Source organism: Chenopodium album, chromosome 4 (genome assembly GCF_948465745.1).
Source record: "Chenopodium album chromosome 4, dcCheAlbu1.1, whole genome shotgun sequence".
NCBI classification, from domain to species: Eukaryota; Viridiplantae; Streptophyta; class Magnoliopsida; order Caryophyllales; family Amaranthaceae; genus Chenopodium; species Chenopodium album.
In genome coordinates this window covers 67,723,233-67,795,321 of record NC_137837.1, presented here as the reverse complement: position 1 = coordinate 67,795,321, position 72,089 = coordinate 67,723,233, and the positions used below count along the sequence as shown (strand labels likewise).

General features: G+C 38.4%; 4 protein-coding genes and 1 long non-coding RNA gene across 6 annotated transcripts; 3 read left to right on the top strand and 2 right to left on the bottom strand.

Moving 5' to 3' along the window:
• Window positions 1-7,532: 7,532 nt before the first annotated feature.
• Window positions 7,533-10,355, bottom strand: LOC145629225 (small ribosomal subunit protein eS8-like). Its single transcript, XM_081681770.1, has 5 exons — window positions 10,204-10,355; window positions 9,994-10,066; window positions 8,888-9,221; window positions 8,187-8,353; window positions 7,533-7,823 (listed from the first exon to the last, which is right to left on the bottom strand). The coding sequence occupies exons 1-5, from the start codon at window positions 10,205-10,207 to the stop codon at window positions 7,748-7,750; spliced, it is 654 nt and encodes a 217-aa protein (XP_081537896.1). The 5' UTR covers window positions 10,208-10,355; the 3' UTR covers window positions 7,533-7,747.
• Window positions 10,356-16,435: 6,080 nt separating this feature from the next.
• On the bottom strand, window positions 16,436-35,008 carry LOC145628061 (uncharacterized). Its single transcript, XM_081680386.1, has 3 exons — window positions 34,784-35,008; window positions 16,941-17,795; window positions 16,436-16,774 (listed from the first exon to the last, which is right to left on the bottom strand). Exons 1-3 carry the CDS (start codon window positions 35,006-35,008, stop codon window positions 16,436-16,438), a joined length of 1,419 nt encoding a protein of 472 aa, XP_081536512.1.
• A 481-nt stretch (window positions 35,009-35,489) lies between these two features.
• On the top strand, window positions 35,490-36,290 carry LOC145628060 (uncharacterized). Its single transcript, XM_081680385.1, has one exon. The coding sequence runs from the start codon at window positions 35,490-35,492 to the stop codon at window positions 36,288-36,290; it is 801 nt and encodes a 266-aa protein (XP_081536511.1).
• Window positions 36,291-36,602: 312 nt separating this feature from the next.
• On the top strand, window positions 36,603-37,034 carry LOC145628059 (uncharacterized). Its single transcript, XM_081680384.1, has one exon. The coding sequence runs from the start codon at window positions 36,603-36,605 to the stop codon at window positions 37,032-37,034; it is 432 nt and encodes a 143-aa protein (XP_081536510.1).
• Window positions 37,035-56,230: 19,196 nt separating this feature from the next.
• On the top strand, window positions 56,231-57,966 carry LOC145627130 (uncharacterized). 2 transcript variants are annotated; one of them, XR_014111324.1, is made up of 3 exons: window positions 56,231-56,637; window positions 57,209-57,265; window positions 57,751-57,966. It is a non-coding gene; the product is annotated as an uncharacterized LOC145627130 (long non-coding RNA). The 2 variants fall into 2 exon arrangements; XR_014111323.1 differs by having other exon boundaries at window positions 57,111-57,265.
• Window positions 57,967-72,089: the final 14,123 nt, after the last annotated feature.

Sequence of the window (72,089 nt, the reverse complement as noted above, 5' to 3'; positions counted from 1 at the left end):
TACAATGAAACGAATCCAACAAGATCGCACATGACTATATTATCTCTTATAGATACACACGAGTATTTGTGGTCAAAATTTAACCCAAATATTAGCTATGCGGCAAAATAAAAGGAACGGAGGGAGTATCAAATTATATTGTCGCTAGCTATATAAGAAATTGTCATGTACATAACTCAAAAATATATTTAAAAAACAAACTAATGTTCTATTTTTGCACCATAATAGAATATTCTATTTGCATAAACACAATGCTAATAAAAGAAATGGATAATTTTAAAGGGTAACATATACATTCAATTCATTACATACATTGAAGGGGGGTACATTTATGCATGCATGAAGCATGATAGAACAATACAATTCTATCAAATAGTAACGATCATTTTATATCCAAAATTTAAAAATTAAAAGGAGGAATAATGATCACTAAACTTTAATCATGAATTTCCAGCATCAATGAGCTACTAAGTTGTTTCTTAAAAAACAGAACAGCTTGTAGCTCCCCCTCCCCTTTTCTCCTTGTATATTTGAAGGGAAATATATATAAAAAAAAAATAATAAAAAAAAAAAAAAAATAAAAAAAAAAAATGAAAAGATATATATTGGCCCTTTTTTTTTTTTTTCTTTTTTCGGGGTCTCCAAAAATAGTCTTTGAACTCCTTTGAGATCCGCAAATTTAAAGAGAAGAGGACAATATGACTATTATTTTCAAATGGAGGGACTATTTCTTCATCTCAACATAAACGTCTCATTTGTAAGAAAGTAGATTTTCAAATCGAAACACTTTTTAGGTTATTTGAAAAACCATTTGAGACGTTTATATTGAAATAAAGACATTAGTAATACCTTACTAATTAGTGATGTTGAGCAGCTGGACCTCCAGGTGCAACTCTGTCTCTTTGATCCTCTACCATGGATCTTCTACGAAAATATTCGAGCTTAGATTCATCGTAACCAAGTTCCTTAAACACACGGTAGATGTCAATCGTGTCTAGTTTTGTAGGCAAATAATCACGATACACACGAGCATTAGCACTCGTTATCATCAATCCGAGAACAAACGCTAGCAAAAGAACAATGATACATACAACTCTTTGCTTAGCCATCGTCGATATTAACTTGAATAAGCTAAACACAAATGATTATAACTAATTAATCAAATTATGTTAATTAATCAATAGATGGAAGACAAGAATCAAGTATATACACTTATGTTTTAGCATGGTATGTAAAACATTATATATATACACACCATAAACTAAATCCGATCGTGTAGCACGAAGATACGACGATTATTATACATTATGTTTAGTGCAAATAATTAGTGATAATTATTATAATATAAGATGCAAATTGCTGCGTAGATTTAAGTACTTTTGACATTATAATAAAACTAAACAGACTGGATATTAACATGTATGATGATATAATATAAGGTTTGACATGTATAATTCTATAAATAACAAGGATTAGGATTAGATTGACGGTCAAATGAGTTGTCATTTTCGTCATACTTTCCATAGTTGAGCATAAACGTAATCAATGATGAAGGGGACCATTAATCCATTAATTAATGATTGAATTAGCCCTTAATTAAGTTGTGACTCGATACTTGGTAAAAATGCTGCAGCAACACGGAGAGAATTAAGTGGTCCAAAATCAAAGGTCCATTAATTGACAACTTAAGTGCAAGTGCAACCTTTTTCTTTTTAATTACCAACTAATTAAGAATATTTACTTGTTTTGCTTTGCCGACTAATTTTTATGAAGTATATATAAGTAGGATCACATATCTAACTAATCTAACCAACCTTTGTGTCCCTTTAACAATAGGGTAAAAGCATATCAACTTTTTGAAAATATATGTTAAACTTGTTGGGCCCCGGTCATCCAACTTGTTGAGTCGCACGCTCACTTTACTCCAAATTAGAATGATACTGTCTGTTTTGAGCCTAATTCGCACAGAATTGTTTTTCAATATCCTCTCAAAATATGTCATAGTAATGGGAAAGATGGACATTTAGAGCATGTTTTGTAAGGGCGATTTTTTGGTTGGAAACATATTCTATTAAGTCATTAGCGTTACCGAATGTTTGGTAACAAAGTTTTGGGTAGAGCTGTCAAAAGCTGACCTGCCCCGAAATACCGACCCTAACCCGATCTATTAACCGACCCGTCTGAACCCAAAAAAAATGGTGACCCGAACCCGAACTGAAACCAACCCTAGACCGAGTTGACCCGAGTATTTGAGACCTGAACCAGAACATTAACCGACCTAGAGACGACCCGACCCGAATGTAACCCGTAACTATTGACCTGAACCGAAATTGACCCAAACCTGTTTTAACCCGTCTAAACCCGAATTCAACCCAACCTGTTCCTAACCCGACCCGAATTCAACCCGACCTGTTCCTAACCCGACCCGAATCAACCCAACTTGTTATTGACCCGACCCAAATTCAACCTGACTTGTTATTGAATCAATATGTATAGGTCGTTATCTCATGTTGGTATTGGAACGGAAATTGAATCCTAACTCTATTCCTTAAATATTTCACTTTGAATTTTAAGAGGTTAGTTTCACAACATGTTTTTAGGGACGAATTTCAGGGACGAAACATGTTTCCCACAAATTATTGACTTGAACCGAGCCCGACTCAAACCCGAGAATGATCTGGACTTGGAAATGACCCGACTTGATTATAACCCACAAATTATTGACTTGAACCGAACCCGACTTGAACCCGAGAATGACCCAACTTGATTATAACCCGTAAATAATTGACTTGAACTTAACCCAACTCGAACCTGAGAACGGCCCTAACTCGTTTAAACCCGTAAAGACCCGAATTCAACCCGACCTATTTTTCACCCGACCCGAATGTAACCCGACCTTTTACTAACCCGACCTAAACCCGACTCAAACCCGATAAGATGTATGACCCGACGTGACTCGACTCAAGCATGACCCAACCCGAACCCGACCTGCATATGTTATGACATTAACCCGTATTGACCGGACCCGAGATGACCCGACTAACACTAACCCGACTCATACCCGACCCGTTTACCCGAATCGACAGCTCTAGTTTTGAGTAACAATTACCATTACTTATTACTTAGGGGTATGTATTGGTTTCACGATTCACCTATTTGTTATCTCTATAAAACTTAGGTAACAATTATCCTTATCTCCTTAGACTAAAAGAAATGGAGTTAAAATCAAGTGATTTATTTTCATATATGATTTAATTAAACAGATGAAAAGGTAAAAGATTAAAGATTTCATAATGCAACTCTTTCTAATTATTTCCGTGTATGACTTGGGTTGACACCCCCAACAAAACGTACATTATTGTACATACCCTAAATAAGGTTGTGTATGAGAAATTAAAAGTTGATGTATCAAACACATAATAAAATTGAATAGTGTGACATTATACATGTTGAGAACTCTCAATCTAGCACCATCATAATGATGAAATATACTTATATGTACATGTGAATAGAGTTTGGACATGAGTCATACCTACAATCACTACTCGTAAAGAGCTAGCTATTAATAAATCTAGCACAACAAGATATGGTGCGCCCGTTCACGAACCATAGTGGCGAAGGAAAGCTTGTAGCAAACTCTTTTGCCAAAAAAAAAAAAAAAAAAAAAAAAAGTAAGAGAGCTCAATTAAGGGAGATTGATTTTTTTTTTTTTTTTTTTTTTTTGAGAGAAATTAAGGGAGATTGATGGCATAACACATAACCACATTCTTGAAAATTCCAACGAGGCCCTAGGTACCCTAGCTCTCTAGGCTCTTGCAATCTAGGTTATGCTTTACAAAAACCCTACTCACTTATTTTATAACACTTTGAATATAAAGTTGAATCTTAAAAAATTAAAAATTAAAAAAAAAAAAAAAAAAAAAAAAAAAAAAAAAAATGGTAAAGAGGATAGGATAAATATGCAAGTAGGTCAAGGTGTCATATGGCTTCTAATTAGCTAGATCCTAACCTACTAAGTACTCTATCAATTGTTAATTTAACTATTAAGTTGTAGACCAATATATTATTACGTAGTTGCTAAGACGGCGATGGAAGCGCACAACAGTTCATATATGAATGTCAGCAGCTCCAACTGAGATGTCACTACAAATTTTAATTTCCAAAGCCATAACCAACCTTTTTTTTTTCTTTTACATATTTTATGAGATTTTGCTAATTTGTTTCGTTAAGCTGACATGCGTACATGAATCATGAGCTAGTGGTGTATGATTTCATACGGCCGCATATGTTTGTTTAATTAAGTGGGGCTAAATGGCTAACTGTTAGTGTAGGTATGCACGTATTGATATTCTTTCATTCTAAATTGATATTATAGAGTTATGTAGCTTTTGGTCATGAGGAGTTTTTTATTTTTTATTTACTTATAATTTGATGGCTCTTAAGAAGATTGAAAAAAAAAAAAAGAGGGGGGGAGAGGTAGTGAACCAGTGATAGACTGATAGCAACCAGCTATTCGGCTATTCCTGCTAAGAGTACATGAAAAATGAGAATCTCTATATTCGAGTTTAGGTTGCCAAACTTTTGAAATAATAGCTTAGCTATTGGTGCTAAGAGCTAGTGATGAGTCATAATAGCAATGTGTTTGTGGGTTGTGAAAGGTGTGACACATGTCTAGTCGTTCAGAACTTAAAATTAGTTTTATAAGAGAAAAAAAGATTTAGAGACGTTGAATAAGAGATACTCCCTCCGTTTCATAATGTTAGTTTCATGTGTAATCAATCACATAAAATAAGAAAAGAAGAATATTTGAAATCTGACATTAAATTACAAAATAATTCATAATTAGTTTACCTTATAAACTTTTTTTTTAGAAAGCATAAGTCATAATTACAAAATAATGGGACTAACATTATGAAACGGTAAATTAATACTCCGTAATTCCTTATAAGGTTTTTTTTTTTTTTTTTAGAATTCCTTAATTAGAGTCATGTCATCAATTCACAACCAATAATTCCAAAAAAAATTAATTTAAAAATGGAACATAATCAATATGGGTATATATTTTTGAAACGCCCAAAATATTATATGGGACTAACATTATGAAATGGTTGGAGTAATGTATTCACAAATATTTAGTCAAACGCTCTCCTAATTATTGGAGGGAGATGATGATGCGGAATAGAAGAAAGACTAAGCTAAGAGCCTCGAAAAAGAAAGATTTTCCTTACTAATGCCCCAAGATATGTGATTTCTACTGATTTCCCTAAAATAAAATTAGGGCTTGTTCATATTTACTTATTTTCACTTCAGTTCAGTTCAGTTCAGTTTAGTTCAGTTCGGTTCAGTTCAGCTCCAATCAGTTCAGTTCAGTTCAGTTCAGCTCTTAATTTCCCTCTCTCATAAAATATTCATTTCAGCTTAGTTCAGTTCAGTTCAGTTCAGTTCAGCTCCAATCAGTTCAGTTCAGTTCAGTTCAGCTCAGTTCAGTAAATATGAACAGGCCCTTAGTTTATTTGTCATTTTGTTGTAATGGACTACAATGAATACATGTAGAGCCGTCAAAAATCGATCCGAACTAGTGAATCCAAATCGTTTCAAACTGTTTCGAAAAGGAATCCAACCGATAAAAACCTGTTATTTTAAAACCGTAAACCGACCCGACCCGATTTTTCAAAACCTGAAACTGAACCGATCCGAATGTTTGAGAACCGTTAATGATGCGTACCCTTTATCAAGCCAAACTGATACAAACCGAAACCGAGAACAAACCGAACCGAGTACTTCCGAACCCGGTAGCAACCCGACCCATTGTAAACTGAAACCGTTTAAACCGGACAAAAATCCGATAAACCCAAATCACTTACAACCTGTAACTAGTTAGGACCGAACCGTTTATAACCCGTAATAAATTATGACCGAACAGTTTACAACCCGTAACCGGTTATAACCAAACCGTTTATAACTCGTAAGTTCGTAACCTGTTATGACCGTAGAGTTTTTTTTTTTTTTTTTTTTTTTTTTTTTTGATAGTAAAACAAAAGGGTTTAATTTGAAATACGAAGTATTTATATTGAATAGATTTGGAAGTTTGATGTCAATGAAACTCTTATGCTAAAATATTATCGTCCTTTTACGAGTAATGGCTTATGGAATACTAAATTGTATTAAAAAAATTTGAATCAAAAGGTAAATCTAGATTTGTTATTATCATTTGATCCTGAAAATCATTTACAAAAAAAAAAAAACATAAAGCAAAACAACTAATTAATCCTCCGTATGATCTACAGGAATAACTAATTAAAGAATATTGAGGGTATACCAGAAAATATACGTTAACGAAACCCTTTTAAAACTGGCAAAATAAGTTGTCAAACCAACGGAGTTCAACTCGAACTGATTATGACCTGAACCGATTACAACCCGACCCGATTAGGACCCGATATGTTTTACCCAAAACCCGATTTAAACTGAACCCCGTTTTTAAACCGACTGAATTTAACCCAAACCGATTATGACCCGAACCAATTATAACCCGACCGGATTAGAATCCGACCTGAAAGAAACTGTGATAAAAATTAACCAAACCGATACGACCCGAAATTATTTAAAACCAAACCGAACTGACCCGATAATAATTTCAACCCGTTACAAACCGAAAACCGATAAATCGAACCCAAAACCCAATTAACACCCCTAAAGATATGAAAGACATACGAGTACCAAACAAAAGCTGATAATTTAAGAAATGTATAACAACAAAACCAAATTAACCAACGTATATGTGGAGGGAAATTCTGGAAGGAAGTTTTCAATGAAAAAGTTAACATTTCTTGGATCTTTAATGTCCTTAAATTTTAATTTTCAATTTAATTAGCCAGTTTTGGGAGCTTGGAATCCTTTTTTTTTTCTTTTAATAATTTGTAACCAAATAAATAATGTTTCTAATAATTTTCTTTTACAAAGCCTTTTGTAAAACATTTATTACAATTTACTTGGCCTTGCGTTAGTACTCTAGCTTACCAGCCAACGCAATATCAGTAATCAGTAATTCAGTATATCACCTCAACATGGAACGAAATTTAGTTATCAGACCCCGTATATCAACAAGATTTTACTCATCGATATGTACAACTGAACAAACTAGCTGAGGGAGAGCACAAACTTCTTGTACAGCCACTTCAGTCTATCAAAGTGACGCCCAGACAAACTAAACTAGCTGAGGACTGAGGAGAGCGCACAAACTTTATGTACCACCACTTCAATCTTCAAAGCTGTTTTAACTTATAAAGCATCACTAACCATATTAACCATCAAAATATCACTTCCAAGTTCCAACTTCAATACAAATTGGCCAATACAAATCCATCCAAAATGCCTAAACAATTAAAGATATTAATCTACTTGATGCAATTGTCCTGCTCTCCTGAATAAACAAATCCTTGCCAATATCGTGTAATAGCTCCCTCTTTTGCTCATGATATACAATGATTTTTTACGAAATACTAGCCATCTCTAAACAATGAGGTAGGATGTCACGAAAACAAATCCATAGATGATAGGTTCATAGCAGTATATCAATTATAGCTCAAACATTGGAACAGAACATTGGAGTCAAAAATGTGAGCCAGAGTTTAGCTAGAGGCGATTTAAATATGAAAGTATCATGCTACAAATTCCAAAACATTTGGAGGACAAATCATCAAAACGTAAAAATAAACTCTCAACTCTGATATTCTACAGCTAACACTTAAGCAGCTGACTTGCCCTTCTTCTTCTGGATTTTCTTCATGTAGAATTCCAGCTCCTTTCCTTCCAAAATATATCTGCCATAGACAAAAGATAAGCTCTATTCATGAGTTTCCAAAAGGTAAATTGCCTATATTAAATATACAGCTAGAATAAAGATTAGCTATATATGCAAATTCAGATCAAATATGACACAAGGACATGGTTAAAGCATTTTCTAAGGGAGTCATTTCATCAGACAGTAATCTAGCTAGACCTTTCAGAATAGAAATAATATGCCTCAGATCAGACTCTCAAAGCATTTTTTAAGGGATTTAACAAATCAAGGCTTGACCCTAGCAAAATAGAGATATCCCTATTATCTCTTAGGTCTATCCATACAGATTGGCAGGTGGTTTCAATGCTTCTACATATAATGAAACAATGGGTTAGTAGATTACCCATCAGCACGACCACATTGACCAGGGCGGGAAGAAATGCAGGCCAACAAACGACCACCACCGAATTGTTCTTCGATGTGAGAGTCTAATGTGCGAGTCTGCTGACGCTTCTCAAGCTTTCTTGCAACGTGGTTGCTCTTTTTTGTTTCTTCTGTGGTCTCACCCTCCTATAAACAGGAAAAGAAAAACATTAAACACACCAAATTTATCACCAAACTAACCAAGTAATCATTACTATATACACTTGCACAAACAAAAAGCTTCAACTATCAAACAAGGAAAAAATACATTCATGCTAGAAATGAAATTCAAAAGAATAATAAAAATAAAAAGCATCTAAATCAAGCGATAAATAACATCATTTCAAAAAACTTGTATATAAATCACATGAAAGTGGAAACAAGGATTATATACATTCGGTGCAAAGAGGCGTTATTTCATAAAGGCAAACCCTTGTAAAATCACCAAAACTTTACTACAGCAATAAATCACAGTTTCTTGTACATAAAATGTCAGAATAAGTTCTCACAGAAAGATAAAAGGCTGATTAGATTTCAACTGGGGATCAGAACATAAAACAAATGTAGCCTTCACTAGGCAAAAAAATCACAAAATGAGTTAGAATAACCTTGGGACTCGAACAATCAGTAGAGCAAATGAGGCCTGGTAATGATCTACTAGGAAAGGGAAAATAGAAATACCTCTGTTTCTTTCTTGGCAGCAGCAGCAGCCTTCTTCTTACGTCCAATTTCAACTCCGTAGTGCTGGAGATACCACTGCTTAAATGGTGCAGCATCAACCTGGACAATGGCACTCTTCACCAAAGTCTGTGTCCTAACCAACTCGTTGTTGGAAGCATTGTAAACAACATCCAGAAGACGGGTCTTGCGAGTGACAGCCTCACTACCCCATGAAAAGTTACCAGTATCCAACCTCAGTGCACGCCACTTGACATTACCACCACGAACCCTAACCCTCCTAACAGTCTTGTTGCTTGACAGCTTAGTGTTAGCTGGCTGTCTCCCGAGCTCGTACCTTTTACACGATAAGGCAAATCATATAAATCATAAGCAGAAGATATATATGGGATGCAACAATTTAGAAACATATCAGCCACAATCAACAAAAAAAATAGAAATAAAACACACACCAAAGTATCAATTGCCAACACTATGATGCACAAACATAAAACAATTAAAAGAAGAGTGACAATGCAAGTAATAAATCGTATGAAGTATATCATATAACTTAAGAGTGAGACAGGACAGGGCAATTACATCAGCACACCATAATTATTAAAAACAATTACATAGGCTAAAACAATTGGAGGAGCATTCCCGAAAGTAATCACCAAGCCGAAGACCTTCTAATCAGCACATTTAGCCATTTGGGTAGGTAGACTTATGATTGCATTGTGTGCTAACGGATGACTGATCAGACGGTTTCCTAAGTACTGTAACATTGTTCGAACGATAAACTTTCCGTATACAAGTATGACAATACTTTGATTACTGAAATTAAAAGCTTTGAATCACTCTAAACTAATTTCCACAAAACTTAACAAACTATAATTTCAATCACAGCAAGTTTTAGCTCCCTAAGTAAGTAATTCAGCACACTACATAATTTTCATTTCACCAACATAAATATCACAATAATATAACCAATCAACCAATACAAACAATATAAAACACTCAATTTCACAGAAAAAAATCTATCCCAGAATTTCAAACTTGAAGATTCGCAAGTTCATATCAAAACCCAGAAAAACAGATTGAAAAAAATCTAGAAAATGTAGAAAACATACTTTCGCTTCTTCCTCCAAGCCTTCTTCTTGCCACCAGTGGCACGCCTCTTGTGCATAGAATCACGAGAAATACCTAAAAACAAAAACCCCAAATCAATAAAACCCAACAATTATCAAAACCAAATTGAACCGCCATTAGAGTAAAACTTGAAGAAAATCAATGAATCGAAATGGATGATAATGGAGGAGGGAGAAAGTGAGAATAATTACCCATATTTTCGGTGATGAGAGGACAGAGAAACTAGGGTTTCTGCACTTTCGCCTGAAGAGGTTGGGGGGAAGGGGAGGGGGCAGTGAGAGGGTGAAGAAGAGAAGAGTGAGATAAACCCTACTTGCAACGTTTTAATGGGCTACTTTTTGGGTTTTTGTTTGGGCTTTAGATTTAGATGCTAGTAAAATTTGTTATGAACGGATCCGACCCGAAAACCATATCGAAAATTTTTGGAGTAGATTAGCATAATTTTTCAGCCCTTACCTGAATATCCCAAAGGTGAATGCCTGAACGGGTAAGGGTTAAGAACTATTCCCTTTACTAGATTAGCACTCATGCGATGCACGAATTAAAATAAAAAAATTCAATACAATATAAAATAATTAATTCACAATTGTGGATTTTTGGAAAGAAAAATATCACTAATACGCTTTTGGTTAATTGATGTTTACCGTTTAGTTATTTATTAAAAATTATTTTCCTAACACTTTGTTTGGATCGGAAGAAATGGAAGGAAAAGAAGAGAAGAGAAATGGAGGGGGACAAAATCTCTTGTTTGGGTAAAAGATTGGGGGAAGGAAGGGGAAGGAGAGGGAGGGATTCATTTTCCCTTTCTCTATAATAACCATAATCTCTCCAAAATTGGAGAGATTTGGAGGGAAAATGGAGCTCACCTCCTCCTCCCTTTCTTTTCCCTTCCCTTCCTCCATTTTCCCTCCCCTTCTTTTCCTTCCTTCTCTGCTATCCAAACAAAGCGTAATATTGAATTTAAAAGGAGAAAAATATGATAAAAATGATGTCATAAGCAATTTTATAGGGAAATTTTTTCATGAGAAATTGACATGTGTACAGACGTGATGTAAGCGGTTTTTATTTTAGTTATAGTTATACATGTTTAAATAAATGAAACGGTCTGACTTGTTGCACTATTTATCAGCAATATTTGTCAAAAATGAGTGCTCTCTATTATGTGCAACAATTTTTTTTCTTTCCTTTTTTAGCAAATTTTAAAGAGTAAAAAGACTATTTTACCCTTATTAATTTGTTTTAATTTTGTTTAACATGTTTTAATTATCATCAATTATAACCTAATTATCTACCACATTATAATGATTCCCACCAAAATTAAAACCCCTCCAACTCTCTCACATCCACACCCACTCATCTCCCAACCAACTCATTCAATGTTCTTCATTGAATTTGCCTCGATTGTGTTGCCCAAGATGAATATTTCTAGATTTCTCTAGAAGTTCATTAAAAACCCTCCCCCCTCTTTCATTTTCCACCTTCTCTCTCCTGTTCTTTCGTCTGCGAAACCCTAATTTCAATTTCTTCTTCTCTCTCTGGAAAAATGACTAGTAACCCAGATCCAAATAAGTCCCCAAAAAACCAGAACCCTAATGATTAACCACGGTGCAACTATGTACAAGTTGCAGTGAGGAAGTGGTGTTCTCAAACATGTTCGTCGGTGCACTGCTTTTTTCCATCGTTACACTCGAGGAAAAATCGGAGCCAAACTCCCTGAGTACACTTCCAGTGATGAAGAACAGAAGATCTAGCGATGTAGACGGTGAAGTGGCTCCTGATCTGACTACACATGGCGCAAATATAGCTTTGAAGGAGGCTGGGAAGGGTTAAGTGGGTCCCGATCTGATTGTGGTGGGTGAAGAGGGCCCATTGAATGATCTTGTTGCGGTGGCTGACTATTCTTATGAGTCAGATATTGTTGAGGTTGATGTACCTCAGCCTTCTATAGAGGTCGTAGTGATTCCTGACTTCCCGGTGGCTGGGGGGGAAGGGTTTTACCTGCGTCCCTCACTACTGCTCCTACTAGTCTAGCTCCTCTCCTAGGAAGAAAAGGGTGAGATATGTTTTTATTGAGGAATACAGCGACTGGGACCCTTGTTACATGGCATATCTTAGGGACAAATACCCTAATGACTTCCCTTCCAACCACTGACCTGGCATCGTAACTATTTCTAAACCCTAATTTTGATTAAATTTGTTTAATTGTTGTTGGATTGTGTTGGAATGGGTTTAAGAACCCTGTTTAATTATGTTGGATGGTTCATTGAGTCCCATATTGGATTTTTTTTTGTTAATGTTCACTTGTGTATATGATGCTTATATATGCTTGTTTATGCTTGTGTATGCTGGCGTATGCTGCTGGTTTATGATGTGCATATGAAGTAGATTTTTGCTACTACTTTATGCTCTGTATATGATGATGGTTTGACCTCTGTATACCCCGTTGGTTTATGCTTCTGGTCCCTTATTGGATTATGATGTTAGATGCTTGTTTGACTACCTTGTTAGATTATACTTGTTAATGGCCAAGGGAATGCATGTTTGATGTATGATGAGGCATGTGAAGGTGCCTTACCAGTCCCATTATAATGTTGCCTTGTAGTTCTTGCATGTTAGTGCTTGTAGATAATTGTATGAGTCCCTCAACATGGGTTATCTGTGTGTACATATTCCAAATGATGAAGGGATTCACTTTGAGTTGGATGTGTAGGGTGGTTTTGCTCCAACAAGTGCATTTTAAACTTGTTGTTGAGGTAACAACGAACCTACAACATCTAAGTGAAACTAAAGTACCTTCTCTGATGGAATTCATTTTGAAGCTGCATTTCCAAAAGACATTCATTTCACCACAAAAACTTACATGTTTATAGTCCCTTACCCTAATCATTCATTACATGGCTGCCAAAAAATATGCTTGGTTATCTACCAAAATACACATAACCAAACCATAATAAATATCATAAAAAAATAGTAGCTTAATTTGACCAAAAAGCATTTTCCAGTACTTGTTGGGCTATGTGTGGCAGTCATATAGTCATTGAATGATGGTCTTGAATGAGTCCCTAGTCTGCATCCACCTTCATCTTATTGTAGTCTGCATGCTCTTGATGAGCTGGAATGAAAAGTGTGTTGAGGTGATCAAATGCTTGTTAAATGAGTCCCTTTTCAATTTCCAAAACCTCAGATAGCAGACCTAGGTGGTCCAACCTTATTTTGCCCATATATATGTGGTGGATTGAAGTTTTTGCCCCCTTGTTTTTCTAAAATCTTCATCATTACTCCTTGCAAAGTGATCCATGTATACTTGTTCAGTATGGGATCAAACCATTCATAAGCCTTATACACTTTCTCTATTAGTTAATCTATTATCTTGGGAAATGATTGGTATTGTAGAGACTGAATGACCTTGAACAGACCAAGGTCTAGAACATTCAGATCTGGAGACTGTGCTAGCTGAAATACCATTTGTATGTTGAATCATCAGATGTACAGGCTATAATGCATTCCTCATCCCTGGGAATTTGATGAGGTCTTGTATTGTTCCATTGAATGAATATGACTTTAGTAATACTTGGATGCCATTGCCTTTTAATTACTGGAATTATGTTGTCCATGAGCATTTTCCTGATTTCTTCTTTGGTCACACTCTGCACAGCCTTTGTCTCCATGACCCCTGCATCTATGTTCTTGCTTTTTTTTCTTAGCCCTTTGCTTGTAAGTAAATGGGAAGATACCATACTTCCCATCATGCAGCATTAGCCTATCATTGTTATGCAAGGGCTTACCAATCATCTCCATGAACATAACTTTAATTTTGTATCTCTTGGACTATTGACATCTATATGGGTTTTCCACCTTTGGTAAGAGGTAGAATCTCCTTGTTTAAGGGTTCATATCGAACCATTTCTGATTTATGTGTATGCAATATTGCATATCCATGAAAGTTGGATCACCAACTGCTGGAATAGGCGAATATGCTCTAGTGCCCACTTTATCCTAACCACTTTATAATTTGATGTTAATGCTGGATGGTTGGCTGCTCTATGTGTTCTTAGTCTGCATTTTTTCTTCAAATTATGGACAAACCCATGAGACACCTTTAATGTAGTTGCATAACTCCTTTTAGTTGTCCTTTTGTATAAAGGCACTGACTGCAAGAACTCATCAGATATGTATCTGGGTTTTGGACCAGTTTTCTAGTTTTTTGCTTCTGACATCAATGACATTCCCTTGTGCTATGCTTATATTAACAAACTGCCACACCCTAAGTGATGTGCTTCTGTGGATGCCATATTTTCTTGTCATTTCTGATAGAATCCCTCTTGTTAATTCCCCACCTTGCATGTTAATTGCTTCCTACTTGTTGCATGTGGTTGTGCTTCTTCTTCCCATTCACTACTGCCCCCCTCTAAAACTTCATCCATGCTGTCATCACCACTATTGTGTTGAACTGGTCCCTCATTTAGTAGTTGGTCAATACCAAAAAAATCCTGATCAAAATATTCTTTCATGTGTTTTCGTTGCTGTTTTTTTTCCAGATGTGATGGATGATGATGAAGTTTTTTGTGGCTGCAGCAGTTTTTTGTGAAGTGTTGCTGAAGCTGGACCCTAATGCTGCCCTTTGTAAGGAGGGAGATCCCATCATAAGGGGGTCCTTCCTTAGATGCCCATGGCCATTTAAAAGCCTAGGACTTTACACTTGTTAGGGTGCATTAGGATTTGAATTCCTGACTGTTTGGGGGACCTTGAATTAGAATTGATCTTGTCATCACGCTTTTTTATAAGAAACAAGTAGGGAGTCGCCAATGAGTTTTAGGAAAACTCATAAACCCCGTTCATGCCTTTCACCCATGTGGAGTTCATGCGATAATTAGCATGAATCGTAACTTTACCCATGCCCAAATTGGTCTACATAAACCAGAAATGAGTTCGGGAGCGAGGGTACTAAAATAACGTTCCTTTTAGGGAGGAATTGCTATTCTAGCTCTAGTGCGGCCTCTACTAGCTCTTCCTTTTTCACAATTTCATCACCAAACAATATATGCAACGCGATACCTAAAACTAAGTTAGTTGATTTTATTTACACGAATTAATCATGTAGGAATTACATTGCAAAATTCGTTATTCTTATTTAATCAATATTCGTGAAAGAACAATAAATAAACAATATTCGCCTTGTATTAAGTGATAAAACAATAATTAATTATCAAATTCTATTATTGATTAACAAAAGAATACTATGTGAATTAATTAATTAAAATTTTATTTTAAGTGATCAAACAACACTATTTATTCAATTAAAGTTATTTAAACAATAAAAGAAAAGTGATTTATCTAAGTGCTCAGGAAACTAACTGTTCTTCTTTTATGTTAAATCTCCGTTTAATATGTTTATGGACTTTCTTTCTTCTTCGTACCTTCAAGAACTTCAATGGATGGATTAGGGTTGAAGAGTAGTTGGGAAGAAAGAGGGAAAAGTAGTATGATAGTAAGAGAAGTTTAGAGGTTAGGGTTTTGAGAATACTATGTTTTTAATTCTGAATTTTCGGTGCTCATAATGCTAAACGAAGACTCCTATTAATAGGCGTAGGGATCTAGGTTTAGGATTTTAGAGCCACGCTGTTAGGTGGCGCGCACAACTCTCTGAGTCACGCTGGGTGCCGCGCGCATCTCAATGAGTCGCGCGCGCCAGGCGCGCACAACTGATTGAGTTGCGCTGGTTTGTGGTTTGCCTTATACGGAAGCGCGTTTTTAAAACTTCCATAACTTTTGATTGCGGAGTTGAATTAAGGCATGTGAGATATAATTGGAAATCTCTAAATGTCTACTTTCAATTCCGTTAAAATTAGGTTAAAATATATTATGGGTCAAAAGTTATGGCCGTTGGAGTGTAAGGGTGTCGGTTTTGGGCCCGGTTTAGTGTTTTGATCATAACTTCTTTGTTTTGGCTCAGAATTGGGCTTATAATATACCGTTGGTTTATTTGTTTGGCTCGGTTTTCAACAATGTAGGTTCCATTGGATCCAATTATTGCATTTGACGCATTTGGGTCCGTTATTAATCAAGTTTAAACATGTATGAACACGTTTTAGGCCTAATTAGTAATTGGAAAAGGCTATAAGATAACTTGGTCTCAAATATGGGTTTTAACTTACTTCATAATGCTTTTCATAGTCCATAAATATTTCAACTTTGATCTAACATGAAGAACGGATTTTTGTAACATCATCGCACTTCCTTTCGGGACAAGAAGTCCTTACTTACCTCGGGAAATTGATTTTCAAAATCTTGCAATTGAATATCAATGACACTTATAAAAACTTCAACTCGAAAATGATGAAGATTTGTCACTTGTGGGCTCTTACCTCTAAACATCCATCTCCCCGGAACAACATATTTAGCCTCCATGTTTGGAATCTCAAGTTAATGTTTAGCCATAAAAGAAGTGACTTTTTCCATAATCAAATCAAATCCTTCATCTCTATACTGTTGCAAATTAGCCTTGGTTACATCAACCATGGCCATTGCATTCACAATGTCTTGATCATGTTTTTGCAAGGCCTCATTCAACTCCTTTGCAATCGCAAATATATCAACCATCAAGTGTGCCACAAACACAAAATCAAATGACATCAAAAAATGTGTAATAGCTTGTGCTTTATTTGAATCAAGTGTATCAGGCACTTCTGCAATGGAATCAAGGGAAAGAAGGATGGAAGAATATAAATCAAGCACATTTAAGATCGACTTGAAGTGAGATCCCTAACGAGTGTCACAAGGTCTACCCAAACTTGTTCTTGATTTAATCCTGTTCCTGTTTCAAATTCACCCAAAGACAATGCTTCTACAACATGTTGACGTTGTTTTTCTCTAAGAAATTCTTTCCTCTTCGGTGAAAATCCAACAAATTTAAAATAGGTGCAAGTACATCAACAAAAAGCCACCCACAATCCGAATTCTTTTTAGCAAGTGCAATTTGTGTCAATTGAAATTGATGTGCAAAACAATGCACAAAGTAAGCTTGTTTGCATTCATTCAATATCAAAGTTTTGAGGCCATTAATTGAACCTTGCATATTACTAGCACCATCATAACCTTGACCTCGTACTCGAGAGAAAGTTAAAGAGTGCTCCATAAGTATAGACTCAATAGCATTTTTCAAGGTCAAAGAAGTGGTGTTAGGAACATGCATAACACAAAGAAATTGTTTACATACCTCTCCCATTTTGTTAACATATCTCAAGCAAAAAGCCATTTGTTCTTTATCGGTAACATCTGCTGAATCATCGGCAAGGATGGCAAAAAATCCATCACCAAGCTCTTTAAGAATTACCTTAGTTGTTTCTTTTGCACAAGCATTGATGATATCTTTTTGGATTGGAGGAGAAGTCAGTTGACAATTACCTGAAGCATTTTTTAAAATAACTTTCGAGTAGTCAGGATCATGCTTTGAAAGAAGTGACAATAGAGAAATGAAGTTACCTCTATTCAATGAAGTTTCTTTTTCATCATGGCCATGAAAAGGCAACCCTTGAAGTAGAAGCCATTGAGTAGTTTCAATTGAAGCTTCTAACCGCTTTCGATATGCATTCATTGCTTCTTGTGATTGTTTGGACAATGCGGTTGTAATAGAAGCCTTTTGATTGACAAATGAATTCATATCAACAACCGCAATGTTGTGAGCACTCATGTGTCCAGCAACATGTTTTGCAAATGCTTCCGTTCTATTCCAAGCCTTGAATCCCTCATTAACAAAAGTATCGCCTCCAGATGCATTGTCTTTCTTGAATAAGTAACAAATAAAACAAAAAGTTGCATCCTTCTCAACACTATACTCAAGCCATGCATGTCCGCCAAGTATCAAACCATTTTTTGTTGAAGCGACGCAATTTTGGCCCAAAAGGTGTTTGAGGAAATACAAAATCTTCGGGTTGACAAGGTTTTTGTTGAATGTATGTTTTTCTAACCAAATCCCTATCATCCGGATGAAAATCACTTATCTTTCTCCTTTTTTTGGGATCTTGTGGAAGATTAACAATATCAGAAGTACTTAATCTTCCTTCATGAATTGGAGCTTCAGTTTTAGGATTTGAACTATCTCCATGACAAGTTCCCTCCTCTTGATTTTCAGGAAAGTTGTGTGATGGAGAAGAATTTTGTTCACTTGTTGATGTGGAAGAGGAATTTGTTCATTTTCTTGAGGTGGAGGAAGATTTTGTAGAGATTCTTGTGGTAGAGGGTGATTTTGATTACTTTCTTGTGTCGGAGGGGGATTTTGTTCTTGAGAAAGAGAAGGATTTGAAGTAGAAGATCTTTTGGTAAAGAAACTTGAAATATCTCTTGTATTTTTTCTCTTCATTCTGAAATTTATATTATATGTCTAATTAGATAATTTTAAACCAAAATTTTCATATAAACCAACAACATACTTATAAAGTTTAAACATAAATACTAAACTTAAAATTAATCAACTCAAGAAATAATTCATAGCCTATTACTCTTAATTTTAGGCAACAAATGTGTGAATAACATAAGTGTAGAGAATAATTTCAAGCGTTAACCCCATAGCTTGAACCCCACCGTGATCATACACTAAAGTACGGTGGTGTCCAAAAGGGAAGAAGATAGAGCAAAAGAGTCGCCAACAAGTTTTAGGAACTTGTAAACCGTTCACAGGGTGAAGGTTACACCCCTTAACGATCCAAGAGATCGTCAACTCCATAAGGTCTTGAACCAAATAGGGTTCGGGGATGAAGGTACAAATCCAACCTAAAAGAGATTGAACCTGCCCTAATAATAGGCCTCTACTTTATTCTGATCGTATTCATGTGCGCTTTCTGACTAACATGCAATCAATAGGATTAACCCTAAACCTGTTTAATTTGTGTTGGTTGAATATTAATGCACAAATAAACTATTATTGGCGATCACTTGAATTATAATCAAATTAACCCTAAATAAGATTATTAATATCTTATTAAGCGTGATTACAAGTACCAATTCCCTTTAAACATGCATAAAGGCGTGATCAAGCAATAACAATAAATATCAAGCAACATAATAATAATCATAATAATCATGATCATCATCATAAAGTTATAATCATAATAAAAATAAATTATAATTAAAATAATCATAATAATAATCATCATAATAACAATTATAATAACCATAATCATAATAATCATATTAAAGCATAATAATAGCAAGATCCTAGGCATGATACTAACAAGATTAATAACAAACCCTAGCATGTCACTAAGCATTTAAAATCAAATCTTTAACCCTAACATGATACTAACATGAATAAATATTAGGAAGAAAATAAAAGGCATCATACTTTCAATCATACTTAATATTGAAATTACCCTAGACATGATAATAGGAATCAAAATAACAATCTAAGCATGAACTCTACATCATAACATCAATAAAAACATTAAATCACTTACTTTGATGCCTCGTACCTCTTTCTAATAACAAAATACACACGTTAGTAACTTCAAGGAAAATAATAAAACAAAACAAAACAATTAAATAATGGAAATAGAGATTTGGGACCAAACCCTCAGAAATTAAACCTTTCACGTCTAGGGCAAAGGCAACTTCAAATATGGCTAGGTGTTTCTTGATCTAATGAATGCAGAATTTTGTATGTAAAAAGCTAGTTTAGAAAAGGAAGAGAGAGAGTAATCAAGGAAAACTTGATGAGAATTGATTAAAATAGAGAGAATTGAAAACTGGTTGTAGGTGAATCAAAACGGAGTTTTTACAACGTTATTTATAAAGAAAATCAGCCAAAAAGATAAAATTATCAAAACAGAGCATTGGCGCACAAAAAATAGAACCAGCGCCAACGCTGGCTGTTGGCGCCAGGTGTTTTGGGTGTTTTTGTCCCTCGGGAGAGTTACAACACGAAGTATGATCCGGCCGAGCTGTACCTGCAAAATAACGGAGACTCCGGGTGATTGGAGCTTCGCCTCCGACGGTCAAGTTAGTAACTTGAAAAGGAATAAAGAGGACGGAAATTTAGGTGGGTATCTGCTCGGATTCCAAGCTCAGGTGTTTCTCTGATGTGAGAGAATGCAAGTGTAATCAATGGTAAAACCGTGCCCTCAAAATGAGGGACATCTCCCTATTTATAGGGTCATTGGGAATTGTGCCCCTAATTAGGTCACTGAACCCTAATCATTGGTGGGCTGCGCCGTTTTGCGGCATTCTCGGGATTTGGGCCTGAAGGCCGCCTTTTCCCTTGATTTCTGGAATGACACGTGTCGAGCAGGGATTGGTCCATTTTGGACCAATTTGGGGCTGACACGTGTCACCCTCTGATTGGGCCACGTGGCAGGGTGAAATTACCCTAAACACCAGGCGCCAAGCATAGCGCCAGGCGCTACAGCTGGCGTTTGGCGCTGATTTCAGAAATTCACGCGTTTTCTAAAATCAGATAAAAATTACCGTACAGGAGGATAAAATCGTATTTCCTCAAAAATGCTTTTTAATTTTAATTAAAACTCTGAAAAGTTAACAAAAGTCAATTTATCAATGCTAATTGAATTAGAAATGAAAAGAACCTTATAGAAGAATCTAGAAAATTAAAACCATTCCTAATTGCATTAGGAATGATAAATCATATTAGGCCCTCCTCTAGATCATTGGGCCGCACATAAGGCTCAAACTGGGCCCAGTTCAGTAAATTGGCCATAACTTCCTCAATACTCATCGGAATTGGGCTTATAATATATCGTTGGAAAGCTCTTGTCAAGACCCATCCAACTACACTACTATTGGACCCATATCATGGACCAACCAAACTGGATTGGCTGTTTTCTTAAAATAAGTTTTCAAAAACAGAGAGAAGAGAAAAGAAATTAAAACTATCCGCAACACTAAACTTTCCGCACTTTTGCTGATTATGATTCGACGCGAAAGGTACTCATCACTGGGTTTGGTTTTGGGGAGACACAAATGGGTGTCTACAGAAGCCCCCACTTTGACTGAGTTTGGAGAAACGCAAGTTTCGAAAACGAAAGTCAAAGTATTGATAGGGACGGAGAATGATTCAGAACGTTCTGCGATCCCAAATCACTCTTGTAATGCCGATACCTGCAAAACTAGCGCTAGTTAAACAGATAAAAGAGTTAAGAAACGCGTATCTTGCACCGTCGAGCACACGTCTCTGAAAGTAACCGATTGTTTTGATGACCTCCTGCAAGCTAGAGAATGTCATCCCGCTTGAAAACTGCTACGCATGTAACTGCTTCCAATATAGAAGACTGCTTCGCCTGAAACGATCCTCCTCCACTTTGATAATATTCCACGTCCAAGGGAATACCATCGAAGATTGTTTCTCTTGAAACAATCCTCATCCGCATTGATAATATTCCACGTCCAAGGGAATAATATTGAAGATTGCTTCTCTTGAAACAATCCTCAGTTGTTTGTGACAACTCTCCATAATCTAGGGAACGCCACCTTGCTGTTTCGATGTTCACTCGTCTCTGAATAAAGTGCTTCTTTTTGATATGTTCACGCGTCTCTGAACAAAGAGCTTCTTTTTGATATGAACTTCTGAATGATGTGTCCACGCGTCTTTGAACGAAGAGTTTGATAATAGGATGCCCACGCGTCTCTGGGCGAAAGAGCTTGAAAATAGGAGATCTTTGATGATATATCCACGCATCTCCGAACAAAAGAGCTTTTGAATGATATGCCCACGCGTCTCTGGAGCAAAAGAGCTTGATGGAAATGTTCACGCATCTCTGAACAAAAGAGCTTGAATAATATGCCCACGCGTCTCTGGAGCAAAGAGCTTTGATGATATGTCCACGCGTCTCTGAACAAAGAGCTTTTGAATAATATGCCCACGCGTCTCTGGACAAAGGAGCTTCGATGATTGAATGTTTGTTGCGATAATATTCCAAAGAAAAATTTCCGAAGACCAACGCTTGCCGATCTCTAAAGCTTGCTTGAACTTTGCTTCCGCTAAAACCAGTACGTCGGTGTCTCCGTGATTAGGCGCTTTAAGCTAAGTGAGACGATCTTTCATCAGGTCGATCACTTATTGCAATTGTAATCAAACCGACTACTTAATCATGTCAAATTGCTTATAGGGGCTAACTGGCGTACCAAGGAACCTGAAATTGCTGTATGAGGTCGAAATCACCTTTTTGAGAGGCTTCGAGCTCTATCGCTGCTGAAATATCTCTGGCGCTAGGAATTGGAGTAGGGTCTTCCCTATTCTGCTGCACCTGTATTTATTTTTTACTATAGAACTTTGCCAATCTCTTTAATTATCTTAGGGTTGACCTAAGGTTTAATGTTGCTTGACTCATCGACTTGACACAACTCAAGGTATAAACTTGACTCTCTGTGATTGACTCGAGGTTGACTCGACTCAAAGTGTTTGACACATGTGTTAGACTCAAATCAAAGTGACATGACACGACATGACTCGTGTGTGCATCGTAATGTGATCGTGCGACTCGAAAAAGCAAAAATTTTCCGTCATTTTTGTGGAGGGTACCGACTTTCTCCCGAAAAGGAAAGACGCAAAAAAAGAAAGAAGAGAAGTTTTGAAGGTGCATGTTGAATGAGCTTAGTCAAATGTCATTTGATATTATCTCTCAAGGTGCAAGGATTAACTCATCCTAGGCTATCTCAATTGTTGACTCAATGATGAAAGTATTTGGGTAACTTAGGCACGGAGGCTAAGCACTTTATACTTCGATGCAATGATGATTATGATTGATGAGTGATGTTGATATGACAAGGCATGCTTCAGCGTTGTGTTAAGATTCCATGACAAAGGGTTCCTAAGGGAAGTATATTTGGTCATGTATATGTGCAGTGTGTTAAAGTGACACTAAAGTTAGGCCGCAAGAGCTAAGTGTGTGGAAAGATATTATTTGTTAAAAGAGTCAAATGGTGGTGACTCTTAGGCTAGGTAAGCTAATGATGTAGGGATCAAGCCCCCAAGTCTAGCTCTAAGTGAATAGGGATGAGCATTGGAGATCCCTTGATATGACCATGATGTGTGAATGTGAATGTGAATATGAATGCATGTTTGTTACGGCCTCACCTCAATGTGAGGTTGCCTACGTATCCATTAGGAATCAAGTCGAACGTAGCTCTAGCCGAACCTCGCACAAGTGTGTATACCTCAAAAAAGGTCTTTTTAAGGGTTGTAACGTGGTTAGGCTAAAGGTTATAGAAGAAAGGGATAAAGGCTCAAGACCCTAGATAAGCCCCCAAGGTGTGCAACCTTGCTTTTGAATCTTTGTATTTTTATGCTTGAGTTCCTACTCTTTTTTAGCTCTTTTTGCCTTAGCATTTATTTTATTTTAATAAGTGTGGGCAATCCCGATCATGCGGTCTATCACTCACTTGGCATTCATGTTTCTCAGGCACGGTACCGAGCACTCGACAGAGACGCAATCTGAGACGTGTTCATATCAAAGATATGTTCATGTCAATGACATTGGAACACTTTCCCTTTTGTACACTTTTATTATTTTTTTTGTTTATTTTTGCTATTGCTTTCTATTTATTTTAATCTTTTGAAATCACTCAAGCTTTTTAGAAATTGCATAAGTTGCACACCATCCCATCCCAAGGTCAGGTAGATGTGGGTTGAAAAAAAGAAAGGTCTATCGTTAGACGAGGCTCAAAGTGGTTTATGAAGAAAGGATTGTAAATTTGAAAGATGAAAGGTAATATGATGTGGCTACAAGGGGTGTCTCAAATCATTTGTATACCTTGTGCTTAATTCGACATGGATTTTTTTGATTTTTTTTTTTTTTTGATGCAATATAATGAAATGATCATATGCAAGGAAATAAATGCTCATTTTATTAAAGGAAAAAATATAATGATCCTACAAAATAAATCTAAGGAGAATAAAAAGGTGCCTATGCTAGACTTATTGGAGAAAGGGTAAATAAAAAAGAAATAGAAAAAAGAGGTCACGAAATCTTGTCGTTGAAGCTCGCCTCTTGTCTTGTGTTGTTTCCGTTATCATCACTCGCTCTTCTTGTTAATTGGAGGTATGAGAAGCTTGTTATTATCAATCAAATGTTGGATAGCCTCCTTTAGCTTCCAACAGCTCTCAGTAGCATGACCCCTACCGTGATGGTACTGCATTGTTCGTCTGGATTCCAACTAGGCAATCTCTTCTCATGTGGGGGATCTTGAATAGGTCCATTGGGAGTAATGAGTCCTTTGGCATGGAGTCGATCGAAAGCATTATCGTAGCTAATTCCAATAGGGGTGAAATCCTTTCTCAGTTGCTTTCGATTACCCATGGCTAGGATCTTACTAAGGTCGAAAGTACCAACACTATTGCTAGAGTAGGTGTTTCCGGAAGAAGAAGGATAATCGTTCTTCTTCCCTTTACAGCCACTGTTGTTATTATTACTGATCTTGGCCTTCTTGTCGCGCGGAGGAACATGAAGGAGATTTGAATCAATGAAGTCTTGAACACGATCCTTGAGGGCGAGACATACTTCGGTGGTGTGACCACAACCTTTATGGTATCGATAATAGGAATTTGGATCCCCATTGGGAAAACGTTTTTCAGATGGAGGGTCTTGACTGGGACCAATAGAGCGAATATGACCTTGATCATGTAAACAATCAAAAGCTTCATTGTAAGGCGTTCCTATTGGTATGTATCCTTCAATGGTCCATTTTGCTAGTGGCTTTGGAGCATTGAGTTCTTCATTAAACTCTTGGCGAGAATTTTGTTCGATGGCCATTACCCGATTTGCTAATCCTTCTACCACATTCAAGAGCATGGCAATGACATCTTGTAGTTTTTGAACGTCCTCTTTTAGACTTGACGAGTCCTCCCTGGTATTATCTAAGAAAAGACTTTCATCCTCCCCAATCATGGCCACTTCATCGAGAGAGGTCATATAAGCTGTCTCGATCATGGGCTCTCCTACAGGTGTGATAAGAAGTGATGGATCGAAGGATGTTTGACTTTCTTCGATGACTAGAATCTCATAAGTTTCATTGTTATCGATCAGATCTTGAATAGCTTCTTTGAGTTTCCAACACTCCTCGGTGTCATGACCCTTTCCTTGGTGATATTTGCATTGCTTATTAGGGTCCCACTTAGGTGGCCTGGCTTCTGGAACTGGATCTTTGATGGGCCCTATGGGCATGACTAGTCCTTTGTGGTGTAACTTCTCGAAAGCTGTTTCATAACTCATACCAAGTGGAGTGAACACCCTTTTTGATCTTTGGATTCGTGGTTTAGAGGCGTTCGTGGCATGTACCTCATTAATGGGAGGGGAAGAAGAAGGATGGTCGTTCTTTTTTCCTCTCGCACTATTATCTTTCAGAAGGTCATCTTCAATGTCAATGCCTATATTATAGACAGCCTTGAAAGTATTTAAATTGTGTTGGTACTTTAAGTGCCTTGAATACTTCCCTTGGAGATTCTTGATAAACATCCTCACAGATTCCTTTTCAGTGGGAGTTTTGACCATATTAGCAGAAGTTTCCCTCCATTTGTTGAAGAAAGAAGTAAAGCCTTCATTCTCTTTTTGTTTTAACATCTCAAGTTGTCTGTGGTCTGTTTCGTCTTGGATGTTGCACTTATATCTATCTATGAAAGCGTTTGTTATCGACTCCCAAGAAGAGGTTTTTTCTTCCTCGAGAGAAAAGAACCATTGTTGACAAACGGTTTCGAGAGATAGTGGGAACAGAGAGGGGAAAACCTTCTTATCGATACCCTTAATCCTCATTATAGTTTCGAAAGCTCTTAGATGAAAATAAGGGTTATCATTTGCCTTGAATTTAGGGATGTCAGTGGCGTTGAACTTATGCGGAAGAAGTTCCTTGTCCAGCGAGACCCCTTGTGAACTCATGCCCTGAAATTTATAGTCCCTAGATAGCTTGCTCAAACTTTCTTGCATAAGGTTCATTTGTTGTTGCTTCACGGGATCATCGATCTCGAGTGTGAGGAGCTTCAGTTTCTCAGTTACGGTAACCAATTGGTTCCTAAGCTCATTGACTTCTTCTTGACTTGCCATTATCTTTTTAGCCTTCCTCTTTTGACGAATTGGTTTATCAAAAAGTGAGACCTGAATAAAGAGGTTGTCCTTGATTAATCGCCCTTCTCTCCTCGACCAAGTACTTTGGAAAAGGAATTTGGGGATATTCATTGTTAATTATTTGACTCAAACTTTATTCAACATGCAATGGATGGAGGAGGTGAAGAAAGATGGAAGAATGTGAAGAAAAATGATGTAGATGGAGGGATATGAAGAACTAGGAATAGAATGTACCCCCAACTCAAATGACGGAAAAGACCGACTCATGCATGAACCTAAAACATGGTTATGGTGACATATACTCAAAGTGTGTGCTAAGACTAGTGAGTGTAGGTGACATGTTAAGACTCGTGTCATGACCATGTGGCTAGACTATGTGACTTAGCGTCTAGACTCAATTAATGATTCGACAAGGTGTTATTGACAGCGAAATTTAACCGACTTAATTAGCAAACTGGTTAATTAGACACTAGGTGATGACTCGACCAATAATCCAAACTGTCGGCAAAACGACAGGACTGGCGTCGCACTGTGTAGTGTAGCGCCAGATGACAGAGTTGTCGCCAGGCGCCACACTCCACAGAGTGGCGCTACAGTCCAGACTTTGGCGCCAATACTGGAGCTTCAATCTGGGACTGTTTTCGGTGTTATTAATCAACAAGGGTATGCCTAAAGTCGTACTAGGTCAATTCTGATTAAAAAAATTAGAATTTATTTACTCAAATTAATTAATTAATTAATTAATTAATTAGGCAAAGTTCTTTAAGTCATCAATTTATTTAGTCTTAACACAAGTCAAACAAACGGTTAAGAAAAACATAGAATATATATGCACAACAAATAATGCACAATTAGTCAAGTAGGCACAACATGATGCAATGAGTTCGCAACCTAACCATGGCTCTAGTTCTCTAAAGTTCGGGATATGGTTTAGTCAATAGAGGGTCCATGGTTAATTGTCCGGATGCACCGCGCGGAAGCCTAACCGTGAAGGGTTGGCGCGAGTGGATGGGACACCGCGAGTTTAGAAAAACTCGCTTCCATGGTTTGGTGAATTCAACATTCTCAGATGTACCCTTTGTTGCTCAGAGCGTTCAATCAGGTAGATGGAGCATGAATTCCCAGAGGGTTATGTCCATATGTAGAACACATATGGGTTTCAGAAAAGTGAGAAAAAATTCAATCAGGAAATAGGATTGAGCAAACAATACGAAAAACTGGTCGAAATTAGAACGCATATTTCTTGCTCGGTATTGGAGGAATTTGGCGCCAGCAAACAGAGACTGGCGCCAGGTTTTAGCTGTAGCGATTGGCGCCAATGTTGGCGTCTGGCGCTACAGTTAAAAGTCTGGCGCCAATGCTCTGGCCCCTGGCGCTAATTCCTACATGCCTCAGCAGCTTTCTGTGCTCGATAAAATTTTCCTGTTTCGTGCAGTGTTTTCGGTCCTAGTCGTGAAAGATATTTCTCAAATTTCCTACGTGTAAAATCCTATGTTTTTAACTCATTATGGATGGTCTTTCCAATGAGATCTTTTTTATGCATATGACAATAATGTTAATCAAAATTACGCACATGAAATACTTAGAACGTTTCGAGTCTCATCCACTCATTCTAAATCATTGCCGAAACAAATTCAGGAATTAAAATAGAAATCCTCCCCAGTGGAGTCGCCAAAAAACTGTAGGGAATAATTTCAAGCGTTAATCCCCTAGCTTGAACCCCACTGTGATCATACACTAAAGTACGGTGGCGTCCAAAAGGGAAGAAGACAGAGCAAAAGAGTCGCCAACAAGTTTTAGGAACTTGTAAACCGTTCAGAGGGTGAAGGTTACACCCCTTAACGATCCAAGAGATCGTCAACTCCATAAGGTCTTGAACCAAATAGGGTTCGGGGATGAAGGTACAAATCCAACCTAAAAGAGATTGAACCTGCCCTAATAATAGGCCTCTACTTTATTCTGATCGTATTCATGTGCGCTTTCTGACTAACATGCAATCAATAGGATTAACCCTAAACCTTTTTAATTTATGTTGGTTGAATATTAATGCACAAATAAACTATTATTGGCGATCACTTGAATTATAATCAAATTAACCCTAAATAAGATTATTAATATCTTATTAAGCGTGATTACAAGTACCAATTCCCTTTAAACATGCATAAAGGCGTGATCAAGCAATAACAATAAATATCAAGCAACATAATAATAATCATAATAGTCATTATAATCATGGTCATCATCATAAAAATATAATCATAATAAAAATAAATTATAATTAAAATAATCATAATAATAATCATCATAATAACAATTATAATAATCATAATCATAATAATCATATTATAGCATAATAATAGCAAGATCCTAGACATGATACTAACAAGATTAATAACAAACCCTAGCATGTCACTAAGCATTAAAAATCAAATCTTTAACCCTAACATGATACTAACATGAATAAATATTATGAAGAAAATAAAATGCATCATACTTTCAATCATACTTAATATTAAAATTACCCTAGAAATGATACTAGGAATCAAAATAACAATCTAAGCATGAACTCTACATCATAACATCAATAAAAACATTAAAGCACTTACTTTAATGCCTCGTACCTCTTTCTAATAACAAAATACACACGTTAGTAACTTCAAGGAAAATAATAAAACAAAACAAAACAATTAAATAATGGAAATAGAGATTTGGGACCAAACCCTCAGAAATTAAACCTTTCACGTCTAGGGCGAAGGCAACTTCGAATATGGCTAGGTGTTTCTTGATCTAATGAATGTGGAATTTTGTATGTAAAAAGCTAGTTTAGAAAAGGGGGGGAGAGAGAGTAATCAAGGAAAACTTGATGAGAATTGATTAAAATAGAGAGAATTGAAAACTGGTTGTAGGTGAATCAAAACGGAGTTTTTACGACGTTATTTATAGAGAAAATCAGACAAAAAGATAAAATTATCAAAACAGAGCATTGGCGCACAAAAAACAGAACCAGCGCCAACGCTGGCAGGCGCCAACACTAGCGCTTGGCGCCAAGCATAGCGCCAGACACTACAGCTTGCGTTTGGCGCTGATTTCAGAAATTCACGCGTTTTCTAAAATCAGATAAAAATTACCGTACAGGAGGATAAAATCGTATTTTCCTCAAAAATGCTTTTTGATTTTAAGTAAAACTCTGAAAAGTCAACAAAAGTCAATTTATCAATGCTAATTGAATTAGGAATGAAAAGAACCTTCTAGAAGAATCTAGAAGACCAAAACCATTCCTAATTGCATTAGGAATGATAAATCATATTAGGCCCTCCTCTAGATCATTGGGCCGCACATAAGGCTCAAACTGGGTTCAGTTCAGTAAATTGGCCATAACTTCCTCAATACTCATCGGAATTGGGCTTATAATATATCGTTGGAAAGCTCTTGTCAAGCCCCATCCAACTACACTACTATTGGACCCGTATCATGGACCAACCAAACTAGATTGACTGTTTTCTTAAAATAAGTTTTCAAAAACAGAGAGAAGAGAAAAGAAATTAAAACTATCCGCAACACTAAACTTTCCGCACTTTTGCTTCATTCGATTATGATTCGACACAAAAGGTACTCATCACTGGGTTCGGTTTTGGGGAGACACAAATGGGTGTCTACAATAAGAACTCAAGAAGAACAACAAACAAAATAAATCACAATTCACACAAATTGACACATTCACACATAGTGGACTTACAATTTACATAATTAATAATCTTAATAGCCCTTAATATATTCAAATTATGCAATTAATTGAAAATTAATACTGTAGGGAATATTTCAAGCATTACCCCAAACTTGAACCCCAATGTGATCATACACTAAAGTACGGTGGCGTCCAAATAGAAGGAAGCTAGAGCAAAAGAGTCGCCAACAAGTTTTAGGAACTTGTAAACCGTTCACAGGGTGAAGGTTACACCCCTTAACGATCCAGGAGATTGTTAACTCCAATAGGTCTGGAACCATACTGGTGTTCGGGGATGAAGGTACAAATCCCACCTAAAAGAGATTGAACCTGCCCTAATAATAGGCCTCTACTTTATTCTGATCGTATTCATGTGCGCTTTCTGACTAACATGCAATCAATAGGATTACCCTAAACCTGTTTATCTATGTTGGTTGAATATTAGTGCACAAATAAACTATTATGGCAATCACTTGAATTATAATCATATTAACCCTAAACAAGATTATCAATTATCTTATTAAGCGTGATTACAAGTACAAATTCCCTTTAAACATGCATAAAAGGTGTGATCAAGCAATAACAATAAATATCAATCAACATAATAATAATAATTATTATAATCATAATAATAATATTAAAATAATCATCACAACAACAATAATCATGTTAAATCATAATAATAGCAAGATCCTAGGCATGATACTAACAATATTAATAACAAACCCTAGCATGTCACTAAACAATAAAGATTAAAGCTTTAACCCTAACATGATACTAACATGCTATTAGGAAAGAAAATAGGAAGCATCATAGAAATCATAATTGATATAAGCAAATCACCCTAAATATCATACTAAAGAAAGCATCCTAACATGATACTAGGAACATCCTAAACATGATACTAGGAATCAATAAAACATCCTAACATGATACTAAGAATCAAAATAACAATCTAAGCATGAATTCTATATCATAAAATCAATAAATCAATTAAAGCACTTACTTGGATGCCTCGTATCTCTTTTTAATAACAAAATACACACGTTAGTAACTTCAAGGAAAATAATAAACAAACAATTAAATTAAATAATTGAAATAGAGATTTGGGACCAAGCCCTCAGAAATATCAAACCTTTCACGTCTAGGGCAAAGGCAACTTCGAATTATGCTAGATGTTTCTTGGTCTTGTGAATGTGGAATTTTGTTTGAGAGAAGGCTAGTTTAGAAAAGAGAAAGAGAGAACAAGCTTTAGCTTAGAGAGAGAAGAGAATAAGAGAGTTGTTAGAGAGAATTGATAGTTGTTGATGATTGAAAAAGGGGAGATATGACCTCTATTTATAGAGAAAAAAGAGGGACGAAGAATGAGAAGAGAATCCGAATTCGAATCGAAATAGATTTCGATGGACAACAGTTTTTGCGGATTTTGTTTTTATCATATTTTTTTATCTAGAAGTCCAAATAAGGCTGTAATATGTCGTTGGAAAGCTCTTGAAGTCTACTTTCCAACCCAATTAAAATCTTTTGTAGATAAAAAGATATGGCCGAAATAGTGGAAGGGTGTTAGTTTTGGATAGAGTTTCATGTCTAATTCATATCTTTTTCATTATAGCTCGGATTTAATATTATAATACATCATTGGAAAGATAATTTCAAGATATATCCCACCATATAAAATTTGGATAAATATTATGAGGCACGAAAATAATATCTGACTGTCTTTGAACATCTTTATATTCGAATAGAATTAGGATTTAAGAAAAAGGAAAGTTTTAAAAAAGAAAAGTTTTTATTTAACTCAAATTCTTTAATCTTATCTTTTCAAAAAGGATAATTAAGATCTTTTAAAAACTTATGGAAGGTTCTAATTTATCCTAATTAGTCTAGGAATAGGATTAGACTTTTGGACCCTCCACATGATCATTGGGTCGTAGGTAAAATCCGGTTTGGGCCTAGTTTAGTATTTTGGCCATAACTTCTTCCTCATTATTCATCGGAATTGGGCATATAATATATCGTTGGAAAGGTCTTTTCAAGCCCTATCCAACTACACTATTATTGGACCCTTATCACTGACCAAACTAAACTAGAATGCACGTTTTTCATAAATAAGGTAAGAAAAGAAATGTTTTCAAAAACAGAAAGAAGAGATATTTTAATAAAAACATCCTCATCACTAGACTTTTCACACTTTCGCCTTGTTCGATAATCAAATGACATGAAAGGTATTCATCACTGGGTTTGGTTTTGGGGAGACATATTTGGGTGTCTATAGAAGCCCCCACTTTGACTGAGTTTAGAGAAACGCAAGTTTCGAAAACGAAAGTCAAAGTATCGATAGGGACGGAGAATGATTCAGAATGTTCTGCGATTCTAAATCATTCTTGTAACGCCGATACCAGCAAACTAGCATTAGTTAAACAGATAAAAGAGTTAAGAAACGCGTATCTTGCACCGTCGAGCACACGTCTATGAGGGTAACCGATTTGTTGCTGTTGTATTGCTGTATTTGACAACTTTCCATAATCTAACGGAACGCCTTCTTGCTGTTTTGATGTTCACTCGTCTATGAACTATAGAGCTTTTTTGGATATGTTCACGCATCTCTGAACAAAGAGCTTCTTTTTCTTGAATCATAGTGACAACCTTCCCAATCATAGCAAAAGTCGCCGAAGACCGCCTCATCACGAACCTCCCTTCTCAAATCTCGGTGACAACCTCCACAATCTTAGCGAATGCCGTCGAAGACCGCCCATCTCGTGCCATCTTCTCAAATCTCGGTGAAAACCTCCACAGTCTTGCGAATGTCGTCGAAGACCGCCCATCTCGTGCTATCTTCTCAAATCTTTGGTGACAACTTCCACAATCTTAGCGAACGCTGTCGAAAATAACTTTGCTTGAAGTCATCCTCAGTTGTTGCGATAATAATTCCGAAGAAAATCACCGAAGACCAACGCTTGTCGATCTTTATAGCTCGCTTGAACTTTGCTTTAGCCAGTGCATCAGCGCTTCTGCTGCTTGTAAACCAGTATGTCGGTGCTGTGAACCATTACGTCGGTGCTTCTGAACCAGTATGTCGGTGCCTTTGTGATGAGCCAATGTTTAGGCGCTTTAAGCTAAGCGAGACGATCTTTCGTCAGGTCGATCACTTATTTGCGGTTGTAATCAAACCGACAACTTAATCATGTCAAATTTCTTACAGGGGCTAACTGGCGTACCAAGGAACCCGAAATTGCTGTATGAGGCTTCGATCTCTGCGCCACGGAAATTCTGCTGGCGCCAAGAATTGGCTCTGTCGCCAGACGTTGGTTGGGATCTAGCGCCAGGCTCTGTAATCTGCTGCCAGACGCTGGATGTCGTTGTCTGGCGCTGGAGTCGGGTCTTCCCTATTGTGCTCTTGCTGCCACTGTTGCTCGGTTTCGCTCCGAACTTTGAACTTGGTCATTTCCTTTCAACCAAATCCGCTCAAATCTTTTGTAAATTAAAGCTCTTCATCTCCAATTTACCGATCAATGTAATTCCTCTTATCTCGGAGGAATCTCCTGTGTCATATTCGCGGTTTTTTCGAAAAAAATCTGGGAATGTCCTCGCTAGCTGGGATGTACCTGCATTTATATCTTTGACTATAGGACTTTGCTTATCTTTCTTTAGGGTTGACCTATGGTTTAGTGTTGCTTGACTCATTGACACGACATGACTCAATGTGTACATGACTCGTGTGTGCATTGTAATGTGATCGTGCGACTCAAAAATGCAAAAAAGCAAAAATTTTCCGTCATTTTTGTGGAGGGTACCGACTTTCTCCCGAAAAAGAAAGACGCGAAAAAAGAATCGTAGTTTTCGAATGCATGTTGAATGAGCTTAGTCAAATGTTGTTTGATACTATCTCTCAAGGTGCAAGGATTAATCCATCCTAGGCTATCTCAATGGTTGACTCAATGATGAAAGTATTTGGGTAACTTAGGCACGGAGGCTAAGCATCATACTTCGTGATGCAATGACAATTATGATTGATGAGGGATGTTGATATGACAAGGCATGCTTCAACGTTGTGTTAAGATTCCATGACAAAGGGTTCTTAAGGGAAGGTATATTTGGTCATGCATCTGTGATGTGTGTGAAAGTGATTCCAAAGTTAGGCCGCAAGGGCTAAGTGTGTGGAAAAAGATATTATTTCAAGAAGAGTCAAATGATGGTGACTCTTTAGGCTAGGTAAGCTAATGATGTAAGGATCTAGCCCCCAAGTCTAGATCTAAGTAGATAGGGATGAGCATAGGAGATCCTTTGATATGATCATGATGTGTGAATGTGAATGTGAATGCATTTTTATTACGGCCGCACCTCGATGTGAGGTTGCCTATGTATCCGTTAGGAATCAGGCCGAACGTAGCTCTAGCCGAATCTCGCACAAGTGTGTGTATACCTCAAAAAGGTCTTTTTAAGGGTTGTTGTATAGGATAGCTCCCGCTGAACTATCGCCCAGCCCCTAGGGTGCACACTCACCGCCAAATAAGCAACTAAAGGAGGGCTCATCAGCCCGGCAGAGTCAGCCCGCAGGGCTGACCAGGCTAAACTCTCCACGAATGAGATAGTACGCCTATAAATAGAGGGTAAAGTACAATGGAAAGGAGGTTAGACACTCAAGTTATTACGCTTTCTATATCTCTCTAAGTACACTTTCTCTCTCTAAACACTCTCTAACTTAAGCTTCGGAGGGGGGGTTCCTCGAGCCACCCCCAAGGGCAGTTTACGTGTGCTGCCGTGTGTAGGTTGTTGACGGGACCCAGCTCACCCAGCAGAACCCTTAGATCCATACCTGGAACAATTGGCGCTAGAAGGAGGGGCTAGGACCATCTAACCTGAGGTTCACCAACTGAGCTAGGGACTAGTTAACTAACCACCATGGCTGGAGAAGAAACTGTACAAACACCCACGTCCAAAACTAATGAGACCAGCCAAACACCACAAAAAACACCCCACAGTAACCAGCGATCCAAAAGGATCCACCGGAAACCCCAAATCGACCATCTCACAGAAATCCAACCCCATCGGATCGACATCAGCCACTGCTAAAGCAGCGGCGAAACTAGTAGATCCGGTAGGATCCAACTCTTTTTTCAAGTACGGAATGTCGTTAACAGGCGCGAACAATGAGCTTATTGTTTCAGCACCTGTAACCCAGAAACCGCAGCCCGTAAATATGCCAGCCATTCTGCAGAACCTCTCTAAGTGCAGCAAGGAGCAGCTGGCTGCAATGACAACGGTCCTTACCAATATGGGTAAGGGGGCAAGCCCATCACCGACAACGGCAGTTGCGGAGCCCGCAGCGAAAAAGCCGGAAGTCTCAACTCTCACCCCCGAGCAGAAAGAACTCATTCAGCTGAGGAAAAAAGTATTGGAGCTGGAAGCTCGCAACCTGAATCGAGAATGGAGCGTGGAGGAAATAACCCCCGCTCGAATCAGCCTGGAGAAGCGGGTCCCTCGCAGTAGGTCACCGGTCGCAGAGCGAGGACCCAGCCCGAAGAGAGACAAACGAGCGTGAATCCAGGTTGTTCCAGATGATTCCCCATTTTCCTGGGAGATTCTGGAAGAACCCATGGAGAAGGTGAAGATGCCGAGCTGCAAGTACAATGGAACCACAACACCCAAAAGCCACATATCAGCTTTCGAGAATCATATGGTACTTTACACCATGACAGACTCAGTCTGGTGTAAGGCTTTCCCACCAACTCTGGAGGGGCTGGCAGCGGAATGGTACGGCGCCATCCCTAAATGTTCTGTATACTCGTACAACCAGCTGAAGAGAATGTTCATGGAGCATTTCATAACCTTGGTGGACAGAACCAAGATGACAATCGAGCTGATGTCCCTAGTTCAGGGAAAGGATGAGCCCCTGAGGGAGTTCATCACCAGATTCAACAAGGAGGCAACAACCATTCCAAATATGAGCCAGGAGGTAGTGCTGTTAGCAATGCAGAGTGGCCAACTGCTAGGGTCACCATTCAGAGCATATATGGGGCGTAAGAGCCTCAAAACGCTCGCTGAAGCGCTAGGTAAAGCGCATGAGTTCATCAAAGCAGACGAGACTGACAGAGCAATGCTGGGTAGGAAAGCAACAGGTAACTCAATTAAGCGGGCAGAGGTCACCCGGGTAGAGAACACACCTAGGGTGGACCAGCCAAGCAGGGCTGAGCAAAACCGCAGTGAAGCGAACAGGGCAGTGGGACTGAGAAGGTCCGATCCAATGAGAAGGCCAAGGCCTGGGAAGTTTGATCAGTATACCCCACTAACCCATTCCAGATCTCACGTATTCAACGTAAATAAGGCTGATGATAAGTGGCAGAGACCTCCAAGGATGGTAAACAGGAGTCGTGATACCAGTACGTGGTGTGACTTTCACAAGGACTATAGTCACACCACTGAAGAATGCACGCACTTGAAGGACAACATAGAGGACTTAGTCAGGAGAGGATACTTGAGTCAATTTAAGTAACGTGATGACCCTCCCAGAAGAAGGGAGGAGGATAGAGCGGGCCGAGCTGACCGCAGAGGAGGTCATAGGGGCCCAGCTGGAGACAAGGATAGAGATGCCAAGCCAGAGGGCAGGGTGTACGTGATCAGCGGGGGTCCAGTACATGGGGGGACAGTTAATAGAGCGCGGGCTGACCTGCGGTCAATGATACATCAAATAAACGACAATGATAAGCGTAGATGGACACCTCTTCCCCCGCAGCCACGAGCCACGTTTGACGAGTATGACCAGAAGGGCATAATTTACCCTCATGATGACCCGCTGGTGGTGACAATGAGAATTGCAAACTGGGAGGTGGATAGAATACTAATAGACGGAGGCAGCTCAGCCAACTTTATATACATCAGTGCGTTCAATGAGCTGAAGTTGGACATAAAAGACCTGAAGAGAGTAAACTACGAGGTCACCGGGTTTAATGGCTCGGGGCTTACCCCAGAAGGCATAATCAAACTCTCAGTCCGGGTAGGAGAGAGGTTAACAAGGCATGATGTCCGAGCAGAATTTCTCGTGATAAACTCCCCTTCACCCTACAATGTAATCATGGGAAGACCGCTCATCTACAAGATAGGCGGGGTGGTATCCACTTACCACCTGGCCATGGCTTACACATCTAATGAGGGTCGGTCAGCAAAGCTCAGGGGAAGCCAGAAGACAGCCCAACAATGTTACATAACTGCCTTAAAGCAGCCTGCCAAAACCAGATAGCAGTCTGGTTCCGAGAGAAGGCTCCTTGAGCAGCCTGAGAGGAAGTTGAGGAAAAGGAAGCGTGAAGAGTATCACAAGGAAAAAGATAAACAGAAGTTGGTAATGGAAAACTTCGAGCCTGCAAAAGAAGAAATGGCCAGACCACTTCCCATCGGGGAGCATGTCACAGTCGAGCTCACAGAAGGTGATCCCTCGAGGACGGTGAAAATTGGGAAAGACATTGATCTAGGAGTAGGGGTGCACCTCATAGAGCTGCTGAGAAAGAATAAAAACATTTTTGCATTTTCCGCAGATGAGATGCCCGGAATTAACCCAGCAGTCATGGTGCATAGGCTGAATGTGAAGGAGGATATTAGGCCAGTCAGGCAGAAAAAGCGAAGCTTCTCCACGGAGAAAAACCAGGCAATCCAGGAAGAGGTGGAAAAACTCTTGGAAGCAGGATTTATTGAACCCTGTGACTATCCAGAATGGTTAGCCATTGTGGTCATGGTGAAGAAGGCAAATGGCCAATGGAGAATGTGTGTTGATTTCACGGATCTTAATAAGGCCTGCCCGAAGGACTGTTACCCACTGCCACGGATAGATCAACTGGTAGACTCAACCAGCGGGCATGCCCTGCTAAGCTTCATGGACGCCTTCTCAGGGTACCATTAGATTAGCCTGCACGAGCCAGACAGGTAGAAAACTACATTCATTACCGAAGGGGGAGTGTATAATTACGTAGCTATGCCCTTCGGGCTGAAGAACGCTAGAGCAACTTTTTAGAAGGCAATGGATAGAGTGTTCCTTCACCAGAAGGGAAGAAATGTGGAAGTATACGTTGACGACTCAATTGTTAAGAGCATCACGCAGGCTGGACATATCATGGATCTGGAGGAAACATTTGCCACTCTGAACAAGTATAAAATCAAGCTCAACCCGAAGAAATGTGTCTTTGGAGTGAGCTCGGGAAAGTTCTTGGGTTTTCTGATCAGCGAGAGAGGAATAGATGCCAACCCAGAAAAGGTCAAAGTAGTCCTTAGTCTGCCCGAGCCTAAGAGCATCAAAGATATCATGTGGTTGACAGGCAGAATGGCCGCACTGACCAGATTCATCAGCAAGTCAGCAGACAAAGCCTTGCCATTCTATCAGCTATTGAAAGGAAACAGAGAATTCAAGTGGGGGACTAAGGAGAAAGAAGCCTTTGAGGGTATTAAGGAGCATCTGACTAAGCTCCCAACAATGATCAGCCCGGAGCTGAGGGAAAAACTGCAGTTGTACATCTCAGCGTCAATACAGACAATCGCAGCCGTTCTGCTGGTAGAAAGACAGAAGCAACAAAGGCCGATATATTTCGTGAGCCACGTGCTGAACGAGGCAGAGCAAAGATACCCCCTGGTAGAGAAGCTAGCCTTCGCAGTGGTCACAGCAGCAAGAAAGCTAAAACCATATTTTGACGCGCATATAATAGAGGTCCTCACAAACCACCCGCTGGAGAGAGCATTACAAAAGATGGATGCATCGGGTAGACTCTTAAAGTGGGCAATCGAGCTTTCTGAGTATGAATTCGAGGTCAAGCCTAGAGCAGCCATCAAGGCACAAGCTTTAGCAGACTTCATAGTGGAAGCCTTCTATGAGGAGAAAGAGGATAACATTGGGGTCTAGAAGGTGGAAGTGGATGGATCCTTAGCCTAAACGGGGAGTGGGGCAGGAGTCATAATGACGTCTCCAGAAGGAAACGTATTTGAGTATGCCATCAAGTTCAAGTTCAAAGCGTCTAATAATGAAGCAGAGTACGAGGCGACGCTGGCAGGCCTGCGTATGAGCCTCGCAGCCGGAGCCCGCTAAGTACACCTGCAGACTAATTCTCAGCTCATTGCCAGCCAACTGTAGGGGCGTATGAGATAAGGGAAGCCACTATGATGAAATATGTAACCAAAGTGAAAGAACTGGTAGCCCATCTAGTCCATTTCCAGATAGATTTGGTCCCTAGAGCAGGAAACTCTTAGGCTGACGCCTTATCTAAGTTAGCCAGCTCCACCTTACAAAGCCTCACAAGAACAGTGATGGTCGAAGTGTTAGAGGAAAGCAGCATCGCTGAAAAGGAGCAGGTAAACTGCGTTGGGAGTCTGAGAGCCTGGTTCCCAGACATCTTGGCGTACAAACTTCATGGCTCGCTGCCCGATGATGAAGTACAGGTTAAAAAGGTGAAGAAAGACGCAAATTGGTATGTAGTGATGAATGGAGAGCTCAACAAGAAAGGCTTCTCAAAGCCACTGCTGAGGTGTATTCCAGAATGGGAGCAGGAGGGCATTATGGAAGAAGCCCACTCCGGAATATGTGCCAACCATATCGGCGGGAAAGCATTGGGAGTAGAGGTCCTCAGAAGAGGGGCATATTGGCCAAATCTCAAGCAAGATGCACTAGCATATGTTAAAAAATGCGACAAGTGTCAAAAATATTCACCAGTCATAAAATCAGCCAGCAAACGATCTGACTCCAATCCTCAGCCCGATCCCGTTCGCTCAGTGGGGAATGGACATATTGGGACCTTTCACCACTGGGTCAGCGGGCATGAAGTATCTCATTGTGGCAATAGATTACTTTACAAAGTGGATAGAAACTGAGCCCACCAAGTACATAAAGGCAACCCAGGTCAGAACATTTATATGGAAGAGCATCATCACTAGATTCGGGGTGCCATAGTGCATAGTCTTTGATCATGGGTGACAATTTGACTGTGACACCATAAAGGACTACCTGGGGATATGGGCACCAAGTATGCAAGTGCCTCAGTCTGCCACCCGCAGAGCAATGGCCAAGTAGAAGCAGCAAACAAGCTGATCTTGACAGCCCTACAGAAGAAGCTGGAGGAGTACAAGGGCCTGTGGGCAGACTTAATCCCAGAGGTCTTGTGGGCAAATAGGACCACTGAGAAGGAGTCAACCGGTAAAAGCCCTTTCACCCTGGCCTACGGGGTTGATGCAGTTGTCCCTGTGGAAGTGCAAATCCCCAGCCTGAGGATACAACACTATGAGCAGCAAGGAAATGAAAAGCGCATGCTGGAAGAGCTAGACTTCCTGCCAGAAGTAAGGCTAAAAGCAGCCCTTAAGCTGGCAGCCCAAAAGAGCAGGATCTCAAAAGCTTTCAACAAAAGGGTCAAGCACAGGGAGCTCCTGCCAGGAGACTTAGTCCTCAGGAGGACAGCAGCAGTTGGAAGAGGAAATCAGCATGGAAAGCTGTCAGCAAACTGGGAAGGCCCTTTCATCATCCACGAGCAGGTTGGACCAGGCGTGTTCCTCCTTGCAGATCAAGAAGGTCAGATCTTAAGAAACAGTTTCAATGCTGATGTGTTAAAGAAATATTTTGTTTAAATAGCCTGAAACATAGCCGTTTCAAGTCGATAAACCTTTATTCAGTCCATGTTATGTTAACTAAGGCATTTGAGCCATTTTTATTCAATGAAATACAAGCCTATGCGTGAGGAGTATGTTGCATAAATTTGTTTAATATAGTATGCCCAAGCATCATATACTAACATGCAGAAATCAAACAAGAATAATAATAAAGTGTTAGAGGCAAGAAGCACTCTAGCGCAAAATGACAAAGTGAAAGCATCCCTCCTTAAAACCTCACTTCACCTGCAAAACAGGGCACCACCTCGGGGACGTTTGAGGGGGAGCCTGACACGTTCAGCTTGAGCAGGGGAAAAGAGAGGAAAAGAAGAGGATGAGCTACATGGGCAACACTAAGGTTCTCTTAGTCCCATTCAGCCCACCTCTTCGAGGGGGAGAGGAAAGGAGAAGACAGTCAAGCAGTAAGCCCTTATAAAAAGAAGTAAGCCGGCAGTAAACAAGCTGAATGACATAACTAAGTCGCAGCATAAACAAGCTGAATGACATAAATAAGTCGCAGCATAAACAAGCAGAACGACATAAACAAGTCGCAGCATAGATAAGCTGAACGACACAAATAAGTCACAGCAAAGCAAGCTGATGACACAGACGAAATAAGCAAAAAGTTGATCGACACAAACAAGTCTCAGCAAGGATAAATCAAATAACGCTCAATCAAATATGTCAACCAGCACGCAGACGAAGCCTTTGGTCAAAGCCAAGCGAAGTAAACAACGCGCAAACACTTGAAGCAGATAAAGCAGGAAGGACAAAATGTAACAAAGTCCTTGCTGAAGCACAGCAGAGCGCAAAAGAAACAGAAAAGCGCTAGGCAGCTAAATTAAAAAGACAGGAAGGCCCAACCTATGAGGCCCCACCAAACGTAATAAAGAGCAAGCATGCAAACAATGAAGTAAACAACAACAAAAGCAGCAAGAGGAGATCTTAAGGAACATACATTATAAGGCTGAACCCCTGCCCACCAAGGTAGAGTAAACATTCAGCAGGTCAGTCACAGAACAAATAAAGCTGAGCCCCTCATCCACTAGGACAAGGAAACACTCATCGGGTAAAGTTAAAAGATCACAAATTCAAGTTAAGCTGGACAGACCCAGCAACGAAAGAAAAAGAATTCTGAAAATACACAGAGAAAAATAATCTTTGGCAGCTATACACCCCAAAGAAAGTAACAAAAACTACCTAAATACAACAGATCTAGGTGAGGGAAACTCATAGGAACCACTGGAGTAGGAGGGTGACAGTCGCCATAACCTTTATTGATCATCAGTCAGAGACTCCACTCCAATAGCTGCAGCAACGTCAGGGAAGAGAGGCACCTCCAAGTTCAGCACGGCCTGGTTGGGGATCTTGCAGCCAGTAGCGCGAGGGTGATCAGCGGGAAGATCGAACAAACCAGCCTCACCTGCAGCTTCAACCTTAACCCAGAAGGCATTAAAGCGAGCCTGCCGCTCTTCACCCTCACCATACAAGCTGCTAACGCATCGAGCCGCAGCTTCCCATCCTCTATCATGGCGATCAGCCAGGAGCTTAGCAAAAACAGGAGAAAGCGCAAAAGACTTGAGAGCCTCTCTCCTAGCAGACTCCAGCGCAACATCATGCGCAGCAAGTAAACCTGCCACCTCCGCCTCTAACGTCTTCACCCTGGCCTGAGAAGTCCCCAACTGCTCCTCGCAGTCCTTCAGCTTGGTCTGAGTGAGCTGAAATTCTCCCAATTGGAGCTGCAAGGCATCCGCCTTCTCCCTCAGCGGAGTCACCTCATTGGCCATAACATCCCTCTCAGCTTGAGCCTGCTGAACCTCCAGAGTCTTCAGGGAAAGAGTTATACCCTGGTTCTGATATTCCTTCTCCACTGACAGCAAGGCATCAGACAAATCTCCCACAGACATAACAAGCTGCAAGAAAAGCAGAAAAGAAGAGTCAGCCAAAGTAGGAGTTAACAAAAGAAGTTAACAATAAAAAATAAATAAAGTATAATAATAAGTAAAACAAGACAGCAACAACAAAACAAGTAGAGAAAAGCTGAAATGAGAAAAAGAAAAGCCAAAAGCAGAGACTAACCTTCTACAAATCATGGCAAGCAGTAGCTGCTGGAAGGCTGACTGAGCTGCGCGTAGAATCCGCAGGGAGACGAACCCCCTGAGTCAGGCGGTATCCTAGCGTACCACCCTTCTGAGGGTTGTCTACAAATAAAGACTCATCAGCCCTCACATTCATCAAAGGCCGAAAGGGAGCGTTCTCAGCTCCAGAAGGACAGAGTATTGGGCGAAGATGAATGTCAATAGGGACCTCAACAAACTCAATGGCCCCAGTAGGGCGAAAAGTCCCTCCAGCAGAGAGTGAGGATGCAGAAAGAGGATTCTCAAAGGCATCACCCAAGAACTGATGAACGCAGCGGTTACGCTCACTGGAGTTCTGAGTGTCTCCCCCACTAACGTTCCCACCTAGAAGTCTAGTGTTGGCAGACGTGGAAGCAAGAGGGTCTGGGCCAGGAGAAGTGCGAGCCTTTTTCACCTCTGGCTCATCCCTAGCAGGGGCAGAAGACACAGGATCGTCCTCCAGGTCAATCACTAGACGATCCTGCTAGAGAGAGCCCGCAGCTCAGGAGAGCCCACCCCGGGTAGCGCTTCGGAGCCGCCCCCTCAGCCCGTAGGGACGCGGCGGAATCCTTGGAAGCTCTATGACAGATTCATCAGGGAGTTGAAAATCAGTAGCTGCAACAGAAGGAACTGCAGTGCCCTTCGCAGTAGCAACATCATCAGTAGAAGTAGGAAAGAGCAGAACATGCTGAGCAGAGGAAACGGGTTTTTCACCCGCAGCAGTGGTCTCAATCCCCTCAGAGGGAAACTGGAGAACACTGTTAGCAAAATCATCGACAGTAGCCTTTGGTTCTTCAGAAGCTTGTTCACGTGGCCTTTTGGCAGCAGAATTCTGAGGTGCCACCCGGCCGGAAGCCGCGACAGACTGCTTCTCAGGGGAAATAGTAGGCGCCACTAACGCCTCAGAATCTGAAGTCTCCTTTCGAGGAGCAGGGCGAGTATCATGCCTACTCCCAACAGTAGATGACGAAGGCTCAGGCTCAGCGCGGCTGGACCCAGCACGCTCGCCAGTAGCCACGGTGCCAACAATAGCCCGCAGCTCAGCAGGAGCCAAACGCACCTCGCCCTTCAGGGAACCCGCAAACACCTTTAGCGTATCAAAGAGCTGAGGAGGGTTCTCAGGAGTGGCAGTCAAAGGGTCCTTCCATTTATCGGCCAGCCCGAGCATGCGTTTGTCCAACTTGTCATAGCCTAAAAACACAAAATGACAAAAAGTCAAATAAGGCAGGGAGGCAAGAGCCAAAAAAAAAAATGGAAGAAAAGACAGAAAATAGAAAAAAGGCAGAAGACAAAAATAGCTTACCAGACTCATGTGTACGGCACAAACGCATGGCAGAAAGCTCCTCATTACCCACGATGTAAATAGAGTTGGGCAGCCAGACCTTGGGAAACTTGGAGTCACCTGTCCCCGCTCCCTACAGAGCCTCAAAAGCTTCTGTCTCACGAGCAGGTTCAGAAGGAGAAACTGTGACCCCAGCCATGTTGGTGCGAATCTCTCTGAAGTTGCGTGGAGCAGCAAAATTGGAAGGCACCCTCACCCAGAAGAACTTACCAGTCCAGTCCCTGAAACTCCCAAGTTTTGGGTAGGACAAGACTCTACTCTCTTTGGGAGCGACATAGTACCACCCTGACTTAGTCCCAGAGGCTGATCTTTTCAGGCTCATGAGAAACTTAAACAAATGCAGGGACTCAGGGTACCTTCGAAACCTTAAAAACCACAGTAGACAAATCAGGGTATGAAGGGAGGCAGGGTGAACCAGAGATATGCAGATGTTAAAAGCACGTAGCAGCTTCTCTAAGGTAGGGTCCAAGGGGAACCTCAAGCCCAAGTCTAGCTGCAAGGCAAACACAACAATATGACCTGCAGGAGGGGTTGATAACTTCGTACCGTTAGCAGGCAGAACCAGCTCGTAGCCCTCCCCAAAACCGTAAAACTTCTGCCCAACAACAGCCAGGCCCAGTCTCTCAGCGTCCTTACGCCAACTGGAATCTAGCACATAGTTCTTACGCCCATAACACTTGTCATCAAGGAAGAATTCAGTCTTGCCCTCCTCTACAGGCTCAACAACATAAGTGGGCTGACAGTCGAAGTATGAGCGGTCACCAGGAGACTCAGCCATTCTACTTGATTGAATTGCTGGAGAAGGAGAAGGTGATGGAGTCCTAGTATTCCCACCGCGCACTACATAATGATCAAACCGATGCATGTCAGCCATGTCATCAAGCCAAGCAAAACTGTTTAAAGGTTGAACATGGGGAATGGGGCTAACAAGAGACACATCAGGGGGATTGGCCTTAACAGCATCAGCCAACATTTTATGGCGCATTGCGCGCAACCTCAGGCAAGTAAGATGGGATAAGGGAATCCCATCCAACGTAAGCACTCGCTCACAGTAAGGATCAAAGAAATCAGGACAAGGTCTACGCTGGAAAGGGTGAAATGCATTACCCTCAGCGGGACGACTACTGCCTGACCCAGACGCAGTAGTAGGAGTCGCAGCAGTACCCATCCCGCTCGTAGCGGGGGGAAGGTCAGGAGGCATAACAGTTTGTAAAGGAGTAGGAGAAATAGAAGAAGTGTGCGCAGAACGCTCACCTGAAAAAGAAGATCGGGAAGAGGAGGAATCCGAACCTGTGGTCGTTTGAAGCTCACTCATATTCTGACTATCAGAGGCGTCAGACATTATGAAATCTACAAAGGAATACATGCCCGAAAAGGAAGGAAAAAGCAATGGGGCACGAGAAAATCAAAGAATCAGTTTAGAAACAATGAAGGAATAAGTAGAAAAAAGCCAAGAATGTAAATACAACAACAAGAGAGAAGAAATGGGAATAGCGACAATTGGGAAGAATCAAAAGGCACAATCTTGCGAAGAAAAAGTAAAAAGAAGCAAAATTGGGAAAATACAAACAACAAAAGGTACAAAGTAAGTACCTTTAAGGAAAAAAGTTGCAGAAGCAACAGAGTACAACAACAATGGCGGAGATAAAAGCCCAAGCAAGACAAAAGTCCGAATCTGCAATTAAGAAAAACAAAGAAGGGCAAAGTTAACAAAAGAGCAAGAATTAAAGGAGAAAAAGCAAGTAAAGCGAAAGTCAGGACAAAAATAAAGACGAAGAAGCAAGAACTTACCACAACAATGGAGGAGCAGAGACGCTTGACAGAGGAAGAGCAAAGAGCGAAAATTTCAAAATGCCAAAGTAACGAAGAGGGAAGATGAAAAAATTGGAGGCGTAAAAGAAATAAGTGAAAGAGGGGGACAGTGAAATTAATATGGAGTAAATGGGCAGTTAGACACAAGGCAAAGCCAAACCGCCATGTCACTTCAGTAAAATCAAACTGACAGCCCGGATTGCCAACACGTTTCCCACTCATGCAAATGCGATTCCGCCTAAAAAAAAAAAATTGAGAAGAGAGCACTTCAGCGGGAGTGATCGAAAATCCTCTCTACAAGCTCGTCATTTCTCAGATTTCAGCGGGAGTGACCGAAAATCCTCTCTGAAAGCTCATCATTTCTCAGACTTCAGCGGGAGTGATCGAAAATCCTCTCTGCAAGCTCGTCATTTTTAAGACTTCAGCGAGAGTGATCGAAAATCCTCTCTGCAAGCTCGTCATTTCTCAGACTTTAGCGGGAGTGATCGAAATTCTTCTCTGCGAGCTCGTCACTTCTTAAGTCTGGAACCAATGTCACCATACAAGCAATAGGGCAACGGACTCAGAAATAGCAATGCCTGACCTCCCAAGTCTCCAAGGCGCCTCAACACCTTAGAGACTTGAGGGGCTAGGAGTGTGCAGGTTATTTCAGTCAGACGACCCGTTGAGTCAAGGCCGATAAGGCTACACGCTCAGAACAACTGGTATGAAAGAACCTCACGCCATCTCTTGAGGGGCTAGTTGTAGGGGATAGCTCCTGCTGAGCTATTCCTTCCAGCTGGGCTCAGTTGAGAAGAACGTTCTTATAGGAAAAGAGTCGGCATGAGTGACCTCATACCACCTCTTGAGGGGCTAGTTGTATAGGATAGCTTCCGCTGAACTATCGCCCAGCCCCTAGGGTGCACACTCACCGCCGAATAAGCAACTAAAGGAGGGCTCATCAGCCCAGCAGAGTCAGCCCGTAGGGCTGACCAGGCTAAACTCCCCACAAAGGAGATAGTACGCCTATAAATAGAGGGTAAAGTACAACGGAAAGGAGGTTAGACACTCAAGTTATTACACTTTCTATATCTCTCTAAGTACACTTTCTCTCTCTAAACACTTTCTAACTTAAGCTTCGGAGGGGGGTTCCTCGAGCCACCCCCGAGGGCAGTTTACGTATGCTGCCGTGTGTAGGTTGTTGACGGGACCCAGCTCACCCAGTAGAACCCTTGGATCCATACATGGAACAGTTGTAACGTGGTTAAGCTAAAGGTTGAAGAAGAAGGGGATAAAAGGCTCAAGACCCTAGATAAGCCCCCCGAGGTGTGCAACCTTGCATTTGAATCCTTTTATTATTATGCTTGAGGTTTCTCACTTTTGAATTCTCTTTTATATTTTTGCTCTCTTCTTTTTTTGCTTTTGCATTTTTTTATTTTTATAAGTGTGGGCAAACCCGATCATGCGGTCTATCAGTCACTTGGCATTCATGTTTCTCAGGCACGGTACCAAGCACTCGATAAGAGACGCAATCTGAGACGTGTTCATATCAAAGATATTTTCATATCAAAGACATTGAAACACTTGCCCTTTTGTACACTTTTATTTATTTTTGCTTATTTTTTGCTATTTTAATCTTTTGAATCACTCAAGCTTTTGTTCATTGAAAATTGCATAAGTTACACACCATCCCATCCCAAGGTTAGGTAGATGTAGGTTAAAAATTGAAAGGTCTATCGTTAGACGAGGATCAATGTGGTTTATGAATAAAGGCTTGTATATTTGAAGGGTGAAAATGATATGATGTGGCTACAAGGGATGCCTCAAATCATTGGTATACCTTGTACTCAGTTTGACATGGATTTTTTTTTTTTTTTTTTAATGCAATGTAATGAAATGATCATATGCAAGAAAATAAATGCTCATTTTATTAAAAGGAAAAAAGAAAGAATCTACAAAATTAATCTAAGGGGAATAAAAAGGTGCCTATGCTAAACTTATTGGGGAAAGGGTAAATAAAAAAGAAATAGAAAAAGAGGTCACGAAATCTTGTCGTTGAAGCTCGCCTCTTGTCTTGTGTTGTTTGTTTTATCATCACTCGCTCTTCTTGTTAACTGGAGGCATGAGAAGTTTGTTATTATCAATCAAATGTTGGATAGCCTCCTTTAGCTTCCAACAGCTCTCAGTAGCATGACCCCTACCTTGATGGTACTTGCAGTGTTAATCTGGATTCCAACTAGGCAATCTCTTTTCAGGTGCGGGATCTTGAATAGGTCCAATGGGAGTAATGAGTCCTTTGGCATGGAGTCGATCGAAGGTAGTATCGTAACTCATCCCAATGGGGGTGAAGTCTTTCCTTAGTTGCTTCTTAGGTCCTTGGTTATCCATGGCTAAAACTTCACTGAGATCATAGGTACTAACATTGTTACTAGAGTGGGCGTTTTCAAAAGAAGAAGGATTGTCGTTCTTCTTTCCTTTCCAGCCACCGTGGTTACTATTGTTAGCAGCTTTTTGCTTTGCGAGGTCGTCTTCGATCTCAATTCCGATGTCATAAACGGCCTTGAAAGTATTCAAATTGTGTTGATATTTTAAATGCTTTGAATAATTTTCAAGTAAGTTTTTGATGAATATCCTCACAGATTCTTTTTTGGAGGGCACCTTAATCATCTTAGCGGAAGTTTCCCTTCACTTATTGAAGAAAAAAGTAAAGCCTTCATTCTCTTTTTGTCTTAGCATCTCAAGTTGTCTATAATAGGTTTCGACTTGAATGTTACACTTGTATCTATCAATGAAAGCGTTTACTATCGATTCCCAAGTAGAGGTTTTCTCTTTGTCAAGGGAGAAGAACCATTGTTGGTAAACGGTTTCAAGAGACAAGGAAAACAAGGAATGAAAGACTTTCTTATCAATCCCTTTAATGTTCATTATAGTTTCAAAGGCTCTTAAGTGAAGATAAGGGTTATCTGTTGCCTTGAATTTTGGGATGTCGTTGGCATTGAACTAATGTGGAAGAAGTTCCTTGTCCACCAAGACCCCTTGTGAAATAATGCCTTGAAACTTGTAATCACTAGATAGCTTGCTTAAGCTTTCTTGCATAAGGTCCATTTGTTGTTGCTTCACAGGGTCATTGATTTTGATAGCTAAAGCCTTTGACGCCTCAGTCGCGTCAGTCAGTTGACTCCTAAGTTCATTAATTTCCTCTTGAGTTTCCATTATCTTTTTAGCTTTCCTCTTTTGACGAATCGGTTTATCAAAAAGTAAGACTTGAATAAAGAGGTTGTCCTTGATTAATCGCCCTTCTCTCCTCGACCAAGTACTGTGGAAAAGGAATTTGGGGATATTCATTTTTAATTATTTGACTCAAACTCTATTCAACAGGCAATGGATGGAGGAAGTGAAGAAAGATGATGTAGATGGAGGGATATGAAGAATTAGGAAGGGAATGTACCCCCAACTCAAATGACGGAAAAAACCGACTCATGCATGAACTTAAGACATGGTCGTGGTGATATATACTCAAAGTGTGTGCTAAGACTAGTGAGTGTAATGAGTGTAGGTGACATATTAAGACTCGTGTCATGACCATGTAGCTAGACTATGTGACTAGACTCAAGCAAAGACTAAGTTAAGACTTCATGTATATGTATTAAACTGGCAGACTGTGGTATTTTAGTCATAACTTTTAATCTGTGACTCTGATTGGGATGCAACCAGCTCCAAATTAAAGATAAAACTCGGGGCTACAGATCTATAGGTTGTACGACTTGTAACTCTTCCTATAACTTCGGCTATGACCAAAACAGGTTGACGCTTGTGCAGTATACGGGAATAAAAATCCGGGTTGACTTAAAGGAAATATGACTCGATTTTAGACATATTTATTAGATCAAATTAATTAATTAAGCAAAGTCCTTTAGTCATTAATTATTTTATTAAGACTTATTTACAAGCACAAATCAAACCAAACGGTTAGCTTAGTCACATAATAAGTATGCACAAGTAAGTGATGCACAAGTAGTCAAGTATTCACAACATGATGCAATGAGTTTGCAACCTAACCATGGCTCTAGTTCTCTAAAGTTCGGGATATGGGTTAGTCAAAGTGGGTCCATGGTTAATTGTCCAGATGCACCACGCGGAAGCCTAACCGTGAAGGGTTGGCGCGAGTGGATGGGACACCGTGAGTTAAGAAAAACTCGCTTCCATGGTTTAGTGAATTCAACATTCTCGGATGTACCCTTTGTTGCACAGAGCGTTCAATCAGGTAGATGGAGCATGAATTCCCAAAGGGTTATGTCCATATGTAGAACACATGTGGGTTTCAGAAAAGTGAGAAAAACTCAATCAAGAAGTAGGATCGAGCAAACAGTGCTAAAAACTGGTCAAAATTAGAACGCATATTTCTGGCTCGGTATTGGAAGAACTTGGCGCCAGCGAACAGAGGCCGGCGCCACAATTTGGCTTTAGCGCCTGGCGACAAAAACTGTCGCCTAGCACCAGAGTCAAATTAGTGGCGCTAAACTCTATTTTCTGATGCTAGTTCCTACATGCCTCAGCAGCTTTCTGTGCTCGATAAAATTTTCCAGTTTCGCACAGCATTATTTCGGTCCTAGTTGTGAAAGATATTCCTCAAATTTCCTACATGTAAAAATCCTATGTTTTAACTCATTATGGATGGTCTTTCTAATGAGATCTTTTTTATAAATATGACAATAATGTTAATCAAAATTACGCACATGAAATACTTAGAGCTTTTTGAGTCTCATCCACTCATTCTAAATCATTGCCGAAATAAATTTCAGGAATTAAAATAGAAATCCTCCTCAAAGGAGTCGCCAAAATCTGTAGGGAATATTTCAAGCATTACCCCAAACTTGAACCCCAATGTGATCATACACTAAAGTACGGTGGCGTCCAAATGGAAGGAAGCTAGAGCAAAAGAGTCATCAACAAGTTTTAGGAACTTGTAAACCATTCACAGGGTGAAGGTTACACCCCTTAACGATCTAGGAGATCGTTAACTCCAATAGGTCTGGAACCATACTGGTGTTCGGGGATGAAGGTACAAATTCCACCTAAAAGAGATTGAACCTGCCCTAATAATAGGCCTCTACTTTATTCTGATCGTATTCATGTGTGCTTTCTAACTAACATGCAATCAATATGATTACCCTAAACTTGTTTATCTATGTTGGTTGAATATTAGTGCACAAATAAACTATTATGGCGATCAACTTGAATTATAATCATATTAACCCTAAACAAGATTATCAATTATCTTATTAAGCGTGATTACAAGTACAAATTCCCTTTAAACATGCATAAAAGGTGTGATCAAGAAATAACAATAAATATCAATCAACATAATAATAATAATTATAATAATAATAATAATAATAATAATAATAATAAAATAATCATCACAACAACAATAATCATGTTAAAGCATAATAATAGCAAGATCCTAGGCATGATACTAACAATATTAATAACAAACCCTAGCATGTCACTAAAAAATAAAGATTAAAGCTTTAACCCTAATATGATACTAACATGCTATTAGGAAAGAAAATAGGAAGCATCATAGAAATCATAATTGATATAAGCAAATCACCCTAAATATCATACTAAAGAAAGCATCCTAACATGATACTAGGAACATCCTAAACATGATACTAGAAATAATTAAAACATCCTAAAATGATACTAGGAATCAAAATAACAATCTAAGCATGAATTCTATATCATAAAATCAATAAATCAATTAAAGCACTTACTTGGATGCCTCGTATCTCTTTCTAATAACAAAATACACACGTTAGTAACTTCAAGGAAAATAATAAATAAACAATTAAATTAAATAATTGAAATAGAGATTTGGGACCAAGACCTCAGAAATATCAAACCTTTCACGTCTAGGGCAAAGGTAACTTCGAATTATGCTAGGTGTTTCTTGGTCTTGTGAATGTGGAATTTTGTTTGAGAGAAGGCTAGTTTAGAAAAGAGAAAGAGAGAACAAGCTTTAGCTTAGAGAGAGAAGAGAATAAGAGAGTTGTTAGAGAGAATTGATAGTTGTTGATGATTGAAAAAGGGGAGATATGACCTCTATTTATAGAGAAAAAAGAGGGACGAAGAATAAGAAGAGAATCCGAATTCGAATCGAAATAGATTTCGATGGACAGCAGTTTTTGCGGATTTTGTTTTTATCATATCTTTTTATCTAGAAGTCCAAATAAGACTGTAATATGTCGTTGGAAAGCTCTTGAAGTCTAATTTCCAACCCAATTAAAATCAAATTAAAATCTTTTGTAGATAAAAAGATATGGCCAAAATAGTGGAAGGGTGTCAGTTTTGGATAAAGTTTCATGTCTAATTCATATCTTTTTCGTTATAGCTCGGATTTAATATTATAATACATCATTGGAAAGATAATTTCAAGATATATCCCACCATATAAAATTTGGATAAATATTATGAGGCATGAAAATAATATCTGACTGTCTTTGAACATCTTTAAATTTGAATAGAATTAGGATTTAAGAAAAAGGAAAGTTTTAAAAAAGGAAAGTTTTTATTTAACTCAAATTCTTTAATCTTATCTTTTCAAAAAGGATAATTAAGATCTTTTAAAAACTTATGGAAGGTTCTAATTTATCCTAATTAGTCTAGGAATAGGATTAGACTTTTGGACCCTCCACATGATCATTGGGTCGTAGGTAAAATCCGGTTTGGGCCTAGTTTAGTATTTTGGCCATAACTTCTTCCTCATTATTCATCGGAATTGGGCATATAATATATCGTTGGAAAGGTCTTTTCAAGCCCTATCTAACTACACTATTATTGGATCCTTTTCACTGACCAAACTAAACTAGAATGCACGTTTTTCATAAATAAGGTAAGAAAAGAAATATTTTCAAAAACAGAAAGAAGAGATATTTTAATAAAAACATCCTCATCACTAGACTTTTCAAACTTTCGCCTTGTTCAATAATCAAATGACATGAAAGGTATTCATCACTAGGTTTGGTTTTGAGGAGACATATTTGGGTGTCTACAAATACCCATGATTCAAAGAAATGATTTAATTAGAGACAAATTTGTATAACATTAAACCCTACATCATATAATGTAATTGAAAAATTAAAACCCAATAAATTTTAATACCTCGAATAATAATGGTAGAGATGAGTAGAAGCAAGACCTTGATGGAATGGTAGGAGGTGGGCCGCTGGAATCCGGCGCCGACACCAGCAAGCAGAGCCGTAACGAGGAGTCGAGGAGAGGACCGAGTCAGTGTTCACACTTTTAATATTTTGAGGAGAGAGAAAAAATTTGGGGAAAATTCTAAATTTTTTTTAAAATTTTTTTACTTTTAATATGTTTTTAGTGACTTTACTAACTAAGTGACTTATTGTCACGTGAAAATGTGATTGGAATTGTTTTTTAATTAATGTTAAAAAAAAAAATTAAAGTCATTGGAAATTAGGGGGGAGTGGGGGACAATACACTCACAATGGCAGGGCATTAATGTAGCAAGACTAGCAACGGTAATATGGAGTTAAAATATAAGGGTTTTTTTTTTAATAAACGTAATTTTTTTTTAAAAAAAAAACCTTGTAGGGCACGTGCCCCACCAGGACATGAACTACCTCCGCCATTGTTCCCTCTCTTTTGGGGAATGATTTCCAGCCAAAAAAAAAGGGACCACTTTTTTTTTCATTTTTTTCCCACTCACTTTAACCCACTCAAACACTTAAACACATGGGACCACTACTTTCCCTCTTTTTTTACAACTTAATTAAACCCACCCATATGTAATTAAATAACACTAAAAGTTTTGCCTAGGAGTCCTTAAAAACTTGGTTTGGTGCAAATAATTGTGGGCGGAGGGAGTATAATATTGTAGATACTTGTTGGGATCGTCTCAATGAATAATTTATTAATATTCAACTATTATAATTTATTTATTGATAATTAAAAATATTATCAATTAAGTGTTGCATTAATATGTGTATAGGGGAAACGTTACACTTATTTAAAAATAGAGTGAGTAATTTTTATCATGTATTTTACTTGCAACACGACTAGCAATTTAAGAATACAAACTAATCTCTCTCTTTTTTTCTTTTTCTTTTTTTTTATTTTTATTTTTTTTGAAAAATTTGTCAAAAATAAGTCAATCTTTGCATGATTTGCTCAAAATAAGTCAACATTTTGATTAACTAAAAATAAGTCAATCTTTATAAGATATTTTCCCAAAATGAGTTATGACCTATTGATGTTAGGGGTAACCTGTTATTTAGGTTAAGTATGCCATGTGTCCTCATATGGATAGGCTCAATTTAAAATTTAAATAATTTTTTTTATTAGAATAAAATTTTAAATTAATTAGTGTTTAAAAAATTCCTCAGCCCCCCATCGAAGAGCAGTCCTCCTGCTAGATCACATCAGTCGAAACCTTTGCCGATGCTAATACCTTTATATATTTCCCTTCCCACCATTACCTTTACTCCTATCCTCTCTCTCTAATTTTTTTTTTTAAGAATTTATGGACGGGGCAATTTTTGGATGGGTATTAGCCTATTAGGTTTTCAGGGTGAATTTTTCAAGTGGGTTGTGGTGGTTAGGGTCGGGTTTTAGGGTAGATATGGTGATAAGTTGGTGTTTAGTGTGGGGATTCGAGGCGGGTATGGTGGTTTAGAGGTGGGTTTAGGTGTGGGTCTATAGGTTTGGGTTAGTTTCGACCGACTAAGCCCGGTGTATAGGGAGGGGAAGGGAAAGGGGTCAGGGTGGAGGAGATTGGTGGTCGGCCGACGCTTTGGGGGGGAAGAGAAAGGGGTAAGTGGTGGAGGTTTAGCGGTATGATGGAAGAGATAGAAAAAAACAGGGGGTAAAGGAGGTGGTCCTTGCGGTGGCAGGCAAGGCGCGTAGGGGTGTGGTTAGTGACGGGGGTGGAATTTTTTTTAATTCTTTAAAAAGATTTTAATTAATTAATTCATTAAATAAATCATTTTTAATTAAAAAAATGGAAGAAAATGACTTGTTCAATAGGCTGTACGTCATTTGACCTATTCAAAGAAAATACCTTTTAAAAGTTAACTTATTCTTGGTTAATTGAAAGATTGACGTATTTTGAGCTAACCACGCAAAAGGTTGGCTTATTCTTAACAAAATTTCCTTTTTTTTTTTAAGAAAATAAATGCAACACTTTGACTTTTACACTATTTACATACCATGTTTGACTTAATTATTTTATTATTATAAAATAAATAGGAAAAATATACTTTAATAATCCCAACTTTGCCTAATTTACTTTAAATAATCCCAACTTTTGATTATTATGTAATAATCTCACACTACAACAAATCATCACTTGTGCCACGTATTATGCCACGGGAGTTCAAAATTCGTGGCATAATTTCATCTAGCCCCGGGAAAAATAAATAATGAACAAAACCTAAATAAGATAAATAACTTATGTCACGGGTATTTATTTTCCCGTGGCAAATACTTCACTTGTGCCACGAGTAGCACATTTCTCGAGGCAAACTATACATTTGTGCCACGATTAGCTCTTTTACCGTGGCAAACTTTACATTTCTACCACAAATACTTTTTTTTTTTTTTTTTTTTTTTTTTTTTTTTTTTTTTTGCGGCTAAGTTTACACTAGTGTATACAATAACTTTACTAAGCTAAGAATACATATTTACATGACAATTAAATTAAACATCATGAATTAACTATGATACTTCAATATTTTTTTATATATATATTTTTACTTCTTAAATTGAAGATATTTGAAATACCATGTATAAGTACTAATTGAGTAATTGATACAAAGTAGAATATTAAACATAATACAATACAAAATAGAGGTCGAATATATTTATATACTACGTACATGATCTATTTTTGTATAGATATCCTTTAAAACATGATCTATGTATCACTAGTTAGTAGTAGAAAAATTTAAAAAAACACAAAAAGAATGCACGAATATTATAAAAAATTCGGTCCTTATTATAGTTAGGAAGTTCAAACCTCATGATAAGAGGGCGTTATTTTTTTTTAATTTGTCTTATATTATATGTATGATCTATTTTTGATAAACACTTAAGGGACGCATTGTCAATTGCATATCACTAGTCACTAGTAGAAATATTTTTAAAGATGACACCTCAAGAATGCACTAGTTTTATAAAAATCTCAATCCCTATAATTTAAAATTATACCTAACTCTTTTTTTTTTTTTAGTTGACACATTTCTTTTTAGAAATTTATTTTTAGTTGACATGTTTTCTGTTTGGGTACCTTTTTATACCTTACATTTATTAGTGCACCCCACTTGCTTTATCATTCTTACTCCTCAATATATGTGACTAAATTGAACGTGTCAACTAAATAGAAACAAAGTATTAAAACTACATGACTAGAGGCACATTAATTTTTTGTTAATTTTTTTGACAAAGTCTTTCTTAGTATTCATATTGGGGCTTTAGTCTTAAAACTAAGAAATCGATCCACCGCAACAATAATTGAGACGGAACTAGAATCTAACCACCTAGAACGATCTCCGAATCCAAAGCATCCCAATTCCCAAAGGATGGAACTGTAATGAAAATTAAAGTAACCCAAGTAAGGGTGTCCTCTCTCCTGCTCGTGATTTCATATCACAAAAGCAAGTTCCCTAATCCCCTCACTTGTCACTTTCATCCATCACGTACAACCGCCACCTCCATCTCGTCGTCCACTCCATCGATGCCCCTCCGTCGCCGCCAAATCCACACTACCTCCTTCATCTTCGCTGCCCAGTACTCCATCTTCACCCATGGTGCCTCGTTCAGTTCGCCGCCCACGCTTGTCTTCATTGAAGATCGGCGACCACCACCAATCGGAAGTATCTACCTCCACTGTAGACTCTTGCACCTAGTCAAGTTAACTCCTTTTCTGTCTCATTCATTTTCAACAATTGAGGAAGGTTAGGGTTTCGATAATTTTTTTTTTCTCAATTTGTATCTTTAATCCACTACAATTATTTTCTCTCTCCTATTTTGTTATGACTAATTTTTCTACAGTTTAATTAACTTAGTTTGTTATTTGTGTGTGATTCAACTGATTGCGGGGATTTTGGTTTGTTATTTGGCGAATTTCTGATTTTGGGGATTTTTAGTTCATGTTTTCTGGGTAATTTCTTGATTAGGTCTTACATTGCTCAGTTTATCTATTTAATGAACCTGATAATTCTGCAAAGTATTTAGCTTTTATGGAATTTGAGTTTGGTTCTTAGAATTTTATAATAACAACCTGATTATTTTTGTGTTATTATGTAATTTTTGTGTGGTAGTTTGAATTTGGTCATATTATATCACATTTTACTTTCTAATTGCCCTGTAAATTGTTATTATTTATTTTTTTGTCAAATTTGTGATTTTTATTCTCTCTTTATTTCAGTGTAAATGTAATTATGCAGCAGTAAATTATTGAACAAAAAGCTTATAGAACACCATTGATTTGGTTCTTACGACTCATCCTACTTTATCAATCTGTAGATCTTTGCTTCAGAAACATGGAAGGTCTGCTTTTGAACTACTCTGCTTTTAAAACTTGTAAGGCCACAATCATGATTTTGATATACTTATTAAGTTAGTTGTTTACTTGATTAGGACTTAGGTTTTTCTTGATTATGCATCCTAATCCTAATTCCCAAAGTTGAGTGGATTGCGTATGGATTATTCTGATATTTATTCTTTATGGACTGATGGGGTTGGGATTCTTGAAAAATGAGATTAAAATTTGATCTCCTTAGAATGATACAATGATACATGGTGAATTTGGGATCTTCTAAACACTATGTGTTTCTTTCAGCCGTTCATTGTGTCCCTGTTATCTTCCGACATCAGCTACTAGCTGGTCTATCATGCGATCTAATGAAATCATGAAAAATGTTCTGCTGATTGTACCCTTAAAATGTTGTTGAGGCCTATGTCTAGCTGCTTTTCATCTTAGCTTACGACTTACAACTGTTTGAGCTTGATAATAATCATTGGTCTGTACTTGAAATCATTCTAATCGGCACTACTGTCCAGTACAGGATAGGAACTGGTGGTTGTAAATTTATAAGCAGTGCTGGAGAAACCGAGCTTGAGCTTCGAAGGTTTGTGTGTATCAGTGAAGGTTGCAATGCAAATTACACTGTTAATATTGATTAAACATTAAATCATATAGAGCGATTACTTGCCCTATTGTTTCTAGTCTTTCTACTTATAAACCTTGATTTTTTGGGTATAAAAATGTTATTTCTTTTCAATATGTAGCATTAGTTTTGTTTCTTATAATTGTGTAATCAATGCTAATCCTGAAACCAGTGTACTTGCATAAATCACACTTTGGAGGAGCTTAATATTTGGAGCCAATCTTTTTTGTATGGAAGTGTAGTTTATACTTTCTTTCTTAGTGTTCTATATTCTTCTCCTTGAGTAATGTCTGTTACATTGGCTCATACTCCTTGAGTATATGCAAATATACTTCTTCTGATTGCAATGAACTAAATTTTGGACTTATAATAACTAGATCTCAGAAAGAAGAAATCACCTATTAGCAGAAATTGAAGAAGTTTGTGCTTTGTAGTGTGCTAGGCAGAGAAACAAAGGTGTTTTAAATACTTCACTGTTGTCGTAGTTGGACGCTGTTGTTGCTCTATGCTAGACACTACTACTTGCTTATTGTTGTTTCTCCAATCATATTGTACTCTTTGTTTTTTTTAAAGACAATTATAGTGTACTCTAATTGATTTATTACTTCATTTTTTTGGGATGAAAAGTGTAAATTTACAATTTATTAATACAAATATCTAAGTTTTATGCATACATATGTATTGTGTCTATTGATCAATTTGGTTGAAAAATGCAAAATAATATATATATTTATATATTGAGAGAAAGAGAGAGAGATAATTAGTCATGGTAATATGTGGCAAACAAGCTTATTAGCCACGGTAATATTTGTGGCAACATTGTTTATTAGCCACGGTAATATTTGTGGCCAATAATATGTTAGCCACGTTAATATTCGTGGCAAGTGAATTTGTTTGCCATGTGAATATCCGTGGCATAAAAATTAAAATTTGCCACGACATCCATTTTCTCGTGGCAAATTCCTAGCCACGGCCTCTTGTGCCACGGGAGTAAATTTCAAAAATCCTATGGCTAAATATTATAGCCACATAAATTTTAAACTTGTGCAACGACTTTACCCATGGCACAAAAGTCAATTTGTTGTAGTGTCAGTTTTTACCCATGTTTTCTTTCTTCAATCCCGATTATCGGTAACCTAGAGAAAAGGTTTTTTTTTTTTCAAAACAAATCATCTTCCACGTGTTAGCATTTTTTGGCTAAACTATTTTTGAACAAATATTAAATTAACTTAATTTTTTTTTGAACCAAAATGAAACTAAATTTACAAAAAAAAAAATCTATAATATATAGTAAAGTAATTAGCAAAGGGGACACTTGGCATTATTTTGTGAGAAATTTTCTCTCCAAAATGCTATGTATTTTTAATTTTATTAAAAATATAATAAAATTATTTTAATAAATTTTATTTTTATGTATATGTAACATATAAGAATTTAAAGGGCATGCAATGATAAATTCAAATTTCAAAAAACAAAAAAAAAAGTATTACATAAATCATTTAATTTCAATCCGTGCATTGCACAGGGCATAAAGTTTTTTAAAATAATAAATAAATAAATAAATAAAACACTAGCCACCACGCTGGTGGTCACCCCTTTCCCGAGCCGGCCATCACCACCCTTGAATCACTTACTTTGATCCCCAACCCAATAAATCGGACTTCCCTCCCTTCCCCCACACCGGATAACTTCCCCTCATCCACTTTATTTGCAATTTCTGACATATTGAGGAGAGAGAAAGTGAGGGGTTTGTGTTTTTGGAGATTTTGGGGGTGGAGGGGAGGTGGTTTCAATTCGATAGTTGCGATTGTGGATAAGGGTGGTTTTTGGGGTGGGGGAGAGGAGGAGGAAGGTTTTGGGTCGAGGATTGGTTAATGGCTGTTTCGTGGGCAGAGTTTTGATCATTGGTTGTTTCAGGGGTAGGGGAGGAAGGGGGCGGTTTGGGGGTTGGGAGAATGAGGGGGGTTGTTTCTTATGTAGTGCGGCAGGAGAGGAGGTGGTTTTGTGGGTAGGGCTAGAGCTGTCAATTCGGGTAAACGGGTTGGGTTTGGGTCGGATCATCTTGAGTCGGGTCAATTCGAGTTAATGTCATAACCTATGCGGGTCGGGTTTGGGTTGGGTCATACTAAAGTTGGGTCACGTCGGGTCATACATCTTATCGTGTTTGGGTTGGGTTTAGGTCGGTTAATAACAGGTCGAGTTACATTTGGGTCGGGTGAATAATAGGTTGGGTTTAATTCGGGTTATCACTAGTTAAAATGGGTTAGAGTCATTCTCGGGTTCGAGTCGGGTTCGGTTCAAGTTAATAATTTGCGAGTTATAATCAAGCCGGATCATTCTCAGGTTTAAGTCTGGTTCGGTTCAAGTCAATAATTTGCGGGTTATATTCAGGTCGGGTCATTTTTAAAACGGGTCATTCTTGGGTCCAATTCGAATTCGATTTAAGTCAATAATTTGCGAGTTCGGTTCAAGTAAAGACAAAATACTTTCAATATTAACATAGAGTAGTTTTAGCCTTACGAAATTATGACTTTACAAGTAGATTACATTATAAATAACATATATCTTTATTTAGCTAGTCAATATCTACAATAATAATGATGTACAAAGTATAAAATAATAAGTCGAGTTGATTTCGGGTTGGGTCAATAACAAGTCATGTTGAACTCGGGTCATGTTTGTAACAGTTCGGGTTGATCAATTTTTAGTCGGTTAATAACAGATCAGGTTAAATTTGAGTCAGGTTAGGAATAGGCCGGGTTGAATTCAGGTCAGGTTAGTAAAAGGTTGGGTTAAATTCGGGTTTTGATAAGTTAAAACGGGTTTGGATCAATTTCGGTTCAGGTCGAGATCGGTTCAAGTCAATAATTTACAGGTTATATTCCGGTCGGGTCATCTCCAAGTCAGTTCATGTTCAGGTTTGGGTCTTAAATACTCGGGTTAACTCGGGTCTAGGGTTAGTGTTAGGTCGGGTCAGATTGGGTTCGGGTCACCATTTCTCCGGTTTCAGACGGGTCGGTTAATAATCGGATTTGAGTCGGTATTTCATGTCGTACAGCTGTTATTTTATATGTATTTTTATATGCTATTTTATCCCCCGTCCCACGGTTATTTTTATGCTTATTTGAGCTCTTTGGAGCTACTTTTAGTACTCATGTGTGGTTTCGAGTGTTTTGTAGAGTTGACATTTGTTTTGTAGGAATTTCCTAGAATTGTCGCTAATTTCTATTAATTTTGCGGCAATTATGAGATATAGAAACTTTTGTCATATTCATGACTGTTGATCCTAGCCCAAGACTGATCATATCGGTGATTAAGGGCTTCTTTAGTGGAATTGTTCGACATATGGACCAAGGAAGGAGAAGAATTGGGCCACACAAGTAATTGTAGCCCAAAGGAAAAGGAAGAAAGAGCTTTAGCCAAGAAAAGACTGGGCCCGATCAGGCAGATGCCCAGATTGCAGAGAAGAGGAAAATGGCGGGCCCGATCGGGTAGCCCTTCACCCGATCGGGCGTGTATATTCTAGGCCTCCGGGGTGGTTTAGGAGTCGTTTTAGCTCATTTTTAGCTTAGTATTTAAGCTCTTTTTGTAATCTTTATTAGCTACAGTTTTCCATTATTACTTCTTTGATACTCAAAACTTCTAGAGAGATTCTTAGTTGGTGATTATTGTTGAACTCATGTTTCCCCTTTTAGTGCAATTTCATATTTCCTTCATTCGGTATTATATCTTGTCTCTTTTATCGCTTTATTCATTGCTCTTGATTTTAATTGTTTTGTTAATTTGTGTTTTGATATTAATCATGTCTTATTCATATGCTTTGATTAGTTTAGATTTAAATAAGTTTAATTCTAGGGTTCTTGGGGGATCCATAATTAATATGAATGGATAATTTGTTATTATTGACTATTGATATTGCATGATAATTTCTTATTGAATTGTTTTAATTCTTTACAATTAGATTATGAATCAAACAGATGTGAATGGGTTGTAAAAGTATAGCAATATTGAATTGATGAATCAAGAAGATGTTAATTTGATATTAAAGGCTATTTTCAATAGGAACTTAGATCTAGTAAATTGCGAGAGCCTATTAGATTTATATTGATTAATAAATTGGTAGAGCCTATTAATCATGTTATATGTGCAATATTAATTGTTGATTGTTATGTTTTATCCCGGAGTATTAATTATTGGTGAACTTGTGACCTTAGGCTTTTTATTATTGATGTCTCCTTAATTATTCTCCTTAGTTTAATTCTATTAAAAAATAATTTAGTTACTTAATAGTTTAGTTTATATTAATTAATTAGGAATAGAAAGACTTGTGTCCCTGTGGATTCGACCCTACTTCCCTATCTACTTTAGTTAGATGCTTAGGTAATACTTTTGATTAGGTGATACGACTTTAGCCTATCAAAATTTAGCGTCGTTACCGGGGAAACTGTTTTATTTTTATTTCTAATCGTTTTTGTAGTGTAGATTATTTTCCTTCGTCTTAGAGAACGCAAGTTCTTTGGGACAGTTTCTCATATTTGTTTGTTTAGTTCTGTGTTTAAGCCTAAGAGTTCTAGATTAGGCTACTGTAGACACCAGTTTGTGTCTCCCCAAAACCAAACCCGGTGATGAGTACCTTTCACATCGAATCATAATTGAATGAAGTGAAAGTGTGGAAAGTCTAGTGTTGCGGATAGTTTTAATTTCTTCTCTCTATTTTTGAAAACCTATTTTAAAAAAACAGCCATTCCAGTTTGGTTGGTTCATAGTATGGGTCCAATAATAGTGTAGTTGGATGGGGCTTGAAAAGAGCTTTCTAACGATATATTATAAGTCCAATTCTGATGAATAATGAGGAAGTTATGGCCAAATTACTAAACTGGGCTCGGTTTGAGCCTTATATGCGGCTTAATGATCTAGAGGAGGGCCTAATATGGATTTATCATTCCTAATGCAATTAGGATTGGTTTTAGTCTTCTAGATTCTTCTAGAAGGTTCTTTTCATTCCTAATTCAATTAGCATTAATAAATTGACTTTTGTTGACTTTTTGGAGTTTTAATTAGAATAAAAGAGTGTTTTTTAAGGAAAATACGATTTTACCCTTCTGTACGACCAAATTTTATCTGAATTAAGAAAACGCGTGAAAAAATTAATAAGCGCCTGGCGTCTGACGCTAGCCTTAGCGCCTGACGCTAATGGTCAACGCCTGGCGCTAACTTCTTTTTTCCTCGTCGAAACTCTTATTTGTTTTTCTATCCGTTTGGCTGATTTTCTCTATAAATAGCCTCCTAAAATCTCCTTTTTTCATCAACAACTCTCTAATTCTCTTCTCTCTCGTAGCTAAAGCTTATTCTTACTCTCTCTCTTTTCTAAACCAACCTTTTTACATACAAAATTCCGCATTCACAAGACCAAGAAACACCTAGCATTGTTCGAAGTTTCCTTAGCTCTAGACGTGAAAGGTTTTAATTTCTGAGGGTTTGGTCCCAAATCTCTCTTTCAATTATTCAATTTAATTCTTTAATTTTATTATTTTCCTTGAAGTTACTAGCGCGTGTATTTTGTTATTAGAAAGAGATACGAGACATCCAAGTAAGTGCTTTAATGGTTTTAATTAATATTATGATGTAGAAATCATGCTTAGGTTGTTATTATGATTCCTAGCGTCATGTTAGGGTATTTTGATCTTCCTAGTATCATGTTTAGGGTAATAACTAAAAATGCCTAATGTCAAGTATGATTAAAAGTATGATGCCTTTTATTTTCTTTTCTATATTCGTGTTAGTATCATGTTAGGGTTAAAGATTTGATTTTTGTTGTTTAGTGACATGCTAGGGTTTGTTATTAATCTTTTTAGTATCATGCCTAGGATCTTGCTATTATTATGCTTTAACATGATTATTTATTATAATTATTATTATGATTATTTTTGTAATTGTCATGATTTATAATAATAATAATAATAATTATTATTATTATTATGTTGCTTGATAAATATTTATTGTTATTGCTTGATCACACCTTTTATGCATGTTTAAAGGGAATTTGTACTTGTAATCACGCTTAATAAGATAATTAATAATCTTGTTTAGGGTTAATTTGATTATAATTCAAGTGATCGCCAATAATAGATTTATTTGTGCATTAATATTCAACCAACATAGATAAATAGGTTTAGGGGTAAACCTATTGATTGCATGTTAGTCAGAAAGCGCACATGAGTATGATCAGAATAAAGTAGAGGCCTATTATTAGGGCAGGTTCAATCTCTTTTAGGTTGGATTTGTACCTTCATCCCCGAACTACCAGTCATGGTTCCAGACCTATTGGAGTTGACGATCTCCTGGATCGTTAAGGGGTGTAACCTTAACCCTGTGAACGGTTTACAAGTTCCTAAAACTTGTTGGTGACTCTTTTGCTCTATCTTCTTTCCCTTTGGATGCCACCATACTTTAGTGTATGATCACAGTGGGGTTTAAGTTTGGGATAATGCTTGAAATATTCCCTATAGTTTTTGGCGACTCCACTGGGGAAGATTTCTATTTTAATTCTTGAAATTTATTTCGGCAATAATTTAGAATGAGTGGATGAGACTCGAAAAGTTCTAAGTATTTCATGTGCGTAATTTTTATTAACATTATTGTCATATGCATAAAAAAAGATCTCATTGGAAAGACCACCCGTAATGAGTTAAAACATAGGATTTTTACGCGTAGGAAATTTGAGGAATATCTTTCACAATTAGGACCGAAATAATGCTGCGCGAAACTGGAAAATTTTATCGAGCACAGAAAGCTGCTGAGGCATGTAGGAATTAGAGTCAGCGAACAAAGTCTAGCGCCAATTATTTGACGTTAGCGCCAGGCGACAGTTTTTGTCGCCAGGCGCTAAACCAAATTGTGGCACTGGCCTCTGTTTCCAGGCGCCAAGTTCTTCCAATACCGAGCCAGAAATATGCGTTCTAATTTCGACCAGTTTTTAGCATTGTTTGCTCGATCCTACATCCTGATTGAGTTTTTCTCATTTTTCTGAAACCCATATGTGTTCTACATATGGACATAACCCTCTGGGAATTCATGCTCCATCTACCTGATTGAACGCTCTGAGCAACAAAGGGTATATCCGAGAATGTTGAATTCACCAAACCATGGAAACGAGTTTTTCTAAACTCGCGGTGTGCCAACCCTTCACGGTTAGGCTTCCGCGCGGTGCATCCGGACAATTAACCATGGACCCTCTATTGACTAACCCATATCCCAAACGTTAGAGAACTAGAGCCATGGTTAGGTTGCAAACTCATTGCATCATGTTGTGCCTACTTGACTAATTGTGCATTATTGGTTGTGCATCCTCTATGTGTTTTTCCTAACCGTTTGTTTGACTTGTGTTAAGATTAAATAAACTGATTTATGACTAAAATAACTTTGCCTAATTAATTAATTAATTAATTAATTTGAGTAATTAAAGTCTAATAATTTAATCAGAGTTGACTTATTACGACTTTAGGCATACCCTGCAGAGTAAAAATACCGAAAGCAGTTCCAGATCGACGTTCCAGCAATGGCACCAAGATTTAAACTGCAGCGCCACTCTGTGGAGCGTAGCGCTTGGCGACCGTCTTGTCGTCTAGCGCTACACTGCAAAGAGCGGCGCCAGTCCTGTCGTTTTGGCGGCAGTTCGGTTTGTTGCTCGAGTCATCACCTTATGTCTAATTGAAAAGTTTTCTAGTCGATTCAGTTAATTTTTACCTTTTCAAGTTCATAATTGAGTCTAAGCACTAAGTCCCATGGTCTTACACAAGAGTCAAAGCAAGTCACTTACACTCACCATATAAAACACACACTAATGTACACTTTGACCATGTCTAAAGGAGTCTTGTATGCGCGTATTTTCCCTCATTTTTTTAGGGGGGTAAGTCGGATATTAATCCTCCAATTAAACCACTTGTTTGAACCCTATACTTAACTCCCAAAAATGTATACCCTATTTTTGCATTTTTTCTTTTTCCAAACCGTAAAGTCAAAGTCAATTTGAGTCAAGTAATTAAAACAAAAATGGTTTAATTCACAGCGCGTGGTCAAGAAAGGAAGGGTGTTTGATCAAAGACAACCTTTTTATTCAAGTCCAACTTTTTGACAAACCGATCGCTCGTAAAAGGAAAGCTAAGACAATAATGTCAACTCAAGAGGAAGTTAATGAGCTCAGGAACCAATTGATTACTGTGACTAAGGCGTTAAAGGTTTTAACCCTCAAGATTGATGATCTTGTGAAACAACAACAGATGGACCTCATGCAAGAGAGTCTGAGCAAGCTATCTAGTGACTATAAGTTTCAAGGAATTAGCTCACAAGGGGTCTCGGTGGACAAGGATCTTCTTTCGCAGAAGTTCAATGCCAACGACATCCCAAAATTCAAAGCAACTGACAACCCTTATTTTCATTTAAGAGCCTTCGAAACAATAATGAGTATCAAGGGTATTGACAAGAAGGTGTTTCCCTCTTTGTTCTCCCTATTTCTTGAAACCATTTGCCAACAATGTATCTTTTCTCTTGAGAAAGAAAGAACCTCTACTTGGGAGTCTATAGTAAGCGCTTTCATTGATAGATGCAAATGCAATATTCAAGTTGAGACTGATTATAGAGAACTTGAAATCCTCAAGCAGAAGGAGAATGAAGGCTTTACCTCTTTCTTCAACAAATGGAGAGAAACCTCTACTAAGATGATTGAGGTACCAAGTGAAAAAGAATCTGTAAGGTTATTCATCAAAAACCTTCAAGAGAAGTACTCTAAGCATCTCAAATACCAGAATAATCTCCATACCTTCAAGGTCGTCTATGACATTGGAATCAATATTGAAGACGACCTGGCTAAGCTGAAACCTGTTAACAGTAACTCCAACAGTGGCTGGAAAGGCAAGAAGAACGACAATCCTTCTTCTTCCAAAACCACCCACTCAAACAATGTTAGTACCTTTAACTTAAGTGAAGTCCTTGCTATGAATAATCAAGGACAAAAGAAACCATTTAGGAGGAACTTTACTCCTATATGTATGAGTTATGACACCGCATTTGACTGATTAAATGCAAAAGATCTTATAACTTCTATTGGACCATTTGGGGACCCACCGGTCGAGAAGAGGACGGCTAATTGGAACCCCAATGCACATTGCAAGAATCACCAATGTAGGGGCCATCTTACCGAAAATTGTTGGAAGCTTAAAGAAGTTATCCAAGATTTAATCGACAACAACAAAATACCATTGCCTCCTGCCAGTAAGAAGCCGAGCATTGATAATGCACCTCTCGCTCACTCTTTAGCCATTTCTGATGAAGAAAACGAGGTTGATCCCTCATCTCTCATCAAGCCTATCGAAGATATCCATGCTATTGAAGAAGAGGAGGAGATCTTTTTCGATGCCATGGATGACTTTCCAGAATTAGCAAGTAAAGAGGATGTACGGTTGCTTACATTATCCATGTTAGAGGGATCAAACTTGCTACATGAAGCTCTTGAAGTTGCGAAGAAACAGTTAAAGGAGCTTCAGAAAAAGTGTGACAAGGTTCCACCTACGAAAAATAAACCCAGCAGAGAGTTCACACCCATGGGAATGACCTATGATGCTACTTTTGATCTCTTCTTTGATCAAGGACTAATCAAACCTTTTAGCCCTACCGAGGATCCAACACTAGAAAAGCGATCTTCAAGATGGGATCCCAATTCCTATTGCAAGTACCATCGAGGGAACGATCATACCACGAATGAATGCTACAAGTTTCAAAACCTCATTCAAGATCTTATGGAAGCAAACAAGATCCCATTGCCTCTAGCCAGCAAGAAAACTGGGAGACCCTTCTCTCTACAAGTAATTGACAAGCCCAAGAAGAGTAATAAACTCTATACTCCAATTGGGATTCCATAAGCTCAAATGTTCAAAATTCTCTCCGAGAGTGGCGAGGTCAAACCTCTCGAACCGAGACCATTTGAATCATTAAAAAGGACAGATAGGTTTTACTATCAATACCATTAATCAGGGGGTCACACTATTGAAAATTGCTTTAAATTTAAAGATTTAATTCAGAAAATGATTGATGACAAAAGGCTAGTCCAAATTCCACAAGAGGATGACATAAGTATTAATGGAGTTTGGGAAAGTGATGAAGAAGATGTCTACTTAAAAGACATGGTAGCACCTCCACCTTCAGTGTCATATGCCATGGATGATTTCTGGGTGGAAGAAGATTCATCCATAGACGTCCTCACAAGATCCGGGAGAATGAAGCCTCCTATTTCGACACAAACTATACCAACTACGGAGCAAGTTCCCATACCTATCATAGAAGACAATGATATTGTCAAACAGTTCAAGAAAACCAAGGTTGAAATGAATGTATGGAAACTTCTAGCAACATCTCGAGAGCATAGGTTGGCAGTGATGAATGCCTTGGATAAAATAGGGATAGATTCTGACACCACTCCTGAGGGGTTGGCTAACTTCCTTACAAGTGATCTCCCTAGTCCTATCAACTTGATCACCTTTTCCGACAAGGACTTACCTCCAGAAGGTGATAAGCATTATAAGGCATTAAACCTCACGATAGTTTGCAAGAGGATGAACGTCCCTATGACTCTTGTAGACATTGGATCGGCCATTGATGTCTGTCCACTCAGAACTGCGAGGATGCTAGGCATAAGGGATGAAGACCTAACCCCGTCAACACAAGGAATAAGAGCTTACGATAACACTCGTCGTCAAGCTCTTGGCAAGATCACCATGAATATAACGGCGGGAGCAATAGAACACGCTACTACATTCCAAGTAGTAGATATTAAGGCTTCATTCAATTTATTGTTGGGACGCCCTTGGCTTCATGACCTAAAGGTCGTCCCTTCATCTCTCCACCAACAGGTAAAGGCCATAGTTGGAGGAATTCCCATTACAATCGATGCTTCACCCATGAGGATTAAGTCTATAGAAAATCCAATAATTAATGTGGAGCACGATGAAGATGATGAAGATTTGTGGGCTTTAATGAAGAGGTCTCCTTAATCGAGGAATATGAAAGGACCCCTCTCTGCCACGACCCCCACTCCAATATAATAGTGAATGATATTCTAAAGAAACAAGGACATTTTCCTAGGATGACTCTAGGAAAGAAGAAAGGAATAGCAAAACCGCTGGAATCACCTGGCCTCCCTAAATTAGACACTTTCGGACTTAGTTTCGAACCGACTCGGGATGATCTTAAGCGAGCCCAGGAAAAGTCAAAAGCACGTAGGAACGCTCGCATCCAAAAGAAAGCAGTCCCAATGGATCAGTATCCTCATACCCTCAATGGACAATTCATAAAAGAAGGAGAGAACTATCCATGCTACGAATTTCCCAAATCTTTTGTCGTAAATGGTATAAGGCAACCGAGATTCGAAATTTTCCTAGATTTCTATTTCATAGATGAAGTCCCAACTTCTATACATAAGGAGAAAGCACCCCCATGCTTTGACTTTAATGTCATGGGATTACTATTTGGGCGAGAAAAAGATGAGCCAACGTACATAGAGGATAACTCCTCGCTCATCCAAACAGTCCTACAAAGCAAAAGCTTTGATCCCTCAAAGCTCATCACTCCAGCGGAAGGGTCACTACAAGGGTGGCGCAAGACGATCAAGGTGACTACTCCAAGCGGAAGGAAAATCTCCATCACAACGGGGCAAGGACTGATGTTCAAAGAGTCGTCAGAGTCAGAGTCAGAGTCTTTTCCCGTAGAGTCATCTAAATCTTTAGTTGTAGAACCCTCTTCTTCTATCTCTTCCCCTAGGATTGTTAGCGATCAAGTCCCTGAGGACATATCGCTCTTCGATGTAATGATCTCTGAATTTAATAATATGTCTTCTTCCTCTTACTCCTCGTGTTTTTCTTTAACCCAAGATGACGAGAATTGCTTAACTAACAATGAAAATGACAAAGAACTTATTAAAGCAATGGAAACACTTGAAAAGAAAACACCGATAATTGAGGAAACTGAGACGGTTGATATCTCAAATGATTCAACCAATAAAAGAGAAGTTAAAATCGGATTAACACTTAATGAACAAGAAAGAACCGATTTAATCAATTTGCTTAAAGAATTCCTCGATGTATTTGCTTGGTCATATGAAGATATGCCAGGAATTAATAGAGAAATAGCTCAACACACCATACCGCTAATTCCAGGAATGAAACCTGTAAAACAAAAGTTGCGTCGAATGAAACCCGACGTAGCTCTTAAAATAAAATAAGAAGTTCAAAAACAAATAATTGCAGGTTTAATCAAGGTATCCAAATACCCTGAATGGGTCGCCAACGTCGTCCCAGTTCCGAAAAAGGATGGAAGGGTAAGAATGTGTGTCGACTATCGAGATCTATATAAGGGAAGTCCAAAGGACGACTTCCCTTTACCACACATCGATATTCTGGTAGATAACACAGCGAATCATGCACTTCTCTCGTTCATGGATGGATACGCGGGGTACAATCAAATTCTCATGGCAGAAGAAGACATGGAGAAAACAACCTTCATAACACCATGGGGTACTTATTGCTACACGCTAATTCCATTCGGGTTGAAAAACGCGGGTGCTACTTACCAACGAGCAGCGACTGCCTTGCTCCATGACATGATGCACAAAGAAGTTGAGGTATATGTGGACGATATGATTGTGAAATTAAAAGATCGCCCAGGCCATCAAATAGCCTTGAGAAAATTCTTCGAAAGGCTAAGAAAATACAATGTGAGGTTGAATCCATCCAAGTGTGCTTTTGGAGTCACCTCAAGAAAGCTTTTGGGTTATGTCATAAGCTCTAGAGGAATAAAGATAGACCCAACCAAGATCAAGGCAATCATGTCAATGCCACCGCCCAAAACCGAGAAGCAAATTCGAGGATTTATTGGCCGGTTGCAATACATAAGTAGGTTCATATCAAAATTGACAACAATATGTGAACCAATTTTTAAAAAGCTTAAAAAGAATGTACCAGTAATATGGGATGACGAGTAACAAAAAGCCTTTGAAAAGATTAAAGCCTATCTCGCAAATCCTCCCGTATTGGCACCAGCACTTTCGGGAATACCTCTTAGGTTGTACTTAACAGTCACCAAAGAGCCAATGGGAGCCATGCTCGCACAAGAAGTATAAGGCAAAGAAAATGCGATCTACCATCTAAGCAAAAAGATGCTCGAGTATGAAGTACGCTATACACCACTTGAGAAATTGTGCCTCGCATTGGTGCGAGCCACAACCAATTTAAGACATTACATGCTCGTGCATATAGTCTTTATAGTTTTCCGATTGGATCCACTCAAGTACTTATTTGAGAAATCTACACTCAATGGGCACATATCCAGATGGATAGTCAACTTAGCCCAATTTGACGTAAGATTCATGCCACAAAAAACTATCAAAGGATCTGTGGTTTCAGATTTTCTAAGGACTTTCCAATAGAATATTCGACGCCAATACATGACAATGAATTTCCAGACGAAGACTTGATGGTCACCGAGGACGATACTTGGACCTTATACTTCGACGGAGCCTCAAACCAAAAGGGATGTGGCGTTGGAGTATTACTAGTATCACCTAAAGAAGAGCATGTTCCAATCTCCATAAAGCTTGATTTCGACGTTACCAATAGCGCTGCTGAATACGAAGCATGCGTGGTAGGCCTTGAAACAACTTTGGCATTGGGAGTGAAAAAACTACGAATATTTGGAGACTCTTCATTGATCATCAATCAAATTTCTAAGAGATGGAAAGTAAGGAGCGAAAGTATAGCCCCTTATTAAACTTATCTGTAAACTCTCACTAATCAGTTAGAGAAGGTGGAATACACATATCTACCTAGAGAAGAAAATCAATTTGCTGATGCCTTAGCAAGACTAGCCTCAATGGTTAGGATTCCTACGGAAATCGAGCAAATGCCTCTAACTACAGAAAAAGGGCATAAACCATCCTATATTCAAGCTATAGAAGATGGTGAAGTGATCCAAGATGAAGAAGAAGAAGAAGAACCGTGGTATATGGATATACTCAACTATGTCACCAAAGGAGAATACCCTCCCCAGGCCGACAAAAGAGCAAAACGAGCATTAAGACTCTTGGCTTCCCAATACGTACTCATAGACAACGAATTACACAAAAGGGTACCTAAGGGTCGAGCTCTCTTATGTGTAGGAAAAAAAGATGCTCAAAGAGCAATGAGGATAGT

Bases quoted from the DNA above. Each gene is read 5' to 3' on its own strand.
- LOC145629225 (XM_081681770.1), bottom strand. The intron at 9,222-9,993 runs GTATGTTTTCTA...ATCGTGTAAAAG, and splicing joins GCTTGGAGGAAGAAGCGAAA to GTACGAGCTCGGGAGACAGC. The intron at 7,824-8,186 runs GTAATCTACTAA...TGTCTATGGCAG, and splicing joins CAATGTGGTCGTGCTGATGG to ATATATTTTGGAAGGAAAGG.
- LOC145628061 (XM_081680386.1), bottom strand. From the start codon at position 35,008: ATGGCTGGCATATTTACGGGCTGCGGTTTCTGGGTTACAGGTGCTGAA. The intron at 17,796-34,783 runs GTTACTGTGGGG...TACTTATTCAAG, and splicing joins TGGATCCTTTTGGATCGCTG to AAAGACAATGCATCTGGAGG. The intron at 16,775-16,940 runs GTACTTGCACCT...GACACTCGTTAG, and splicing joins GTGGGTGGCTTTTTGTTGAT to GGATCTCACTTCAAGTCGAT.
- LOC145628059 (XM_081680384.1), top strand. From the start codon at position 36,603: ATGAGAATTGCAAACTGGGAGGTGGATAGAATACTAATAGACGGAGGC.
- LOC145628060 (XM_081680385.1), top strand. From the start codon at position 35,490: ATGACAGACTCAGTCTGGTGTAAGGCTTTCCCACCAACTCTGGAGGGG.